General features: G+C 43.3%; 1 protein-coding gene across 3 annotated transcripts; it reads right to left on the bottom strand.

Annotated features, from left to right (window-relative positions):
• Window positions 1-10,466: 10,466 nt before the first annotated feature.
• LOC118584844 (zinc finger protein 25-like) lies at window positions 10,467-50,570 on the bottom strand. 3 transcript variants are annotated; one of them, XM_036189166.1, is made up of 7 exons: window positions 50,429-50,570; window positions 36,384-36,510; window positions 33,613-33,705; window positions 24,447-24,556; window positions 23,126-23,897; window positions 11,117-11,332; window positions 10,467-10,644 (listed from the first exon to the last, which is right to left on the bottom strand). In XM_036189166.1, the coding sequence occupies exons 1-6, from the start codon at window positions 50,450-50,452 to the stop codon at window positions 11,256-11,258; spliced, it is 1,203 nt and encodes a 400-aa protein (XP_036045059.1). In that variant the 5' UTR covers window positions 50,453-50,570; the 3' UTR covers window positions 10,467-10,644; window positions 11,117-11,255. The 3 variants fall into 3 exon arrangements, with proteins under 3 accessions (XP_036045059.1, XP_036045061.1, XP_036045062.1); XM_036189168.1 differs by lacking the exon at window positions 11,117-11,332; XM_036189169.1 differs by lacking the exon at window positions 33,613-33,705.
• Window positions 50,571-65,728: the final 15,158 nt, after the last annotated feature.

The raw sequence follows: 65,728 nt of genomic DNA, 5'->3' as shown, positions 1-65,728 counted from the left end.
GGACTCTGGGTAAAACAGTTTCTTTCTCTATTTGAGACAACAGAGAAAGTTTTGACACTACAAGTGAATGCACTTGACCTTCAAAAACTGGGAGAGCCCACTTTTAATATAAGCTGCTTTAATTATGCCAATACTCTATGCCTCTAAGGGGTAAGGTTTTTTTTTTTTTTGTTTCTCAATTTTTCAGACAGAATCTCTCACTGTAGCTCTGGTTGGCATGACTAGGAACTCCTATGTAGTTCTCTCTGGCATTGGCCTTATGGTAATTGTCCTACAGCAGCCTCTGGATTGCTGAGATTACAGGCATGGGCAATGTGATTCCTACTCTTGGTTATCAACTTGAGTACACCTGGAATCAACTAAAACCAAAATGGCTTGGCACACCTGTGAGGAATTTTTTTTCCTTAGTAAAAATCATATGAAGTGGGCAAATCTACTCTAATCTAGATCTCTGAGGTGTGAAGAGCCACCTCTGATCTAGACTACACCTTCTGCTGTCAGCTCATAGAAGGGTATGGAAAGACACTTATTCTCTCTGCCTACTTCTTTCGGCAAATACTGAAGACCAGCCGAGACATCTACCCTCATGGATGAACAACACTGGGTTCTTGGACCTTCCACACATAGGCAGCCACTATTGGATTAGCTGGACCACAGTTTGTAAGTGATTCTAATAAAACCCCTTTTTCTCTATATATGGAGAGATTCATATTATAAGTCCTGTTACTCTAGCGTACCCTGACTAATACAGGCAAAATGGTTTGGCTTCAAATTTACTTTCAAGATACAAAGAATGATTAAGATGGGGGTATTTAAATGCACCACTAATTATAAGGAAATCTCATCACCTCTATAGCAATATGCAGGTGTAGGTTATTGAAATATTAAGGAAAAATTAAAATTTACTTGCTATTTACTAAGTATATCAAATGGAAAGGGAAATTGGCTAGTATCATGGACATAAGGGACTTTGTGGATCATTAAAACAAAAATAGAAAACTCTGGGTGAGAATAAGGATAGTGGTACTTACTACATATGTTGACAATGCTGGGGTCCATCTAGAACACACACACACACACACACACACACACACACACACACGAACACACACACAGAGAGAGAGAGAGAGAGAGAGAGAGAGAGAGAGAGAGAGAGGGAGTTTTTCTATCACCTTTATTGGGAAGGAGAGTTGTGTGGGTGAGGAGTGCACATGGCTCAAATACGAGGTTGGGTTCTAACAAGCAAGCATAGAGAAGCTGTGCCCTGGATGGGGAAGTATTAGGAAAATGAGGAGGCTAATAAGGTCCTTGAGTGAGTGTGTGTAGTGAGGACATGTAGGGGCTGTGAAGCAAGATTTAATCTCTTAGGACAAGCAGTACCACCACAGCTAGGGTCTGGAGGGAGGATGGCTAGATTCTGATGACCATGCCTAACTGTTTGGAGAAATATACTGCCCCATGCTTTTGGCAGTGTATTGCAAAAGCTTGTAGTTGGTTTCATGTAGATAGTGACAGGAGGGTTCGTGTTCATCTGGAAATGAGGTGTAGAGGACAGAGGGAGGAAGGGAGGGAGGGAATAAGAGAGAGAACTTGAGTAGCTATCAGTTACAGAGAGTTAGGTGTGGGATTTGTGCCCACTCTCCCTTCTCTGTGCTGGGATTTTGTCTGGTTTGAAACTGTGCAGCTCTTGTGCATGCTCTCATGGTCTCTGTCATTTAATATGTGCATCAGCCCTGTGGTGTCTGGAGGATTCTCTTTCCTTGGTCACTCACTACTTCGGGTCTTACAGCTTGCTCACTCTTCTTCCACATAGGACCTGAGCCTTGCAGGGAGGGCTTTGATAAAGACATCCTATTTAAAGACGAGTGCTCCAGGTCGCTCACCCTCTGCATATGCTCTATTTGTGGGTCTCTGTGTTAATTACCATCTTTTGAAAGAAGAGGCTTCCCTGTTAAGTATTAAGTGATATACCGATGAGCCAAGTTCAGCAGCTAAATAATGAATAAGTAAATTAAATAAAAAGGGACACATTAACTCATCTTCATAGAATGCATTTTAATAATTGGAGGTGATTACTAATGTTCTAACTTTGTGTGACCACTAGATCTCTCACATTTTCATATATATCATTACTGTAAATGATGTGTGTAGGTATTCATGTCATGGTCAGTGTGGAGGTTGAAGGTAACTCTGTGGAACTGACTTTTTATTTTACCTTTATTTGGGTTCTGGTGATTGAACTCAAGTTGTCAGGCTTGCGTTCTCAGACAGAAAACACCTTTAATAGCTGAGCCATTTTGCCAGCACAATGTGTTATTACACTTTGACCTGCTTCATTTCCCCCCACAGCCCCCTACCTGTGCCTTCTGGTCATTCTTGCTGGGTCCTTCCTCCCGGTGATGACCCACTCCTAGCTTTCATGTTGCAGCTATCCAAGACTCCAAATTAAACTTTCATAATTGATATAAAATATCAGAACCAGTGCAATGGATTGTAACAACCATATTCAGAACACTTGACATACTATGATTGCTTTAAGGTAGAAAAAATTTGAAATCACAAACAATTCACTCCACATGTATACAAATTCTTCCATTCCTTTGAGTATTAATGGACATATTATTATTTCCAACACAGACTGGTTTCATTAGTTACATTTTTCTATTGCTGTGAGGAAATACCATGGCCATAAAGCAAGTTGGAAAGGAAAGGGTTTATTTAGCCTACACTTCCACATTGCAGTTCATCAGTGAAGGAAGTCAGGACAGGGACTCAAACAGGGCAGGATCCTGGAGGCAAGAGCTGATGCAGAGGCCGTGGATGGGAGCTTCTTACTGGCTGGCTTACCCTACCTTGCTCAGACTGCTTTCTTATACAACCCAGGTCAACCAGCCTAGGGATGGAACCAACTACCATGTGCTGGGCCCTTGCCGACTAATCACTAATTGAGATGATACCTTAACACTGGATCTCATTTTCTCAACTGAGGCTCCTTTCTCTCCTATGACTTTAGCTGTGTCAAGTTGACACAAAGCCAACCAGTACACAGTATACTCTGATCCTGAAAGACCAGAGAAAACAGTAAGTGGCCAATATTCACTTGTTCCATAAGGCTTAAGTTTCTCAACATGTGATCAGAGAGATTCATTTTAAGATCCCTGATCTTTGATCTCACGACTCTCTAAAGCCCAAACCTGGCATTCATATACATGCATGTATTCACACGTATTAGAGATAGTAATGATTACTGGATTATCTGATGGATTTTGGACCCCTCCCTTCTAGGAAAATATTATCAACTTTCAGAAACTGGATTTGTGAGCTCTGACTTACAGTTCAGGGGATGCAGAAAACAAATATGACAAAACCTATCATCCTTTCATGTGTCTTTCAATCTCTAAGCCCGTTGGCCTCTGTCCCTATGCAATTGCATATGGAGTTGAATTGTGCCCACTCAATTCCATGGCACATAGTCTTTCTTACGATGGTCCACTGGCTATCTTGTGCCATTCATTAGTCCTTGCTGACTCTCTGGGACACTGGAAGTCACATTCATCTCGTTTCACTTGCTGGTCCCATGTGTCTTTTGGTCTCAGAGCCCTTTGGCCCCCATCCCTGTGCAACAGCATATGGAGATGTCCTATTTCAATTCCATGTCCTTGTGACAAAGGTCCATTGGCTATCTTGTGCTGTTATCCTTGGCCTCTCTGACCGTCTGAGATGTTGTAGGTCAGTCTGTTGCTTCATGTGAAAAACTGTGCCTATGGCTCCCCGCCCCCACCACTGCCACTGACCCATGGATTGGGTTGGTTCCTCTGCTGCTACCCCCACCATGCCGCAGCCCAGGGAGGTCCCTCTCTCCCGCCTGGCTGCACTGCTAATTCTCTTTCTTTCACAAAGTCTATTTCCTCTGTGTGAATGGAGATGTATGATTGATGTGGTCGTCTATGTTTCTCTTCAACTGATTTTTAAATGCTTCAATTTATCTGTATTTTTATTCACTTTATTAAGGAAAAAAGCCCACATCAACATGTGGTCAGGTGCCATATTTGGTAAGGGTGACCTCATGATCATTTAGGTCATTAAGTTGGTGCCATCTTAACTAAGGGCAATCATGTGATCAAGCGATCATCTTATATAAGAGCAACCACTTGGTCTAGCCATCATCTTGGCTAAGGTCAAAGCATATTACCTCACTGCCATCTTTATTAAGGGCAGCATGGGTGGGGCACCTGGTACTCAGGCAGTCTGTATGGAGCGAGGTTAAGGAATCGCCTCCCACCATGCTTTGATTCCTCATTGTTTTACAGGCCAAATAAAAATCCTCTGGCCTTGGCCTTGTGTTCTATAGCTACCTCTCTCTGGCTCCAGCTGTCTGGGTGGGGCAGAGGTCCAGTCACGGATTACCATTTGTCCCTCCGCAGTATCAGAGGTATCTGCTCCCCTTTGGGGCATCAGTGGAACCACATGCAGGCAGTATCATTATATTAATTTTTTAAAAAAGATTTATTTATTATGTACACAGAATAGGGCACCAGATCTCGTTACAGATGGTTGTGAGCCAACATGTGGTTGCTGGGAATTGAACTAAGGTTATCTGGAAGAGCAGCCAGTGATCTTAACCTCTGAGCCCTTTCTCCAGCCCCTATATTAAAATTTTAAACTTCAGATTTTAACATTAATACAATCTGATACACTTTGGGTAACAAGTTCAGGAGTTTAAATTTTTCTTGACTACTAGTTATCTGCTTTTCCAGATTTGGATTTCAGTATTGATAGGTAATACTAATTTATCTAAAACTTTTATTTTTTCCTTACTTGTCTATTCTAAGGTTGGTATTTTTTTTCTCTTTCTCTCCTGGTCCTAGAACTCCTGCTCTTCCCAATTACTAAGACCATGGGCCAAAGGCTCCAAATGAATTCATACACTTTAACTCCTGTTTCTAGTCCATATTTCAGCAGGCTGGCAGACACATTGAAGCAGCAGTGTGGACCACAACCTGCAGCTCTTTCCCTGCATGGATGCCAGCAGAGATTCTTGTCTATGTGATGTGGACCAGTCCAGCCGAACATAATTGTTCCCTATTTCTACAGCCTGGTCAGATAATCACATGCTTCTGACAAATGCCCCATTGCCAGTCTTTGACTCACTTTTCAGCCTTTTTTCAGGGCCCTGAAACAATGCCCCAATGCCAGCTAGAAGCAGTTCAAATGAGAATACATCATCCCATGTTCAGATAGGCTGTCCAGAATAGGCTGAAATGCTGGGTCAAAAAGAAACTCCCTGGCATAGAGGACTTATTGACTATCTAATGCCCATTGATTTTTTTTTAATTAAAATGGCTCTGCAATAAGACACTTGACCTTCTTTATGCAGAACCAGGGAGGTATTTATAACCTTAAGAAATTATTATTTCTATAAAAATAAATCAGGATGGAGCTTCTGGTCCACCAAGAGGGTCTTTTTCCTCTTTTCAGAAAGTGCTTTTCTCAGAGTTGGGCTGCACCCTGACTCACAAGCCCCTATTCTCCTGTTCTCATTCGGCCTGGGGCTCTTTCCCCTGTCACTCTTCTTTACCTTCTCAGGAGATAGCTTAAGAAATAATTATCTCTATATAAATTATTCAGGATTATAATCTAGCTGTACTCCAGGATCAGAACTATAGTTACAGGCAGGGCCTTAAAAATGGTAATAGAGGGCCGGGTGGTGGTGGCACACACCCTTAATCCCAGCACTTGGGAGGTAGAGGCAGGCGGATCTCTGTGAGTTCCAGGCCAGCCTGAACTACAGAGGGAGTTCCAGAAAAGGCACAAAGCTACACAGAGAAACCCTGACTCAAAATCCAAAAAAAAAAAAAAAAAAAAAGAAAAGAAAAAAAGAAAAAGGTAATAGATTCAGAGTTTCACGTTTAAGAATGTGAACCTTCCTGTCCTTGCTAACTTCATTAAGCTGTAACTAACTGGGACACCTGTACGTTCAGATTTAAGTGATATATATGCTCTGAAAGTTATAAATACATCTAACAGATTTTGTTCCCCTGGTCCTCAAACACCTGTAGAGATCTGAGAATATGGCATTTAATATAAAAATCTTTTTGTGCTAAAGAGACATGTCAGCTCCTGTATCTCCTCCAATAGATAGATAGATGGCCATGGAAGAACTTCCACCTGGGAGCTTATGGCAAGGCTGGCCATGAAGCGAAATGCTGAGATCCTGTCCAGACTGAATAAGCGGAATACTTGAGGACCGATTGCCCCATACCACAAAGTCAAGATGGGTCAGTCTCCCCAGATCTCTACTCCATTGAAAAAAACTGTCAGATCTTCTGGATCTATCAGCTAAACAAGTGCTGCCTTTGGGGCTTTTGACCTCCCAATGACCTTGGAGAGCTTTGGGATTGCTGCCTAGGTAGCTGGAAAGCTTATTCACTTCTTAAACTTATCCATTTCAGATCTGATGGTGTTGATGACTAGGGTATCAGTTTAACAGCCGCAATCCCAAGATTATATATGCATGCTCTCCAATTACTGATATATATGCCTCATTCACAGACTTCTTGGTACAGGATAGACCCATTTCAGAAAAAACTCCAGAGGTTCAAAGTTTTAATACTGATAAATGAAGCTTTGATAAACTGATAGAACATTGACTACAAAGAGTTCATAAGAGTCCTTAAATGGATTTTTAACCCTTTTGCCATGATGTAAATCCATTCCAGCTGTCTTACAGACACCTACAGGCTCCTGGGAAAAGTTTTGCTAACTGCATCAAGAAATCTGGACTGATGAAAACTAACAATATCCAGACCCCAGCTATTTTCTGAGCATATTTTGTAGATTTGTTGTTTCCGCCTGACCTTCAGAGAAACAGCAGATGACATGGCTTCTGTATTCCTGATTTGGTGTGCCATCTTCCACTAAGCTCCTGGAACACCACTGCTGCAACGTTCTTGATTTCTTTCACCACGTGTGACTCCCGGTTCCCCTTCCCCACTTCACCCCTTGTCAGCTTGAAGAAGCACTGAGAATACGGCGCCCTTGTCCCCCCACTTGCTCCCCAAAATCAACTCTTATAATAATCAAAATGGAGGAGTTTTAATATTCTAATCTGGCCCTTGAAATCCCACCCCCTGGTGCCACCCTGTGTTCTGACATAAAAGCTTCATTCTAAGGAAATCTCTTTCCCTTCCTCTCTCTTTCTCTTCTGCTTTTCCTCCCATGAGGTGTGCACCTACAACTTCTCTCCCTTTCTGTCTTTCTCTTTTCTGTCTTTCTCTTCATCTCTTTATTATAATAAACTCTCCACATGAATGCAGCCTCTGAGTTGTGAATTACTGGCCACCACCATGCCCACATGGCCTGATTCACCATAGCCCACCACTGCATCTGCCCAGCATGTTTCCCTGCACCACAAATGGGATCCCCTTGGGGTCCCCCCACCTACACAATAATTCATAACACAATGGGCTATAGAGATGGCTCAGTGGTTTAGAGCATTGCCTGCTCTTCTAGATGACTTGGATTTAATTCATAGCACCCACATGGCAACTCACAATGGTCGGTAACTCCAGTCCTAGGGAATCCAACTTCTTCTTATTGTGGGTCTGACTCAAGTTTTGATTTTAGAAAATTAGAGGCTTTTTATTACAAAAGACTGACCAGGACAGAATCAGAGCAAGTTCTTTAGGTAAAGCCCTGTCTATTATTAGTGTAAGGGTTTTAAAAGGCAAATTTGGGGACCCAAATTAACTGTTTCTTTCTAGGTGTGGGGAGATTTTGTTTTTTGTTTTTAAAAAGTTTTAATTTATTCTTCTCTCATATTTTATATCTCAATAGCAGTTTCCTCTCCCTTCTCTCCTCCCAGTCCCTCTCACTTCCCCTCCTGACAAGATCCACTCCTTCTTTGTTTCAGAAAGGGGAAGGCATCCCAAGGATCTCAACCAAACATGGCACATCAAGTTACAATAAGACCAAGCACATCTCCTCATGTTAGGACTGGACAAGGCAACCCAGTGGCAGGAAAAGAGTCCCAAAAGCAGGCAAAGGAGTCAGAGACAAATCTGGGTTTTGTAACAGACATCCAGCACCTGCCTCAGTCTCCAAGCAAGCAAGATTTCATACAAAAGTGGAAATTAGCAGTTAGACTGTTTAATCTTGTGAACTGAACCTTGTAAGAATAGCTGAGGCAATGAAATATTTTCCAACAATCAGAAGTTTTAAAAATAGCCCAACTATACTAGGAAGTTGTCTATCTTGGGCTACCTGACAAGGTACATTCAATGTAGAAGCAACTTCCTCATGGCTTATACAAGCTAAAAGCAATTTTGTTTTTAGACGTCTAGCACAGTAAATTATTCTCTAAACATAATGTTCATCATCACACTTTGCTTGCCCTTGTAGGGACCCAGGAAAGCACATAGTGTACAGATGTACATGCAGACAAAAAATTCATACTCATAAAAAATAAAAACAAAAAAAGAATTTGAAGGACAAAGAAAAAAGCTAGAAGTGCCTGGCATGGTGGCACACACTTTTATGCCCAGCCCTGTGGATGCACAGGCTGATCTCTGTGAGTTTCAGGACAGCCTGGTCCACAGAGTGAATTCCAGGAGCTAGGTAGGGAGAAAATACCTCAAACAAAACAAAGCAAAACAAGCAAAGAAGCAAATAAATATGGTAGGAGAGCAAACATGTAACTTTATTTTTGTGTTTGGAGCTGTAGTTTCCAGGAAGGTCGAGGAGAGAATTAGAACAACACTGTGTCCTCAAGCTTCAACCTCTGAACTCCTGGTTAAAGGTATGCCCCAAGCTCACCCCTGCCAGGTGTGTGTGGCCTGGGGATGAGCCCCAAGACCTCTTACATGTTAGGTCAGCCTCTGTGACTTGAGGGATCTCTAGGCTCTATCTATCCCAGCTCTCAGTTCTTCATTACACACAACGACTTCAGATGTAAAATAAGCATCCAGTGATGTTTTATGAGAAACAACTATTTTGACTCACCGGCATGGTTCAAGACATACCTAAGCTCTAGAATTTTAACTCATTTGCAAATAATTTGAACTTAGGTTTTGAAAGTGTAGCCTCCCATAATTAGGTGGTATTATTCTTACAGGTTTACTCAAAGTCTTAATAGTTTTAAAATAGGAAATCATGGTAAAGCAATCTGTCAAATAGCAGTAGTTTAAAAAGTTTGAATTTTGTTTCAAGGGTAAAACTAAGAATTGATAATTTTTTTAAAATAACTTCTTTTTTCATAATGCAAGAAGGAAGTACAAACAAAATTATAAAATGTGGGAGCCCACAACTGACTCAGTTTCCCAGTTTGAATCTGAAGTCTATTCTGAGTCAATAGTGGGCTCCCACAAAAAAACATGCAAAGGACCCATTCCTGGATGCCAGGGCAAAGGGCAGGCCACATGAGCAGATTGTAAACAATGCCAAAAGCATCCTGGGAGAAAAACCAAAAATGAGATCTCTCTGAGCTGTCAGTATCTATAGACAAACACTGTTACTGGCTGCCAGCACAGGAGCATTGCACGGGAAGCAATGGGAAGATGTTTATGTTCTTTCAAATAGGCTCCTCAGCAGGTCGAGGTGATCCCATAAATGTCTGGTCTCTTTGTAGTTTTCTTCACCTTAGTATTCGACCATAGCAAATGCCTCGTGCCCTATTGGTACAAGGAGGCAGCACAGGACAGACAGCTCTTTCAGAAGGAAATGAGATGATGTAATGGAGCTCTGCCTTCCACCTTTGGCTCCCTTGATTCCAGTCATCTGACTCCACTGAAAATTCAGAAGATGAAAAGTTCTCTGCTCACCATTCATTCCTCTGCATCCCTTCAGTTGGTGTTTCTGCACTAGCACTGGGCCCGCTTACTTCAGACCCAAACATGTTTGTCTCAAAGTTTCTTTCAAAGCTCCACTACTCTGGCTGACTGTCTCACCCTGTGACAGGAAGTGAGAGGAACAAAAATGACAGGCAAGCAGAGAAGCTGCTATTGAGAAGATGCATTCAAACAAGGCTACTGTGTCAGGAGACTTACAAACAAAACGAAAGAACTCAAGCAAAACATGAGCTGCCACTAATTAATTATTTACTGCTAACATGGAATGGACACGGACTGTTTATTAAACTGATTTGGGGAGAACAGAGGTTATATACTGTGGTAGCAATTGGCTCCCATAAGCTCACTGGGAGTGGCACTATTAGGAGATTTGGTTTTGTTGGAATGCATATGGCATTGTTGGTGGAAGTGTGTCACTGTGAGGATGGGCTTTGAGGTCTCATATATGTTCAAGCCACATCCAGTGTCTCAGTTCACTTCCTGTCACATCTGGATCAAGATGTAGGATTCTCAGCTCCAGCACCATGTCTGCCTGCTCACTGTCATGTCCCCCTATGATGACGATGGACTAAACCTCTGAAACTATAAGGCACCCCATTAAATGTTTTCCTTTGTAAGAGTTATCATGGTCATGTCTCTTCCCAGCAGTAGAAACCCTAACTAAGACATATGCCCACACATCTCTATCAATGGATGTGATCAGTAGGGGTTCACACCATCTCCAGACTCTGGGCAGATTCTGATGCATTTCAGGTTCAGGCTAAGCAGGCTCCTCTTCACATGCTGTTTCTGACTTTTCCTGGGAAAACACAAAATAAACATCCATTCATGTTAGGCAGGGCATCAATAATGGACTAAAGTCCAACTTGATGAACAAATGAGATTACTAGGATTACTTAAAGATGCCTGAGTAATGAGAGACTTACATGAGCATGGACAACTCAAAGGCAGATATGTCACTGGCAAGCCCACACCAGCATGGGGGAAACCTCACAAAACCCACAGCCCCAGATTTCTCTGAGTAACCTGCATCCAGCTCATCAGATTAGTGTCTTCCAGACATCTCAACTACTCAGCCTCTTCTCCTTAGTGTTTGATACTGCCTGTATTACCTCAGAGAGAAAGGGGTCTGTTAAATCTTGTAAGTTTCAGGGACTTTCTGACACTTGTGAGTGTACATCCTGAGTACTAATGAGCCTCCCTCCAGGATGGAAATGTTTTAGTTTAGAGGATATTGATATGAAATACTCCAACCTTCCTACAGCTCTTACATTCTTTCAAGCCACCTCTTCCAGAACATTCCCTGAGGTTTAGATGGATGACATAGATGTCTGATTATTTTCCTCCATCTCTGATTGAGCATTGGATCAGAATGTCACAATAGTCACTTAGTCTCAGGAGTTCAGGTGGTTATGAGGCTTTGTGGTACACCACTGTAAAGAGGAAGTTTCCTCCCATGGCAGATTGTAGTTGACAGAAGCAGTGACCTATGGGCATAAGCACAAATATGCAGGAGACAGTTTGATAAGGTCACACCCACTCCACAAAACAACAGAAGTTGTTTGCCCACTGAGGCCTGGGACTGCTCACCCACATGCTTCCCCTGGCTTACAGCAGCATATACAAATTCCTTTCTGTGAAGTAGGCCTAACATCCAGTCACAAAGTTGTTGTTTGTAGTTACAGTGTCATGCCACCATGCCACTAGAAGGCATCTTGCCTGGCACATAGCCAAGCAGCCAGCATGGAGTCTCTGGGCACTCTCCAGCTCCATCACAGTTTTGCTTCTTTGTATCCTGCAAGCAAAGCCTTTGTCATCTTCAGCAATTGGGTTTTACCATCTAGTTCTGGTGTAGACATCATAGAAATGACAACAGTCTTTATTGTTTGGGAGCCTCTGGGACCTCCCTTACCATAGCTCTGGTACTGCACATTCATCCAGCATGTTAACTCTTAAAAGGTGTGCCTTTTAATTTGAATGCCTTAATTTTTATGTTAGTTGTACTTCTGGGTCCCTTTAAATATTTGTTAAGAATTTCAATTGTGAGCACTATATAAAGAAATCTTTTAACAGTGTAGACTGGATTTCTGAAGACTTACCATCATCCATTCCAAACAAATGCATTTGATCTCAGACAATCAAGGGATACTATAAAAGTCTTGCACAGTCAACAGTAATGAAAGAGCTCATCGATTCCATCAATTGTTCCATCAGAAGAGCCATGGTGGGTATAGCAGCATGGACGCCAGCAACTACTTCATTAACTCATTAAGCCAGTATGATTCCCCAGGCACTAGTTGGCTGTACAGGTTGTGGAAGAACTTCAAGCTAGAAGAATAATCTATACATTTCCTATGTGCTTGATGGTTTCTGTAAATTCATCATAGCCCCAAGCAGTCTGCATGGTCGTTACCCCACCCTACCCGGAGTATATAAATTTTCAGGCCCCTATTTCCTCAAGCATCCATGGCTCTTTTCACACTTTGTACCCTCAGGGAAAACAGTACTATGCACGGTGTGTCCCAGCAACACAGCCACCTCGGAATGTTCTCTTGCCACACAGCTGAACAACCTGATTTCCATACCACACTGACAATCCCATCTGAAAGCAAATATTCAATTTACACAAACTGACATATTCTCCCACAAAGTTCTCATGTATGAAATGCTGGATGGCTTACTCACAGTGTTCACATATTAATAATGGCTTACAGGCTTGTGCCACATGTCTATAATCTTAGCATTCAGCAATATGGAGGGGTGTAGCCTACATATAATAGGCTTTCCAACACTAACCTGCTGTTGAACTCTCTTCCTCTATAACACTGTCCAGCTCCCCTTGAGGCAATGCCTCTGCCTGCCAAAGGAATGCTGTGGGCAAGGTGTTTCCTCCCCTCCTTAGCAATGCAGTGCTAACTGCTTTTGAGGGCAATATGCAAACAGCCTCCATCTGGTCATGAGACCTTCTGGCTCCTGAGCACATCTGGTAATAGTGATGAGAAATACTATGCATATGTTCATCACTGCTTACCTGTCCCTACTTTGATTCCGAGCTATAGAGAATAAAAACATCACAAATGCAAATTAAGGCACTCTTGAGCAACATAACCTTGAGCCCCCTTGGTTCAGTTGAATCTCAAATACAACAGTTATCTGGCACTGGTCACTGATGGATATTAATATGTGGTTCTTGAAGCAGAGCTATATCTGAAGCATATGCAATCTATTGAGGAACACCAGAGAGGTATGAGGTTTTTAATTTTACAAGGAGCCTACTCATGTATGCCTGGGTACTCATGTGTCAAACCCAAAGCAAAAGAGGAGAGCTTATGCACTTATTGTGCAAGATGATAAAAGCATCAGGGATTAACATGTTACAGAAATGATATGCCTCTGTAGTGAGGAGGAACCACTTTACATTAGAGATTAATTAAGTAGAAGCTCTTTAATAGCATTTGTCTGGCTGGGCTAATGCCCAAGAAGAGTTGACCATGAACAAAAGACCTCCTAGCATACAAACACTTTAGGATTGTGTCTTCTACAAGCACTGTCATCCTTAAATCTGTTTTGGTTCCTGGTCCTAGATCATACTTCAGTCTAAACAGAGACAGGAGACTGCAAGTCTGGCCACCTAGGCAGACAGGAGATGTACACAGCACAGATCTTATATATTGCCAGAATTACTTTAAGCATACCAGTGTTGTTCTTCAAAAAAAATTTTTTCTTTTTTTGGAATAGTTGTTACCAAGGGTCATCTTGTCTACCTGGAAGAATTATGATATTCTGATCAGAGGACAGAAGACTTAATGACCGTTGTGACCCCATTTTGCCCCCCCCCCAGTGCTGCTCTTTAGATATATGTCTTTGGGAATGGTCATCAGGGTCTAACGGCTGTCAACTCTGCTACATAGACATTCATGTTCTCACATCCTAAATCCCTTATTCCTAACAGGTCTAGTTAGCACACTAATCTTTGGTGTATTGGGGGGGGGGGAGCAGTTTTCCCTTAGCTAAATTCTACTTGTATGACTTATTGTCTCCTAAGCATATCTGTTAGTATGTTCTTTCTACTACCAGTTTTATTACTTTGAGTTCCTTCCTTCCTTCCTTTCTCCCTCCCTCCCTCCTTCCCTCCCTCCCTCCCTCCCTTCCTTCCTTCTTCCTTCCTTCCTCCCTTTCTTTCTGGTGTTTCAAGACAGGGTTTCTTTCTGTGTGTAACCCTATCTATCCTAGAACTCACTCTGTAAACCAGACTGGCCTGAAAAACTCAGAACTCAGAGATCCACATGCATCTGCCTCCTGAGTGCTGGGATTAAAGGTCTGTGCCATGAATGCCAGGCAAGTTTCTTTTTCATCAAAAGTACAAAAATAAGAATTCTATGACCTTCACCATATAAAAAATATTGTTGTTGGCTGCCAGCACAAGGAACAGTGTCCAGAAAGCATTAGAAAGGTATTTGTGCTGTTTTGAACAGGCTCATTAGCAGGAAGAAGTGAGCCATTAAATGTCTGGTCTCCTTGTAATCTTTGGACCACAGTATTCAGCCATTGCAAATGACTCCTGCATAAGGAGACACCACAAGACAGCTAACCCTTTTGGATAGGAAGAGAGAAGATGTACATGACCCCTGCCTTAAGCTCTTGGCCCTTCCTCCTTTCCAGTCTTCTCTTTGGATGATTCGAAGATGAAAAGTTCTCTGCTAGCTGCGCCCCTGCATTCCTAAGTTCCTGCATTAGCCCAGGGATTTGTACAGCTTAAAAGTAAAGGGGTTGTGGAGGCACATCTAACCTCATTTCCTTGGTGATTTCTAACACTTTAGACCAAGAGTTGATAATTTTCATCAGGAAGAATACGTGTAGAATACGAACCTATTCCCTACAAGATACTTAGGGATTTTAACAAGATACTTAGGGATTTTAAACAAGCCATCTTGTCTTACAGACTTATGTATCCATGTATGATGGGATTGATGAAAGGGATAGCTGAAACAGAGGAACTGATCCCTAGGACTGTGGCAAGCTGGCCACGAGCAGCAGTTTGAATGTAATTAGCCCCATAATCTCATAGGGAGTGGCACTACTAGGTGTGGCTTTGTTGGAATGGATATGGCCTTGTTGGAAGAAGTGTGTCACTATGGGGATGGGCTTTGAGGTTTCTTATGTTCAGGATATCAGCTAGTGTCTCAGTCCACTTCCTGTTGCCTTCTGATGAAGATGTAGCTAGCACCATGTCTGTCTGCAAGTTGCATGTCCCATGCCACGATGATAATGGACTGAACCTCTAAGCAGTAAGCCTCCACCCCCAATTAAATGTTTTCCTTTATACAAGTTTCCATAAGTATAATGTCTCCTCCGAGCACTAGAAACCCTAACTAAGACACCAGGACTTGTGCTGAACCTGCTGAATCCCTTCATTTCAGGACTTGGTGGCATGAAGAGACTGTGTCTCCATCTGGCCCCGGAGAGATGTTATTAGAAATGCTGTCCTTTGACAACGCTAGCAGAGAATGTCAATGGGCTCTACACTCAGTTCAAACAGCGAAGGACACCTGAAAAGATAACATGGAGCCTGCAGTGACTCTGGGTCTCCAAGCCTTCTTCCACTAACTGAGAGAGGATATTTGTGTTCTTGGGACTCCTTACATTATGCCTGTGGTCTACCTTTGTGCTGCAGGATATTTGTACACTGTGGGAAGATGTGTCATGTCATTGTGATTGGTTTAATAAAAAAGGTGAACAGCCAATAGCTAGGCAGGAGAGGTTAGGCGGGACTTCCAGGAAGAGAGAGAAACTGAGGATGAACTGGGCATATGGTTTTCACCAGTGAGACAAGGAGGGAGTAGAACATATGGAATGTAGGAGAGGTAAAGAGCCACATGGCAAAAAATAGATCAATAGAACCCGGTTAATTTAGGTTAAAGAGCTAGTTTTGAACAAGCCTAAGCTAAGGCCATTCATAGTAAGTCTCTGTGTCATTTTGGGGGCGCTGGTGGTCCAAATAAAGTCAATTGAGAAAGCTTGCCACACTTTGTTTCTGCTCTACCAAACCTGGATACATTTGCTCTTGTTTCTTCTTTCATTTATAAAGACACAGATGGTACAACTTCCTACGTTCTTTAGCTGACTGTATTCAGTATGAAAAACTACGGTCAGCTGAACTTAGCAGCATCAGCCATGTGGTCCCCTCTTTAGAGTCATGAAGAACATATGTTATCAGTAAGATAAAGGTATCTTGGGATCTTCCTTGGTGGTTAAAGAAGCTGCTTTAAGGAAAACAAGGCCAGGCCAAGGCCAAGCATGTGGCAGGGGGTCCCTGCTACGAAGTCCAGAGAGGCCATTGAGTGAAGCTGTGAAAGTGAAGCCTGGAATGTGTGGGAGATCCTAAGATGTTGGGAATGCCAAAGCCATGGATACCTGCCAAGGAGAGCTGCATACAGGGAGTGGAACCAACCCAAGAGAGAAAAGTGTGCTGCAGTTAACAAAGCTGAAAGGGTGGAGTCATCTGACCCCTTTGCCATCAGTTATAGTATTTGGAGTTTTCCTTGCTGGGTTTTGGTCCTGCTGTCCTCCCTTTTGGAATGGTAATGTGTATTCTCTGACATTTTATGGTGGAAGTATGACTTGCTTTGTGATTTCATAGGGGATTAGTAAAGAGATTGCCTGGAGTCTCAGGAGAGACTCCAGTGGCTGAAAGACCATGGGGATTTTTGAAATTGGACTAAACGTATCTTGCATTATGACAGCCACAGCCTATACGGGCCATGAAGTGGAATGTGGTGGTTTGAGTCAGAGTGGTCCCCGTGGGCTCATATATTTGAATACTTGGGAAGTTGCTGGAGCTGTTTGGAGCCTTGCTGCGGAGATGTGCCACTGGCAGCTGGTTTCGTAGTTTCAAAGGCGCACAGCATTCTCAGTTAACTCTTCGTCTTGTGGTTGTCTCAAGATGAGCTCCAAGCTACTGCGCCAGCATCACCCCTGCCTGGCTGCTGCCATGTTCCCTGCCATGATGGTCATGAACTCACTCTCTGCAACTGTACGCCCCAATAAGCTGTTTCTTCTATAAGTCTCACTGCAGTAATAGAAATGCAATCAAGCCAATATTCCTTCAATAAAAAGGAGGTAGAGAAGGCTACTGGAACTTCACCTGAGTGTCCAGTCACTCTTCCCAGCTGCTTGCATGCTATTAGGCTCTAATTCATGTGGCCTCAAGATATTCTAGAGAAACTAGGGGGTACAGGGTTTTTACCTAAGAACAGGAAGGGGTGTGTGTGTGTGTTACAAAGAGGCTGCTATATGTACTGGGTAAAGCCTCCCCCACCCAAAAAGACAGTGCTTAACACCTCCTTATTGTTTTACAACAAATGTTTCACAACAAATGGTAGATTTGTTAATGTTCTTATTGCTGTTATGTCTCATGATATTTACTTTTTTTCCTTTTTTTTTTTTTTTTTTTTGGTTTTTGAAGACAAGCTTTCTCTATCACTCTGTGGATCAGACCAAGTACTGGCCTTGACCTCACAGAGATCTACCTGCCTCTGCCTCCCAAGTGCTGGATTAAAGGTATGTGCAACAACCACATGGATACTTTTCTTAATAAAGAGAAATTTGTATATAAAGGTTAAGATGGCTAGATATAATTACAGATGTTTAGCTGTCTGAGTATTCCCTTAATTTTGGTTTTTGTTTACAAAACTGTTACCCCATTCAAGGTCATCATTATCTCTTAAGCTCTTGCTGAAATGTAAGCATTCCCCCCTCTCAGGCTCTGTAAGACCCTGACAGGAGAGGAGGTTAAAAAGCTGTAAGATTCCAAGCAGAGAAAGTCTGTTTAAAACTTCAACAAAAAAATGTTATTTAGCAAAATAAACAAAAAGAAATAATAAATATATTTTTCATATGACTCATTCTCTCATACCTATATGGCTGGCCTCAAACTCACAGAGATCCATCTGCCTCTGCCTCCCAAGTGCTAGGATTAAAGGCGTGTGCCACCTCACCTGGCTTGAGGTAAGTTTTTGCTAAAAAGGACTTTCAAAAAGAGCATTTGGGATAGAGATGGATTTGGTATGGTAAAACAATTTTGTCCTAAAAAAGAAAGCTAACAGAGGAAAACAAAGTCCAAGAAGCTTAAAGCCAAGCAACAAGTCTGAGTAAGTTCCCCAAGGTTACAGCAGATGGGTCTCACAGATGATTTACATTTGAGGATTAAGACCTGTAGTTTCCTAATGTTATGATGATCCAGTCACAGTAACAAAAACCGATTTTAAAATGTATGTCAAATCAAGCTAATCACTATGTCTTTCATAACTTTGTTAAGCTTTATCCATATTTTTAAAAAGTCATAACAAATGTTATGGTAAAGATTAGTTGCACACCTTTTTATTATGATAAATATCTCCTCATGAAAACTAATCTTGCAGTTCTCTCTTGTAAGTATATGCTTTGTGATAAAATAAGCTACCTAATATAAAACATTGATTAAATTAACTTAAATCTTATAAAAACATATACGATAGAAAAATTAAGGGAGGTTGTTCCCAGTTACTATGAACTGTATTTATGGTTTAATGTTTATTTGGTACTAAAAGAGCTTTAACTCAAAAATGGTAATTTGTTGTGGAATATTCATTTACACTGTGTGGAGATATGTCCTTGTGACTGTGTTTAATAAAAACTAAATGGCCAATAGCTAGGTGGGATTTTTCAAGGGAAAAAGAAGAAGGAGGAGTTGCCAGTGAAGGAAGCATGACATGTAGGAGATGAAGTCACAAGCCATGAACTACAATGGCAGCATGTAAATTAATAGAAATTGGTCAATTTAAGTTACAAGAGCCAGTTAGAAAGAAGCCTAAGCTATTGGCTAAGATTTTATAATTAATAGTAAGTCTCCAAGTTATTATTGGGGAACTGACCGTCCAATGAAATAGTTCAACTAAAATAATTTTTAAGGCTCAACATCTTAACAAGGATAATTTATAAAATCCTAATCTTGTAAGAGTTACTAATTCATTGTAAAACAAAGATAATTAAAATATAAAAGTTAATGATCATTTCATAAATCATCAGATGTCTTTAATGGGCCCAGAATTGTTTATAGTTATGTTAAATACAGATGTAATTCAATTACAGAGACAAGATTGGAGGGAGAGACCAATTTTTATCTCCCTATATATAGTCTCCTGTATATGTTTTCATATTTAAGCTTAAAGTAAACTATTCCTCTTTTTAAATCCACTGTTTGGATAAAGCTTTGCACACTTCACCCCTTGAGTGAGCCAGCCTCTACCTATTTCATTGATGGGTAGCAGTCATAGAAGGGCAGTCAAGGCTGAACCATCCATAGAGATTTTTCAATCTGCCTTTTTATCAACACCGCAAAATGAGCTATATGCTCTACAGATATTGCTAAAGCATGTTTCAACCCACTTAATCCTGTGACTGATTCCTAACATGTTACAGTTATCACTTTTAGAAATGGCTATTATTAGGCAAAGTGAAAACACCCCTAACTCTTTGCTATTTTTTCTGGCTCAACAATTTATCATATCTGTCCTATAAACAGGGAATTATACTTGTGCAAAACTTAAGGAGAGCAATCTGAATGCTTTTTATGCTAATGTGACTTTAAAAGTAGACATACTTGGACCCTCTTACTCTTAATCAGCAACATTTTTAGGTTAAACTGGCGATAGATACCATGAACAAAATCTCCTTTTGTGTTCAGGAGGGACATCTGTTCATCATCTACTTTAAAACACCTGGTTGGATTGTCAGCACACTATGATGACTATGTTAATGTCACCAGGTAAATGGCAGCTGAATCCATAATTGAGACAGATGGTTGACAACCCCCTGTACAGTGTAAACATGAGTGACAGCTAACATCACGAGGAACATGGTTTTCAGTGTGACAGCTCTTCCATTTCCAGGCATACATGACAATGTCACTAAACAGGGTGATTTGGTTATGATATTTAATCCAGCCTCACCCATTTTGCTTTTGATGTGTATATACTAACTATGTCGCCCTAACTATACTGTAGAAAGAAATAGTCTTTACTTTCAGATAAAACTTTGCCTTCTGGATGGGCCTGTTATTTAATCGACCAGACTTTTGGGCACTGTTAGCCAGTCTTGGGATATTGTTCTACAAGCAGAATTCCTGCACTCTTGCCATTTCTAGATAACACACCCAGAGCTGCTGGAAGTTTGCGATCAATGTGCTGTAACAAACTGTGGTTACTAAGGAGGAAGCAAACCGCAGGCACGGCCTCAGTTCTGCTTCCAGCACCAGGACTGACAGTGTCTTCAGCGTGACATCTCCCACCTAGTTTGTGTCTTCAGCAAAACTGCCACTGCCGTGGCTACTGTCTTTGGAGAATTAAATGCAAAAATGAAGGAACTTTGAACAGCTTCTACAAAACCTGAGCTGCCATTAAATATTTACTGCTAAAAGATACAGTCCTGGCATGTGTTCTTCAATATTACAAGTGACTCTCACTTGGTCCCACAACAGTTGGATCAACTTTTGAGAGATCAATGTAATAATGACCTTCTCTTGGTGGAGCATGAGCAGCTATTATAGCTTTGGTTTAATCTAACCTGTGTTTTCAATGCTCCATGAAATCCAATTTTATCTCACTCATCAATATAAACTTTATGTTGTTCTTAATGAGTTCACAGGGAAAGGGTGACATGTAGACTGAATATAATAAGACTTCCCTGCTTGTTTGCTCCCCTGGGATGAAGGGGTCTGCTTGCCTTAGGCAAATTCCCCCACCCCCATTAGCAATGCAGCTTAGAGCATTCAAAGGCATTAAGCAAACAGCTCTCATTTAGCCAAGAGGTCTGAGCACATCTGGTGACAGTGATGGGAAATACTGTCTGTGTTTTTCATTGCTTCTCTGTCCCTGCTTAGAACTCTGAGCTATCTAGAATAAAAGCATCACAGAATGTCAGCAAAGGGACTCTTGAGCAGCTTAGCTTTGAGTTTCTTGGTTCTGTTTAATCTTGAATTGCATGGGCACTGGGCACTGGGCACTGGGCACTGGGCACTGGGCACTGGGCACTGGGCACTGGCAGGTCTCAACAGAGAAAGAACATGAATATTAGAATAGCTTCAATTACAATATAAATACCAAACAGTGGGGCTTTAGATAGATACCTTTATTAAAAATAACCACTAGGATTTTTTTTTTCTGTGACAGGGTTTCTCTGTATAGCCCTGGGTGTCCTGGCACTTATTTGTAGACCAGGCTGGCCTGGAACTCAGCAATCCACCTGCTTTTGCCTCCTGAGTGCTGGGGTTAAAGGCATGCACTACCACCACTGGTGGAATTATTTTTGGGGTGGGGAGCTGAAATTGCCCAATCACACATTCTAAATTTGGTGCAATTTCTTGCATGGCTGCTTATATCCACAATAATTGAATACCATGCATAAATGTTCAATGAAAACAAAAATGTCATGTAGGAAACTTAAAAAATTTATGTAGTGTATGTGTTTGCCAGTGTGTGTTACATGCATGCCCATACCATGATGTACATGTAGAGGAGTAGTTCTCTCCTTATACCACATGGGTCCTAAGGATTGAACTCAGGTAGTCAGCCTTGGTAGCAAATGCCTTAACCCCATTGGACATCACTGGCCTAGAGACAAGCAACACAAACTTTGTAAGTAAACTTTAACTGAGTACATGCCCAGCTATATAAATGCTATCACTTCAAATGCATTTTCTTTATTTTTCATTTTTATTTATGTAGTGTGTGCACAGGAGTGAGAGCATGCATGTATGCATGTATAAATTAAAAGGCAGCTTTTGTGATTTGCTTCTGTCACATGGGTCCAGGGGATTAACTTATGTGGTCAACCTTCATAGCAAGCACCTTACCTGATGAGCTAGCTCAATAGCCCTGATTCTTTAAGTGATTTGGTATTTGCTAATATATAAGTGTGGCTAAATGCCTATTCTAAAACCTTTATATTTATAGAATAACAAATATGAATCCTGATACAGTTATGTACATATGAAGCATATTTTTCTACACCAGAAACCTGTACTTTATCACTTTTGTTGTTTTATCCTGACAGACAGATTAGACCCATTTGTTAGAACCCAGACCAAACACTGCATCAGCCATTCCCATTTGCAGCTGTATTTTTCTCCATCCTAATAGCCGATTCTACATACAGGACCAAGGCTATGGTCTTCAAGCTATTGGAAACTATCAGTGATACAACCAGTATGGTGCATATACATTAACTAAAAGGGCCTCACCTCACCCAAGTTCTAAATTCACACATCCATTTCCTGGAATGCAACACCCCTACCACCCCCACCACTCCTACCCCCACCCCCACCCCCACCTGAGAATCAGAGGCTCCTCATCAACCACTTACCATAGAGTTCTGAGTCACAGTCCTCTGCTCTGATGCTCAGACTAGCTTTAGAGCCCTACACTGCATTGAACTTGTGCACCAGCACCCAAACGGAGGAAGATAAAAAGCAAGTAACCCTGTATGAACTGGCAAATTATCTGTTGTACCTTTCCTCTCACATCTGTATGTACTCTGTGTATAATCTCACAGTTTGAGGTCTGAATTATTCTTCTGGGTATTTTCTGGCTTTTACTTAGTGAATCCCCCATCTGTATGAGTTTTTAATGACTGTGACAATGTTTCATGTTAGAAAACCTTCTCACAGTCATTAAATTCATAGGGTTACTAGCCTCTTTGTATATCTTGAAGTCAACTGAGGCTTCACTAATTATACAACCTTTCTTACAGCCCTTAAATTCATATGACATTTCATATGAATGAGTTGCTATTGCAGAAAGAAGCTACTTGGGTAGAAATTCTTCCTATATTTTACAGTCCTGGTATGTTGCAACGGTATGTGGTCCCTAGAGTTAGACCTGCCTTGTTGAAGAACATTTTCAAGCATTCTTGATGTCCATCAGTCTCACCAGCATATTCTCTAATTTCAAGTAAAGACTAGCAGTAGATAGCAGGCTTTATGCATTACCTAGTTTCCCATATGAGTCACTCATAGAGAGAGAGGCCAGAGAGAGAGAAAACAAATGTTTCATGCATTCTTTCTGTTCCCAGAGTTTACCTACCTGAGTTTAGTGAAATGCACAGGGGGCTGATTTAAACTACAAACTTTTCCTATGATACTTATTCTCTTAGGGTTTCTCGCTTGAATGAAATCTGATTTTGAGAGAGAAGTGACTCCCATGGAGAAGCTTTTCTGCATTGTTTATAATAATAAGGATCCTTACCTCTATGAGTTGCCTGATGTCGACTGAGTTTTGACTTGCTGTAGAAGGCTTTCCAGCACTCTTTACATTCATAAGGCTTCTCCCCTGTGTGAGTTCGCTGATGTAGAGTGAGGTTTGACTTGTTGTAGAAAGCATTCTTGCACACTTTACATTCATAGGGCTTCTCACCGGTATGAATTCTCTGGTGTGCAGTAAGGTTTGATTTCTGCCAAAAAGCTTTCTTGCACTCGCCACATTCATAGGGCTTCTCACCCGAATGGGTTCTCTGATGTCGAGTGAGGTGGGACTTGTAGAAGAAGGCTTTCCTGCACTCTTTACATCCATAAGGCTTCTCCCCTGTGTGAGTTCGCTGATGTAACGTTAGAAGCCACTTACGGCGGAAGGCTTTCTTACATTCTCCACATCCATAGGGCTTCTCTCCTGTGTGGATTCTCTGGTGTTGGATGAGATGGCATTTATGGTAGAAGGCTTTCGGGCATGCTTCACACCCATAGGGCTTCTCCCCTGTGTGAGTTTTCTGATGCCGGAAGAGGTGTGACTTGTGGTAAAAACCCTTCCTGCATTCTTTGCACTCATAGGTCTTCTCTTTAGTTTGAGTTCTCTGCTGTTCTGTGAGCGCCGACTTATCGTGGGAAACTTCACAACAGTCCCTACATTCATAGCGTTTCCCACGTGTGTGACTCTTCTTGTGCTGTGGCCTGTGGCAGTGTGTTTTGACACACGAATCTGTTTTTTCCCCTTGCTGGATTTTCCCTTGAACCTTTAGTTGTGCCTTAAGAAAGAATAATTTTTTTTATTCATTGTACACATTGTCCTAACATGACTTCCTAGTGTTTTGTGATGTGTGACTTTTTTCACATGAAAGCTCATGAACAGTATAGTTATAGAATTTTTCATCTGTGTACTTTTATTATTTGCTGATTTTTCATCTGATGTGTTTCATCCTAAACGAACTGTGTCTTGAGCAATAAGTGCTATTTAATGAAGGATTTCAAAATTTCCCTGAGATAACTAGAGGTCTCTTGAATATGGCATTCCTTTATTGAATATTACCTTTGTACAGAAAGATAGTCCTAGTGGGATATTTTGAATACAGCAGGATGCTCTTTTACTCTTGTTATAGAGACTAAGATGTATAGAATGTGGGAGGAGTTTCTCAGTTACATCACTGGGTTCTTCCCCAGCCTGAATGGTTTAGGGCTCAGCATAGAGGAGTAGTGCTTTCTGACCTGAGAGAGATGAAAAGGAAACCTCCCAAACATCCCCACTCTTCTTGTTCAGATGAAAAGCTGTCTGAGTCCGCATTAAAAATTGCACTTACTTCAGCTATCTTTTTATCTGATATATTGGTGCTGGTGGTTCTCACTTCACACCACTGTCTCTCTTCATTTTCTTGGATGGTCTCAACTGGGACACACACTTTTAGGACATCTAAAATAATATGAAAAATATCATCCACAAATAAACATGCAGTTTATTAATTTAAACATATAGTGCCTTAGTTTCCTCATGTAAAATTTATAGCAACATTGGCTAGGACGATTTATTCTTTCATTTGTTTGTTTTGAGACAGGGTCTTTCTGTGTAGCCCTGGCTGTCCTGGAACTCCTGGAGCTCATAGAGATCTGCCTGCCTCTGCCTCTCAAGTGCTGGGCTTAAAGGTGTGCACCACCACCACCTGGCTGACAATTTATTCTTAAATAAATTAGTATAACTGGCTGGGGGGATGGCTCAGTGGCTTAATCAAGTGCTGGTCATGTATGCGTGAGAACTGGAGTTCAGATTCCATAATCCAGGTAGGCTAGATTAAATGTTGGTAATTCTAGGCTCAGAAAGCAGAGACAAGAGAACCCTAGGAGGAGCTGGCAAGAGAATTTAATGGATAAATTGGAAGCGCAATTAAGGATATTCTGGGTATCAAACTCAGGCCTCCACAATGAGACTTGTCGATCGCTACACACCTTCAGCACCTCGAGTATTTTCCTCAGTGCTTCTGCACTTTCGGTTCCCATACCTGTTCATGTGAAAGAGAAACACAAACAACCACCCTCTGCATAGGAACTGTCAGTGTCCATGGCCTCCCTAATGTGTAATGATTCATTATCAGGTTCCTAGAGTATGAGATATCTGCTTTTAGAATTCAAGAGATGTGGTTATATGCAACCAATTTCTTCTCCGAGGCCAGTCTGCTATTACAGAGAAAACCATGCTGCTTGATTCAGTGGTCAGAACCACTGTTATCACCTGTGCTGAGAAATGCTAATCTCTGCAAATTTTAGGTCTATCTATAGTTGTAACTTTGGTTCTCCTACCCTCAAAAGGAGAGCTCACCAATAAAGCTAGCCTCTCCAGGTTTTCTTTTTTTTATTTTGTTGTTGTTATTATTGTTGTTGTTTCCCTCTGTCTGTCTGTCTGTCTATCTCCTCTATCTCTGTCTCTCGCTGTGTGTGTGTGTGTGTGTGTGTGTGTGTGTGTGTGTGTATGTATGTGTTCGCATGGAGGAGTCAAAAGAGGTCAGAAGACATCTGACCCTAAACGTGGAATTACAGATGGTTATGAGCCACCTGATGTGGGTGCTGGGAATCGAATTCAGGCTCCCTAGAAGAGGAGTACGTGATCTGAACCACCAGCCATTTCTGCATCCCGTTTCCCCTGTCCTGCCACCTGTTTTATGATCCCACCGTGCTCCTCCTTTCCTGTGAATACATCTTCTCCTTTACTCTGACTCTTATCATTGACATCATAGCATGGCTAATCTTCAAATTTTTCATCTTATTCTTGAGACTCTGTTCTTCTCTTTCCTCATTTTCTTATAACTATGATCAAGTCTTTTTAACCCATAATTTCCAAATAGTACCACAAGTTTCATCAGAATCACTATCAAATGTTTATAACTTACTTTTAGTTTTTTTTTAATCACTTTATTTATCTTAGGAGAGTGTGGGCACATGCATGTCATAGTGTGGAAGCCCACAAAGGTTTCCTAGTAAGATCTGAGCTTGCTTTACCCAGCAGGGCTGCATTAGGGGATGGCTTGACCATGTGCATGGTAACCAGGTGTTTGGGATGGTCTGCACTTGGCTGTGCTGGGGAGAGGTCTTTTACTCCACCCCTTGACATTCCTTTAAAAAGCCCTTTAGTGGAGACAGAAGGGGCTGATGGGTTCAGACCCAGGCCTTCATGAAGGTATCCAGGGTTTTCTGTCTGTCTCTCTATATATACTTCTATCTACAAATTTCTCATTTCTCCCTGCTCAAGAATATCCTGGGGGAGTAAGAGGGAGCTGATCTCCCTCAAATGTGCCAGAAACAGGGAACAGGGACTTGGTGAAAGCTTGGGGAGAAAGCCCCACAGGAAGCAGTTGGACCTGTCTGGTTTTGTAGTAAAAGTGAAGGTGGGGGATTTTATTCTTGGGAAGAAAAACTAGGGGCTGAAAGGTGCCGGGTAAGGCTGCAGCCTAGAGATATTTCTCTAGTAAGGTTTCTTTCTTTCTCTCTCTTAACTTCTATCTATAAAAATTAAGGAAGGTAGAATCTAGAAATACAGTGTGAGAAAAATTTTGAATAAGAACAGGATCTCCTTAGTGTTAAAATGGGCATGAAAATGGTAAGCAAGTCTTCAAAGAGTCACTTGTAGAAAGATTTAAAAATAGAAGGTTAAGGTGGAACTACAACAAGTACACCCTTTTAGAAAGAAGGGAACTATTTCTAACTGTATCCAACTTTGTTCAGATATAGGGCCATCGTACAATCAAGGGATAGTCCTGGCTGTGGCATTACAGGGAAAAGCAGTCAAGGATGTTCTGTACCAGCAAAGACATTCTGATTCCAGGCAAAAGAGAGTTGCCAGGCCCCCAGAAGTTGTTTTGGGTGTGGTCAGATGGGACACCATGTCAGCAGATGTCCTGGCAAGAGAAACAGTGTGAGAGTGGATAGAGAATCTGGGATATGCCTGAGATATAAAGGAGGAAGCGAAGTTCTACCAAGGATGGATAGCCAGGAGAATCCATTTCAGGGAAATGGGTGAAGGTGCAAGCCCCAGGCCCTGACGAAATAGACCTGTGGGGTAACTCTGCTATCAATCTTCCAGCAAAGAATATATTCCTGACCTCTATAGAGCAACCCCAGGCAGTGCTGAGTTGGAGCTCAGCTCTTCCATCTATGCAGTTTTGACCCTGAATGCAGGCACCCCCTATAGGCATTTATGGATCTCTGCCACAGGGCTCTGTAGGGTTGATACTGGGAAGAAGTAGTAGTACCATTCAGAGAAACTTTGTTGCTCCTGGAGTAATTGATGCTGATTATGTGAGAGAAATAACAGCGATGACTCATTCACCTAAGGGAATTTTAGTAATAAAGACAGGTCAGAGACTTGCACAGTTAATTTTACTTCCTCAGATACAAACAAAAAATCCAGTCAAAAGAGATTAAGAGAGGAGAAGCTGGATTTGGTTCCGCAGATGCCTATAGGCTACAAGCCATAGGTCCACAACATCCAGAACTCAGTTCAATTATAAATGGAAAAGGTTTCTTGGGTCCTCTAGATACAGGCACAGATTTGTCTGTTATAACCGCTAGTCAGTGGCCTTCTGTGTGGAAAAAAATGAAGCTATCCCACAGCTGCAAGGGACTGGTCAAACCCAGTGTCCCGGACAGAGCAGCCATGAGCTCTCCTGGAGAGACGAGGAGGGCTTTTCTGCCATACATTGTCCCTCCTTCGCCTGTAAATTTATGGGGCTCAGATCTTAAGAGCTGTATAGGAGTATACTTAGATAGTCCCAGTGCAGCTGTCTCTCATCAAGAAGTTCCTGACCAAGAGTTAATAGAAAGGTCATCCTGACCTCCTGAAGAAAAAGCTAGTAGGGATGGGTCAGAACATTTTTAGGAAGGGTCATTGAGCAGCCTGTACTCCATGCAGATCCTATAACTTGGAAATCCGATCAGCCTGTGTTGATAGATCAATGGCCCCCCACACAAGAAAAAAATACAAGCCGTGCAGCAGTTAGTACAGGAGCAGTTGGATGGTGGTGATATTGAACCTTCTAATTCTCCTTGGAGTTCTATTTTCCTGATTAAAAAGAAGGCAGGGAAATGGGGATTATTACAGGATTTAAAGAGAATTAATGAAACCATACAACCAATGAGAACTTTGCAGCCTGGATTGCCTATCCCTACTGCTATACCAAAAAGTACTTATAAAATTATTTTGGATTTGAATGATTGTTTTTATACCATTCCTTTAGCCTCTCAAGACTGTCAAAGATTTACATTTAGTGTTCCCCCAGTTAACTTTCAAGAGCCTATGAAAAGATTCCATTGGAAGATTTTGCCCCAGGAAATGATCAACAGCCCAACACTGTCCGAAATTTGTGGCACAAGCTATCCAAAAAGTTAGAGAGCAATTTCAGCAGGTTTATATTACTCATTATGTGGGTGATATTTTCTTTGCACAATAAATATGAGGAAATTTTGCTTGACACCTTTGATGGCTTCAGCACTGTCTTAAGCAGGGTTAATTATCACTCCAGAGAAAGTTCAAACACAGACACCTATTCAGTATCTAGGACATGTATTATACTTAAAGGAAATAAAGTCTGAAAAAATGGAAATACAAAAGGATAGGTTAAAAACTTTAAATAATTTTCAAAAGTTATTAGGGGACATTCAATGGTTTTGACCTTATTTAAAATTATTTACTGGTGATTTGGAACCTTTAAGTGATATTTTAAAAGGAGAGAGTGATCTTAATTTGCCCAGATGGTTAACTGAAAAAGGTAGACAAGTTCTTCTTGAAAAGAAGTTGAAAAGGCTATTCTGCTGAACCATTTTGGCAGCTCATTTTTAATTTATATCCACTTATATATTAGATATTAAATTTGGAAAATAATAATAAATATACTAAATACACCTGAGCCTAGGGATTTTCTGATTTATGTCTTAATTCCAATCATGATCATTACCAGGACTTTAATTTATAACCATCTATGTATGATTTGAAAATGGTCACTTCAAAGTTCAATTAAAATTAATGAATGAGCACTTAGTAAGTTTACTTTGTGCCTTATAATTGAAACCAAGTATTTATGGAGGCCCAAATTACTAAGGGTCAGAGAATGTGAGCTTGCTTTACCCAGCAGGGCTGCATTAAGAGATGATTTGACTACAAGCATGTTTAACAGGCGTTTGGAAGGGTCTACACTTGGCTGTATGGTGTGCTTTGATCTTGCAAGGGGGAGGTCTTTTGCCTCTCCCCTTAGCATGTTATAAACAGCCTTTTGAATAAACCTTTGAGGCTATTGATCCAGGTCCTCCCAAAGCTATCCTGTGTTCCTGTCTTTCTTCTCATTGGCTAGGTCTCTACCTAAATTTTTTATCCTTTCCTCCTTCTCCTAAGAACCCTAGAATAGGTTGGAAAAGTGGGAGCTGAACTCCCAAGGATGCCCATAGGTGGTGGCTCAACAGGGACTTAGGTACAAAGAATAAGAGAGAAGAGGGAACTGCAAGAATGGGGGTGGGGCAGGCCTGGTAATGAATTAATGGATTAATTTGAGTCAGTGGTATTCTATTCTTTTTCTTTTTCTTTTTTTTTTTTTTCAAGACAGGGTTTCTCTGTAGCTTTGGAGCCTGTCCTGGACTAGCTCTGTAGACCAGGCTGGCCTCGAACTCACAGAGATCCACCTGCCTCTGCCTCCTGAGTGCTAGGATTACAGGCATGCGTCACCACTGCCCGGCCAGTGGTATTCTATTCTACAGGAGTAAAATTCTAAATATAAAGCAGAGTAGTTCAAGTTAAGCTGAAGCAAGTAGTTAAAGTTAGGCTGCAATAGTATCTCTCCCTGTCTCTGTTTCTCTGTCTTTTTCTCTAATAAAATGACTCACAACTTTAGTTTGAGAAATGTAGGCTTAGGTATATTAGGGTAATATAGGCTTTAGATATAAGGATATTGTGTAGGCTTAGGTATACTGGAGGAGAATATAGGCTTTAGGCCTAGGAATATGGTGAAGGTTTAATATAAAGTGACTTATATTAAGGGAGTAGTTCCCCTCCCTGAGTATGGACAAGACCTGGGATGCAGAAAGCAGCATCTAAGAACTAGCAGACACAGTAAACTTAGCAGTCTGAGTGGCTTCAGAAGCCCCCATCACAAGCAGCAAGCAGCACCACCAGGAACTACCCAAGGTAGACATTGGCAACTGAGACCCACGAGATTTTGTAGCTCCATGGGTGGCAGACATTAAGTAAGTCAATGCAAGCAGCAGGGTTTTGCACACTTTCCACTGCAAAAGAGCCATGGAGGAGAACACCATGAGCCAGCTGGAGAGACATGGCCTGATGTTATGTGCAAGTCCAGCAGAGACTTGGTGGAAGAGGCCAACAGCAGGCAGTGGCTATGGCTTAGAGAGTGAAGCAGAGACTTCAGGCCCCAGTAACTAGAGCAGAGCCACATGGGTAGCTAGAGAATGAGAGCACAGGGTGCTGTGGCAGCTGTATGAGAGACAAAGCCTCCAGAGAAAGATGCAGGGCATGCACCAGGAGGGCCAGGAAGCAGGCACCTTCAAGTTTGAGAGTGTTCTAGGGACAGCAGGGTCCCTGCAGAGACCAGGCAGCATCTCTAAGGCTAGAACTGTGGCAGGCGCTGGTGCAGGACCCAAAGGAAGATGCTGGCTGACAGAACACCAGGGTGGAATGAGCCCTGTCATGGAGAGAGCAGTGGAGGTATTGAAATCTGCCCCCCAATGAAATGTACAGGGATTGAGACCCTAGCAGCAGTGTGTAAGCATTGCACATAGCAAGACCCCTGCAAGGCAGGTAACACAGCTGGGTGTATCGGAAGTGACTAGCCATGGCTGGGTTTCCTCCCAGACCAGGTTGCTGAATGAGAGTGGTAACTCATAGCATCTGGGGTAAACTTGAGCCTCAGGGACAAGAAGCAGTTGAGAGCCCTCAGCTCTACGACCAGAACTATAAATTTAAAAATAAAGCAGATTGGGACAAAGGCTTTGCTGCAATTTGAGCCAGCAGCCAAAGCTGTTCAGTTTCTGTTTGCTGGCTGTAAGGTCTCTTTTGAGAGCACTCTGCACCAGCCAGCTATTGTGGAGCAAACAGGTTTAGCCTTGGATCAAAATTTCCTAAGGGAAGACAATGAACTGCAAAGTACAACTGTAGCTGAGAGTGAAAGTTACAGAGATGCTGGGTTGAACTGAATTGCCGCATTCAGGGGAATTGCAAAAAATTTTGGTTGTGGGTTTCTTCATATTTGGAACTTTAAGACTGGTATCAGAAAGCTTTCAGTGGAACTTTAAGACTGGTACCAGAACTGTCTTTTTGAACTTTTTAGACTTAAGAAATGGGATGGAAGCCGGGCATTGGTGGCGCACACCTTTAATCCCAGCACTCAGAGCCAGGCGGATCTCTGTGAGTTTGAGGCCAGCCTGGTCTACAGAGTGAGATCCAGGAAAGGCGCAAAGCTACACAGAGAAATGCTGTCTCGAAAAACAAAACAAAACAAAAAAAATGGGATGGGGACAGGAGTGATTTAATTGCAATGGGAAAATTTGGACTTTACATATGCATATAGACTCTATCAACTGTTATGACTTATGAACTGTTTTGTGTATGCATACATACTTTATTAACTGTGGTGATTCACAAACTGTGTAGAAATGGAACTGAGTGTGTAAAAAATGGAACTGGTTTTGTGTAGAAATTGAGAAGTTTGGGTTTTTTTTCTAACCAGGCTCAAGATGCAGTTTAAAAAATTATAGAGAAAATGGGGAGTTAATATTCCTCAGTTTCTTTAATTTTGAAAAAAAAAATGTATTTTCTTGACACTTGAGTGGATTAATGTTAACTTATGCTAATGTACCCTACATTTTGTATAGTTCTATTAAAAATTGCTTTTCGATGTTTGGTAAAGTTTATAAAGTGCAAATAGCTCTATTTAGAGTTTGCTTTTGGATGTGAGTTTGTGAGAATTGTAATTATGAAGGAATGATTATGCCAAAATTATGTTAAGCTGTTGATATTGATGAACCATGGTTTGGTGATGTTAAAGAGTCTTTAGTTTTGGTGCAGTTGCATCAGGAGTCTATTGATTTATTTGATGAGGCTGCATCAAGAGTTTATGGATTTTTTACAAAAGGGCTTGCTGTAGCTAAGACTGCTATAGACATCTTATACCATTTCAAAAAGGACATTCCATCTTTATCATCCTCTAATGCTTTACTGGGAGGCCTAGCAGCCATAAGGAGCAGGAGTATTATTATAATATTCCAGCTATTTGAAAGATCTTAGTGGATAACCTGATTCAGAGCTGCATAGAGTTAAGCTCTGTATCCCAATTTGATTTATATTATTAAGAAGGGAGAATTTGAGAAGGCCCAAATTACTCAGGGTCAGAGAATCTGAGCTTGTTTTACCCAGCAGGGCTGTGTAAAAGGATGATTTGGCCACCGGCATGTTTACCAGGTTTTTGGAAGGATCTACATTTGGTTGTATAGTGTACATTGATTTTGCAAGGGGGAGGTCTTTTGCCTCTCCCCTTGGCATGTTATAAAAAGCCTTTGAATAAACCTTGAGGCTCCTGGGTATTGATCCACACGCTTGTGGAGCTATCCTATGTTTCTGTCTTCTCAACAGCTAGGCCTCTCTTTCTACCTAATATTTCTTATCCCTCTCTCCTCCTCCTAATAACCCTAGAAGGTGGAGTGGTGGGTGGGAGCTGAACTCCCATAGTCCGCCACAAATATTTTTGAATCTCTTCCTGGTAAATATCCTTGAAAGCACTTACTTCATCATTGATCTGAGCTCATTAATATGGTAAATCATGACAGACTAACTGTCTTCACTCTTCTCTTCTGAGTCAGAGCTCTGTAAAGGTGTACTGGTGCCATTACCTTTGGTGTTACCACGATTACATTGACAGCTGCTAACAGGTGTGTAAAATCCAAGTATCTAATGAATATGTAAACAAACACATAATAAAAATCTACTTTGTTAACAGCATAAAGAAAACCTATTACAAAAACAAGGAGGAAGCACAACTGAAAATTGCTTAAAGTAACAAAATTAGCCTAAGATATATACAGGTATGGGATTTTTGTCAAGTAAAAAAAATATATGTATATATATTTCACTGGGCAGTGGTGGTGCATGCCTTTAACCTCAGCACTCAGGAGGCAGAGGCAGGCAGATCTCTGTGAGTTCAAGGTCACCCTGGTCTACAGAGTGAGATCAAGAACAGGTAGGGTAATTATACAAAATCCTGTCCTGAAAAAAACCAACCAACAAACCAATCCAAACAAAAATAAAAACAAAAGCAGAATCAGCAAAGTGGCTTGACAGGGAGAACTCTCTAAGGACCACAAATGCTGTGTATCTGGTTCGCATTACTAGCTGTCTTCAGGGCTGGTGAAAACAGCACACTCTGACAACACCCAATGACCTCTCTTTGGTTCGTCTTCTTTGCCCAGTATACATTCACAGACCTGGAAAGTTCCAGACTGAGGCTTCTGCTTTACTCCAAGGCCCAAATCCATGCTCCAACTTGAAGATCAACTCAGGTTTGGTTGTGCAGTGCCCTGTAAATGGGGAATCATAGAGAAATGGTGCCAAAGTGCTGTCAAGTCCACTGAAGAAAGACAATCCCATTGTTGATTTGGGCTATGGTGGGTGCATTCAAACTTGTTAGTTTACACTCATGTTCTTTATTCTTTGGAATATTACTCTCAAGCGGCATATAAATTACACAATGTAATTTTTAAAATTTCAATAAGCAGATGACAAGAAAAGACAAAGAGAAGAAATTGGAAAGACAACTTTGTTGTGGAATATTATTTTAAGACATGTTATATTCATTTATGCTGTAGAATATTTGTTTAATGATGCAAAGATGTGTTGCATTCCTTTTTTTGTTTTGTTTTGTTTTGTTTTGTTTTGTTTTGTTTTCGAGACAGGGTTTCTCTGTAGCTTTGGAGCCTGTCTTGGACTAGCTCTGTAGCCCACGCTGGCCTCGAACTCACAGAGATCCACCTGCCTCTGCCTCGCGAGTGCTGGGATTACAGGCATGCACCACCACCCGGTAGTTGCATTCTTTTCTGTTGCATTTTTAAACTCTGTGAAGCTGTGTTACTTTGCCTGTGTAAAACACATTGATCTAACAAAGAGCTGAACAGCCAATAGCTAGGCAGTAAAAAGGATAGGTGGGGCTGGTATGCAGAGAGAATAAATAGGAGAAATTTAGACTGAGAAAGACAGAAAATAGAAGAGAAAGAGCAGGAGAAGAAGAAGAGGATGCTAGGGACCACCACCCAGCCACTCAACCAGCCAAGGAGTAAGAAGGAAAGGAAGGAATATAGAATAACGAAAGACAAAAGGTAGACAGGATAATTTAAGTTAAGAAAAACTAGGTAGAAGTAACTCAAGCTAAGGCTGGGCATTCATAAGTAAGAATAAGTCTCACATGATTATTTGGGAGCTGAGTGGCTGGCTCACAAAAGAGTAAAAAAAAACAAAAACAAAAAACAAACAAGCAAACAAAAAACAACAAAATGCTACTTAGGGCATCCTAGACATGGGAAGCAGCCTTAAAAAAGAAGCAGCCATAAATTTTCCTCGAGTTCTCAACTGTGACCTTGCACATGGCTACTAGAATGACTGCAAAAGTTGACCCAGACAATGATAATGCTGAGCTGCAGAGTCCCCAGTGAACAAAGGTTCACAGGGTCCTAACAAAACAAAAAATCAATTGGAAGTTTATAAAACTGATGGCATAAATATAAATTAGTATTGATAATAAGAAATGCATGGGAGGCAGAGGCAGGTGGAACTCTGTAAGCTCAAGGCGAGACTGGTCTACAAAGCAAGTTCCAGGACAGCCAGGACTATACAGGAAAAAAACCTGTCTTGAACACTGCCAATACCTCCCCAAAAGAGAAAAAAAGAAATGTAGTTTATGTTTCTTTAAAAAATAGTTCCAGGGACTAGAGATGTAGCTCATTGGTAGGGCACTTGCCTAGTATTCAAGTAACCTTGGTTTCAATCCCAAGAACCAAATAAGCCAGCAGTGGTCTTACATACTGGGTTCCAAGATCAGAAATTCAAACTCTGCTATATATGAAATCCAAACTCAGTGTGGCACACACGAGACCTATCTCAAACAAACAAAATAAAATATAGAAATACTACATAGCAATACTCTCCCACTTTTGAGTATGTGTGTGTATAAGTATATACATTTAGATTATAGAAACATTTTGCAGAGAAATTTGCACTGCCATCATTGTTGTAGGGATGTTCCTAAAACCCAGGATGTATAATCAAGTGGGTTATAATCAACAGAAGAAATGGTGAAGAGAACGTGGCATGTACACACAACTGCGTGAACAGTGACATGGATACAGCTGGAGGGATTTTCAAATGATGGATGAGCTGCAGCTGTGACCCTGAACTGTAGGAGGCCTTAGCCAGCAGTCATGGTAATGAGGTAAAGAGAACTAGAGAGCAGACATCTAGGTCTCCCAGGAAGGTGAAAGGGCTGGTAACATCCCCTTACAGGACTCACAATCACTCAACAGATTCCGATGGGGAAACGTGTCTGCTTATCCTCCTGTGGCATAAAGATGTAAACACTGCCCTAGGGTGCAGTTTTCAGTGAGACCTGCTTGAGGTTCATCTCTGCTCTCTACTGCAGGAAACTCATTCATTCATCAGGACAGATGAAAATGCACGGAACTTTTATTTTCTCTCCCCATCAATGTCAGAAGACATAAGTAAAATGTGACAGGCACAGAAACAAAACCTGGCATGTTCCCATCATGCTTACAAGCTATAATTTACCTCAAAGCTGTAAAGTTCTGGTTGCCGGACTGTGGAAAAGATACAGGACAAAGACACAGAAAAAAAGATATATATAGCCACTGGAGTGCCTTTAGAAGGAATGAAAAACCTGTAATGTTCAGTAGCACAGCAGTGAATTTATAGTTGGTAAATTACCTGAGTATCTCATAATAGCCATCAGAGAAGTTTTAAATGATCCCCATACAAAGAATACCTGAGCTGACATCCTCACCAACTACCATCGTATAATCATTGCACATCAGTAAGTGTATTGCAAAGACACACTGTCCTACACAAATATGCATGGGGGTTTCGCTCCTAAAGTGTCTATAGAGCCACTACCAACAGTTAGCCATATTCTCTTAGTTCTCAACCAAGCAGAAAGGAGTTGCTAGTAGATTTACAGAGGGGTCAGACTCACCCACGAACACCAGGCTGCTGTAGTTCTCCAGCATCACGTCCCTGTAGAGGGTCCTCTGAGCAGCATCCAGGTCCTGCCACTCCTGCCAGGTGAAGTGCACAGCCACGTCCTCAAAGCACACTGATCCCTGTAACAACAAATGTCTCCTCAACCCAAGCACCATGAAGTCTTGGGGACAGAAAGTGACACCGCAGTCTTCACTGTGACGTGCACTTGAACAGCATCGTACAGAAGGTACAGCTCACTTTGTGTTCTGGCTTCTCTATTACTGCAGGGAAATAAAACCAAACAACCAACTGGCCAAAAACAACCTGGGGAGGAAAGGGTTTGTCTGACTCACAGGTGACAGTCCAGCATCAAGGGAAGCCAAAGCTGGAACCATGGCAGGAACTGAAGCAGAGAGCTCTGGTTATTGGCCTCTCTATGGTATGCTCGATTTCCTTTTTTTATGCAACCAAAGACCACCTGCCCAGGGGTGGCTCCACACCAATCATCAGTCAAGAAAAGGCCCCACAGACTTGTCACAGGACAACCTGATGGAGGCATTTCCCAATTGAGGTTCCCTCTCCCTGATGACTATAGCTTGTGTCAAGTTGCCCACAAAAACAAACAAACAAACAAACAAAACAAAAAAACAAAACAGAAAACAAGTAGTCTGTATTTTGGGGAAAGAAAAAAAATCAATACAAATATATTCTGTGTTTATGCAGTGAATCAAGAAAATAGGACTGTAGACCTTTCCATGCAGTTCAAATGGAAACAAAATCCAAGGAATAATATCCATGTATGTAAGGTTTGTGTTGTTAAGAGCAAGGGGAAGGCATTTATAAGCTTAGCCATATAAAAACAGTATCAAATCTGTGAAAGCAAAAACCTTTATGAAAATACAAATACTCATGCTGGTGACACAGCATTATAATAGAATCTTTGTCCAGAGTTGCACTGCTGTGAGATCTGTTCCTAGCATCTATTGCAGACTAGATAATGTTCTTGAAATATGGATCCTTGGTGTGAAGAGAAGGCTCAGCAGTTAAGGGCACTTCTTTGGCTTTCAGAGGACCCTAGTTTGGTTTCAGCACTCACAAGGTGGCCTCCTATCACCTGTAGCATCTGGTCCAGGTGATCCAACACACTATTCGGACCTCCATAGGCACCAGGCATGCATGTGGTGCATATACATATGGTTGACTTGCCTCTGCCTCCCAAGTGCTGGGATTAAAGGCAAAAGCAACTACTCCCAGCCTATACTGCACCTTCTGTGAAAACTGACTGACTAATTAGAACTTTAATTTGGATTGTGGAAAGGTTGGAATGGTGCAGATCCACAGTCCAATACAAATCACCTTGGGTATCATTCACCCCCCTAATATCCAGTCATTCTCAGTCTCTGTGTCTGACCTGATAGCCTTATGACTATCACATGACACCTTAGTAATATATTAATGTACTAAAGCATGAGCTTCTAGCCACCAAAGGCTAAGAATTTATCAGATGATGTCTGAGACCCATACTTGAGGTCTTCCCCTCTTTCTTGATAACTGCCTACCTGATGTTTCCAGCAATGTAATTCCAGTGCTTCCACCCACTGGTTTGGTTTTTACTACAAAAGCTTTATGAAATTGTTACCATATTGAAACATGGAATTGGGGGTAATTAGTAAATCAGTGTTCCAAAATCATGATCACTCGTATTTGGTTCCAAAATAAACTCCTGTCCTTGGTGAAGTAACAGCTGTGATTTTGTGTATGTGTTTTAAAGATTTATTTTGTTTTTGATTAAGTGCATGTGTATGTGCTTGTGTATGTGAGTGCAGTAGCCCAGCTGAAGAGCTGTCAGGAGAGGGTTTGAATCTCTTGGAGCTGCAAGGTACAGGCAGTTGTGAGCCTCCCAACATGGATGCTGGGAATGGAGCTCAAGCCCTCTGCAAGAGCAGTACATGCTTTGTTTGTTTGGGACCAAGTTTCTCTGTGTATTTTCAGCTTGGCCTGGAACTCACAGAGATCCACCTGTCTCTGCCTCCTGAGTGCTGGGATTAAAGGCTTACCCTGCCACCACAGGCTAGCAGTGTGTACTCTTAAGTCCTGGGGTCATCTACAGGCCTGAAGAGCTGCATACAAAGTAATTCCATTCTGTAGAAGGGCATGAGGTCCTCACACTCTCAAAAAGCACTAGATAAACCAGGAGTGTTGTACACACAGGCTTTTCTCTTCAACAGAAGGAATTTACACCTTTCCCACCCAGAAGATTGGGAGATGTTGTTTATAGCCTGGTGATCTTCACTATTGTGTAGAACCAGGTTTCACCCAAATTCCCCAGGCTCCTGAGAACTGCTTCTCAGTCAATAGAGCCCATGCTCCTGCCATGACCATAATGAACTAAACCTCTGAACTGGAAGAAAGACCCCAGTTAAATGCTTTCCTTTGTAAGAAGTGCCACGGTCTCGGCGTCTCTATGGCAATGGAACAGTGACTGCAACAGTAAGACAATTGTTCTTTAAATAGAAATTAGGGGCAGGAATTTGGTCTTCTTATTCAAGGGTTCACAACAATAAGTGAGAGAGTGTAATTAATATGGATTCTTTCCAGTTCTCTGAGACAAAGCATTTTATACAATTATTGAAATATTTGTTAAAATCTTATGGAGTGCCGGGCGGTGGCGGTACACGCCTTTAATTCCAGCACTCAGGAGGCAGAGTCAGGAGGATCTCTGTGAGTTCGAAGCCAGTCTGGTCTCCAAAGTGAGTTCCAGGAAAGGTGCAAAGCTGCACAGAGAAACCCTGTCTCAAAAAAAAAACAAAAACAAAAACAAAAAAAAACACCAAAATCTTATGGAGCAAAATATTCAGAGTGCTTAAGAACTCTGTAATTTTGTACAAGCAACTGTAAAATTTAATCCTTGGTTCTCTAAACAAAAACCAGAGATGTTGAAAATTGGAAATGTATAGGAGCCAAGGTAAAGACACCTATTTATATATAGATGTGGACTTAGTTTTCCACACATAACAAAACTCCCGAGGCAGGTGTGTTCGCCAGCCCAGGTTGACATAATACCTGAGATAAGCCAAAGTTTCCTGTGTCTCAGGCTTTGGAGGGTCCATGCAGCAATCAAGCATCTCCAGTGCTTTGAACCCTGGAAGAGGAATTCTCCATAACCCAGTTTCCTCCTGGCCTCACCTCTAAAGGCTCCCATACTTCCCAATAGTGCCCCCTGGGGACTAAGTCAGATTTCTAGGTTCAACCTTCTAGGTCCATATGGGCTCAGTGCTGGTGAAAGCCAGAAGAAGGCATCAGCTTCCCTGGAGCTGGAGTTTTTATGTGGTTATGAGCCACCCAGAGTGGGTGCTGGGAGCTGAATTCAGGTTTTCTCCAAAAGCAGCCAGTGCTTTGAAGCACTGAGCCATCTCTCCATCCACCAGGCTTACTCTTACAGTCTATACTGGTAAGAACTCACCAGGGTCCCATGAGCCATACCTTAGTTCCTTTCAAGGACAGTGACCCCCAACAAACCCCAGCTAGTCTCTGCTTTCCCATCACCCCCTACATACTGGTCTCAGAGACCAAACTTGGACTCTGCTGTCCAAATCACAGCAGATGCTGTAGGAAGGTCTGAGGTCTTCAGTGGGCACACTGTAGATGAAGCCTGTGTGACAGCCTTGAAGTTTCTGTGGGTCTGACACTATGGAAGCTGTCTTCTCACTTACCCAACACATCCCAACACATCCCAACATGTCCTTCAGAGTCGACAGGGACCTTTCCATGGCATTTACACATAGAGGCAGTCTGAAGGAGCCCTTGCCATCTGGAGCTTTGCTGCATTTCCTATGCAGTAAAAAGGCTTGCTCCAGAGGGGAGCTTGCTGTCCAAGAGAACGGTCCAAAATAATGCACCTTACCTGTGTAGTCCTATAAGCAGCTACTAGACACGTGGGGGTGTTTTGAAAGTTCTTTTTAAAAAATACATAAATGATGTTTAATTATATGTGGCAGGGATAGGGGCTGTGTGCACATGCCATAGTGTGTGTGTGTGTGTGTGTGTGTGTGTGTGTGTGTGTAGGTCAGAGGACAACTTGAGGCTTGAGTTGGTTCTTTCTTTACATGTAGATACCAGGGATTGAACTCAGGTCATCAGACCTGGCAAAAGCACCTTTATCTGCTGAGTTATCTCTCTGGTCTTTAAAAAAAATATTTCCTTCTTATTTATTTATTTTTATTTATTCACATGTGGGTTTTGAGTAGAAATATGACTTTTTTATTTATTTATTTTTCTTAATGTGCATTGGTTTGACCTGCATGTACATCCGTGTGAACATGTTGAATCCCCTGGAACTGGAGTCACAGGCAGTTGTGAGCTGGTTATCCTTTGCTTTACATCTAGTATCCACTTATGAGTAAGTACATACCATGTTTGTCCTTCTGAGTCTGGGTTACCTCATTCAGGATGATATTTTCTAGTTGTATCCATTTGCCTGCAAATTTCATGATGTCATTGTTTTTCTCTGCTTAGTAGTACTCCATTGTGTACATGTACCACATTTTATCTATCCATTCTTCAGTTGAGGGGCATCTAGGTTGTTTCCAGGTTCTGGCTATTACAAATAATGCTACTATGTACATAGTTGAGCATGTGTTCCTGTGGTATGATTGAGCATTCCTTGGGTATATGCCCAAGAGTGGCATAGCTGGGTCTTGAGGAAGACTTATTCCCAATTTTCTGAGAAACCACCACACTGATTTCCAAAGTGGCTGTACAAGTTTGCACTCCCGCCAACAGTGGAGGAGAGTTCCTCTTGCTCCACATCCTCTCCAACATAAGCTGTCTGTAGTGCTTTTGATCTTAGCCATTCTGACAGGTGTAAGATGGTATCTCAGAGTCATTTTGATTTGCATCTCCCTGATGACTAAGGATGCTGAGCAATTCCTTAAATGTCTTTTGGCCATTTTAAATTCTTCCTTTGAGAATTCTGTTAAGCTCTATAGCCCATTTTTTTAATTGATTGTTCATTATTTTAATGTCTAGTTTCTTGGGTTCTTTATATATTTTGGAGATCAGCCCTCTGTCAGACGTGGAGTTGGTGAAGATCTTTTCCCATTCTGTAGGCTGGATGGGCAATAGGGGATGAAAATGTAAGAGAATGGGATGGAGTGGGAAAACAATGAAGGAGATACCATGACAGAGGGAGACATCATGGGGCTAGAGAGAAACCCAGTGCTAGAAAAGTTGCCAGGAATCCCCAAGGATGACCCCAGCTTGGACTACTAGCAGTAGTGGAGAGGGTGCCTGAACTGAAGTGGCTTACCCCAGTGATCAAATTGGTGAATACCCTAACTGTCATCACAGAGCTTTACTCCAGTGACTGATGGAAGCAGATGCAGAGAACCACAGCCAAACACCAGGCAGAGCTCTAGAAATCCAGTCAAAGAGAGAGAAGAGGGATTCTATGAGCAAGTGCATCAAGACCATGATGGGGAAACATGCAGAGACGACCAAACCAAACTAGAGGGAACTCATGAAAGTTGGATCAATGGCTGTGGAGCCTGCATGGGACTGGACTAGGCCCTCTGCATGGTGAGACAGCTGTGTAGCTTGATCTGCTTGGGGAGCCCCCTGGCAATAGGATCAGAATCCATCCCTGGTGCATGAGCAGGCTCTTTGGAACACACTACCTATGATGGGACACCTTGTGCAGCCTTGAGGCAGGGGGAAGGGCTTGGACTTGCCTCTACTGGATGTGCCTCCCCATGGGAGGCCTTGCCTTCTTGTGGGGAAGAGTAGGGGGTGGATTGGGAGGGAGAGGCTGGGGAAGCAGAAGAAGGGAAGAGGAGGATCTTTGATTGGTGTGTAAAATGAGTGAAAACATTTTCTTAATAAAAAAAATAAAAAAAAAATAGATAAAAAATAAATGTCAATCATTTTGCTTTTTCTTTACTTAAACATTTTTTGAGATTATACTATAATTACATTATTTTCTCCTTCCCTTTCCTCTATTCAAATTCTCCCATGTACCCCTCTTTGCTCTCTTTCAAATGGATGGCCTCTTTTTCTTTAATTGTTACATATATGTGTGTATATATACATGTGTTCATATACATATAAATACAACCTGCTAAGTCTATGTAATATCTCTTGTATGTATAAGTTTTCAGGGGTTGACCACATTTTTGAGAATTTTGTAGTTTATGGAATATTAATCATGTTACTAGAATCCCTTACAATCTATAGTGGAATGGTATCATCAAACACTTAAATGTCAAATTTTTAAAAGAAAAGGGTATATATACCCACCTAAATCCCCACATACTATGCTACATTTAGTTATATTGAGTTTAAAATTTTTCACTGTAAAGGATAATGCTTCTTCTGATGCCTTAAAGGAAGCACAGCCTAAAGGATGTGTTAGATGGGAAGATCTAGAGACTAATCAATGAAAAGCAACTGATGTTCTTCTAACATCAGGGAATGGTTATGCTTATGTTTTTTCAGAAAATGAATGAAGTCCCAGATGGCTCGTGCTTGGATGAATTCAACTAGTACAACATTCTGGAGACCCCCGGACAAATGAAGCATCTGAGGATAGATGGTAAACTCATCAAGAGGAGACATTCCAAGAGGATGAGGAAGATGATAACTTGGGGAGACATCAAGACTCATCAAGCTGAGACTTTAGGGAAACAGCAGGTATATAATACTACTGATCCAAAAATGTTACTGTTGTATTTACAGACTGTATTACATGCTAATTCTCAGCTCGTCAATACAGAATCCAAATGTCTTTCTTCAGGGGGCAATAAAAGGTGTACCTGTATTAGAAGATAGTATGATTGTTTTGCCATGCTAAGGATTATTTTATCTTTTAGGACCAGTTGTCTGGATAAAAGATGGTATAAAAATATTTATTCCTATGAATGGGGACATTTTGGTTGGACTAATCTAATGAGATCAGTCCAAATGCAATAATATGGATTTTAGCATAATTAAGTACTCTTAAGAAAGCTGTGATGGTGGAAACTATAGTTGTATGAAGATGAAAAAGAGACTACCTGGTGTATAGCTTACCAAAGTTGGTATTATTGTACCTAGAATAGTTCTATCTATTGCCAATGGTTTAGACAATAACCTCTGGCTTCATTTGGCACATGACAGTCAATAGACACAATCCTTTTGTGTCAGAGGAGACCCATCTATTCCTTGGCTCTTAAAAATAAATTTATATGGCATAGGAATCATTCATATGCACTATACACAAATCATGGGGGACAAAATAGAATCCATTCACACCCATATACATAAGGCTTCCTCTGATATTCCTATCTACGGTATTTTTCTATCACATTGTTTATGCTTTAAATGTACTTATGTCTCTCTTTATTGCAATTTCACCTCTAATCATACCATGCCATCTAATAAATCTGCATTTGGGATGGACGTTTTTGTATGGGGAGGTGGGAGATTTGAGACCTGCTCCTACTTTTCCCCCAGGGTACTCTTGAGAAGTGAGAAATATTTAGATAGAAATATAGAGGAGAGACAGAAACAGAGGATAGCCTTGGGAGGGCCTGGGTAAAAACCTATCAGCCCCTTCTGTCTCTGCTAAAGGGCTTTTTATAGATATGCTAAAGGGTGGAACAAAAGTCCTCCTCCTTGCACAGCCAAGTGCAGCCCCTTCCAAACACCTGGTAACCATGCATGTGGTCAATACATCTCGTTATGCAGTCCTGCTGTGTAAAGTAAGCTCAGATCTCATTAGGAAACCTCTGTGGACCCCAACGGGGGTGGGGGGCTAAAAATGCTACTTACACTGCCCTTTCTGAAAGTTATAAAGGTTTGTATAGGCTAGGCCATGTTATATCCATTTTGCTCAGTAAATCTTTGCAATCAATAGAATTAAAGACAGTTAAGGCTACACAGAGAAACCCTGTCTAGAAAAACCAGAGAGGGAACTCACCCTGAGAATTGTGATGATTCTTTGCACATATTGGATCCTGTAATGGTTGCAGCCTCAAGGGCTTTGTTATTGCCTATCCTAGGAATAGTTACTGGAATACAAAGAGAAGTCTCAAAGATGGCATGCGTGATTAGTAAAACTAATACTATCACAGCAAACATATTAGCAGAAATTAATCAAGAGGTGGTAAATTGAGGACCATAGTTTTGCAAAATAGAGCTATTATAGATTATTTGTTGCTCAAGCATAATCTTGTTTGTCAACAATTCCCTGGCACATGTTGCTTTAATGTGTTAGATTTTTCTTACACTATTGATGGTCAAATTAATGATTTGCATAAAGAGATAGACAAAATCTCCCAAGTAACCTTTGAATGGCCATCATGGTTAAGGTGATTTTTTCTTGGTCCTCTGCTACCTATTCTTATAATTCTCTTACGCTTGCCTATATTAATTAGACTAACCATAGAGACAATGCTTTCACCTAGACTCCATAACAGCCACTACTGTTTTCTTTGAAAACAGAAACAGGGAGATGTACAAGAGCACAGTTAGCACTAGAGAAACTGGAAAGTTAGACATGCGGCTTTCCTCCTCAATGGGAGGGAATGTAGACCTGTTTTCCAAAACTGCATGGTGCTTGTTATTGTCAAAACAGCTCGGGTCAAACTCTAGAAGCTTGAAGCAGTCTGGCTAGTAGTTGTGAGGAACCAGATTTCCTTCTTGGCACTCACAGAGGCTTCCCTCTGTTGGCTGTAGCACTTGCAGAGAACCTCACACCATTCCCTTTGGCATGCTTTGTTTTTGATGGCCTACACATACAGAATTAAATTACTGTGCTGGAACTGTCTTTCTGAGAAAGCAAGCGGCATTAGTACAGATGTGGTGTCCACTGAGAATGCAGTCTGTCTTTCAGCGCTCAAGCCAAGCAAGGCACCTCAGCTCCCAAGAGACAGAATTAAAAATGTGCCAAACTGGGCAGTGGTGGTGCACACGTTTAATCCCAGCACTCGGGAGGCAGAGCCAGGTGGATCTCTGTGAGTTCGAGGCCAGCCTGGTCTACAGAGTGAGTTCCAGGAAAGGTGCAAAGCTACACAGAGAAACCTTGTCTTGAAAAGCAAAAAAAAAAAAAAAAAAGGTATGTGTGTACCCTATCCACAATCTGTATTTCTGTGTGTGAGGGTGGAAGACAGGGTCTTTCTAGGTAGCCCATGTTGCCCTCCAACTCAAAACAGTACTCCAGAATCAACTTCCTCAGTGCTAGGATGACAAGCATATGGGGACATGAGGATGGGTGGATGGGGACTAGGACCCTCTTTTCTGTGCTTTCTCTTTTCTCTGTGGCTGACTGGAGTAACAAGGTCTGTGGGCTACCCTTCCTCACACATATGATAAATCCTAGAAGCAGTGACCTTCTAAGGGAATGCAATAAGTCTCTCAGCCCAAGCACCTTCCTTTTGTCAGCCTCCCTGGGGCCTATGTGCTGGTCACACACATGCTGCTCACTTACCACTGCATGGGTGCCAGGACACCAGCTGCCTTTTTTACTGTCTCAGTGAGGAAGACCGGCAGGCCCCTCCAGGGCTCATTTTGCAGGACCTCGCAATGCCCTTCTCAGGAAGGAAGCCCACTTCCAGGAAAGCTCTAAAGCAGGCTGGGGCACTGTGCAGGCTCCCTTGCCAGAGCGAACAGAACAGGTGCCTGAGCCCTGGATCTTTACCAGGAGGATGGAGAGCTGTGTGGGGGCTAATACTCTCCCAGACAGCTGTGACAGAGGCTGATGCCAATCTAAATTCCCAGATGTCTTATTCTAATACGGTCACTATGCAGATAATCACGGGAGACCCAAGGCCCTGAAAGATCAGGTGCAAGACAGCCAAGCCTCCGCAGCCTGGGTGGCAGTTTGGCTCCTCTCAAATCTGACATGAATGTGGCCCCAAGGGGACAAAAGGCTGGTGAGTGCACCATCTAAGGAAAGACAGGAGGCAGAAACAGATGGAAGGGCCATCAGTTATGACAGAAACCTCCTCTCAAGGAGTCCATTGAGCATGGGACAGACAGACTGTACTATCCCAGCCATAGCCCAACAGCTCTTCAGCTTCCAGTCCAAGGGACTTCGAAAATATTGAACATTGTCATCAATCAACACCCCTAGCAATTGGACCACAAATCCTCCTTGAAGGAGAATAGAGTAGTCCCCTCTGTGGTAGGTATACCTGAACTCTATTGTAAGGATTACTCATTTAAAAGAATACCTTCCACATCCTGAAAATCCTTCTTTTCTTTTATTATCAGACAGAGTCAGGGTGTTTGGGATTTTTGAGAATGGTTGTTTGTGTGATTGGAGTGGAGCCCATGATGGTCTTGCAGATGCTAAGCAAGGATTCTGCCTCTGAACAACAACCTTCCCTCCCTCCATCTCTCTCCCTCTGTCTCTCTGACAAGGTTTACTATGTACTTTTAACTGGTTTCAAATATCTGTTCCTGCTGCCTGTGACTCTCAAGGGGGTAGGATTACAGGAGTGTGCCACAGAGGCCTGTTTTATTCTGAGAGATTATGCTCTGCCAGGCCTGTGCTGACAGGGTGGAACTAATTCTGACCCTTACAATACCCCATGAAACATGGATTTGGCTCCATTTTATTGGAGAGGAAAACTAGTTCCAAGGGAATGAACCATTAACCTGGACTGCACAGCTGGGAAGTGTTACACTGGAGTTCAGGTCCAAACAATTGTGTACTTCTTTGGAGACGTGGTCTTACTCTGTAGCTCAGGCTGGCCCTAAATACCCACACTCCTGTCTCCCAAGTACTGAGATTACAGGGGTGCACTGCCATGCTGTCTTAGTAACTGTTCTGTTGCTGTGAAGAGACACCATGACGAGGGCAACTTACAAAAGAAAACCTTCCGTTGAGGACTTCCATAGAGTTTCAGAGGGTGAGTCCACAGCCATCATGGCAGCAGCCATGTCTCTCTGAAGCAGTAGTTAAGAGCTCACATCTGACCCACAGGTGGAGGCAGAGAGATCCAGATGTGGACCTCAAAGGCCACACCAAGTGACACATCTTCTCCGAGGCCACACCTCCTCCAGCAAGGCCACACCTACTCCTCCTTGCTAACAGTCCCTCAAGTGGGAACCAAGCATTCAAATATTATGAGACCATGGGAGCCGTTCTTATTCAGACCACCAGACATGCCCACACTTTGATGGTGTCCTCCTTATACACGATAATCCTGAGGTCCTATGTCACATGCTGGGCCGGTCTCCATGCACTTCTCACTGGTCTTTATCCCACAGCTACTCCCCTCTCAGCCCCTTTTGTTCCTCACCTGTCTTCATTGACAGGTCCATCAGAACCAACAGCCACCGAAGCTTCCTTGAGTCTACAGCAGAGACACCTTCTCAGGCCTGTGGGGCCCAGCTACTATCAGTGTGGCAGACAGTGGTGGAGCGACCCACCTTTGGCTGTCCCCAGCTTTGGCTTTCCATTGTGCAGTGGACAGTTCTCCCAGTCCCACACCACCTCTTGCTTCCAGGGCCCACATTAGAGGTCTGGTGAGATGTGATGCACTGCTCACCACTCAGAGGCCGTTTCAATCTTCCCTGGCTGTGGTCCCAGCACAATGCCAGCCAGGAGTGACAGTGCCCCACTGTCCAGAGGAACACTCTGATTCTCCAGAAGGAAACTGGCTCCTCTGAGGTTCTGCAGAATCAAGATCATTGAGAACAGAAGGCAGAGTCCTGCACATGTCAGGTGAGTACTCTACCACAGGAACTGTACTCCCACATACTTTTGCTTTTTGACAGAATGCCTAAGTTCACCTCCAACTTGAACTGTAGCCCAAAATGGTTTGGAACTTCTGCTAGTTCCACCTGCCTCACCCTCCCAGGTATCAAGAGTTGTAACCCACACAACCACTCCTGACTTGGAAGCAAGTTTGAAACCCCACATATAGGTCCCTCCTCTGTTTCACTTCAAGACTACACTGAGTGGGGACAGCTAGACAAAGAAGGAGGATCAGGGCTCTGCACAGAGCTCCTGCCATCCTGCATCCACTGCAGGTAACCACTTGGTCCATGTGCAGTCCCTGATGAGGGCTCCTCACTCACTCAGAGATAAGTTACCCAAGGCGACAGACACACACAGAGATGGAGAGACAGAGAGGAGCCGGGACCCATGGGCTGCTGGTACATGTGTGTGAATCCCTGTGCTTGGAAGAGTATTGCTTCTAGATTGAAGGCCAGCCTGAGCTACATGGAGTTCCAGACCCTGCTTGTCTACAGAGTGAGAGCCTGTTTGAAGAATACAATCAGAAAGGGAAGGGAAAGGGCTGTAGGAATGCATTTGCAGACATACAGGAGTCCGGGACAGAGAAGCCGTGTGGCCCCTGGCTGGGTTTGAGTGCAGTTCCTCTGTTTTTCTTAGCTAGCCTCTTTTATCTCTCTCCTCTGCCTCCTTTGACTGGCACATTAGGACTCAAGACCTCAGCAGTGGCCTTTTTCAGACAGGAGGAATGTGCCTGCTCTGACTCCACAGCTCCTGTGCTTCTGAGTCATATCCCCACCAACAGTGTCTGCTCACTGCTGTCATGGCCTCCCATGTGTGAGAAGTAGAACTGAAGAACCCCACCCTCACCCTCCAGTGCTTGGTTCTGGGGCTCTAATAGTAGCCAACTGATCTATCAGTGCTCTTTGCATTTGTGGGGGAGGGGGGGTTGCCATCTCTGCACTTGTCTACACATATCTTTTGCTACTGCATCTGGGATTCCTTAGGCATCACCTTGTATGCAGAGGGCTCCTGAAGGGCAGACCCATTCATGGCTTTTGTGTATCTCCAACTGGCCTCAGATCTGCCCTTGGACATATGTGCAGGAGGCCAGGGTGCAATTGGGGGCTGTGGAGAGAAGGGCAGTTAGTACCTGGAGGCCTGAAAAATGGCAGTTCCTGACCTGGGCTCTATTGTTTACTCCATACAAAAAGGACAGAGTCCTGAGGGCTCCAGCGTTTGATCTCAACTCCTCTGAAGAACAATGCAGGGGTCCAAGTTCAAGGCCACTCTGGGCTCCCTGTAAGATTCACTCTCAAAAATCAAACAGATAGACAAACAAACAAACAAAAAATCCCAAACAAAACAGACAACAACAACAACAACAAATAAAACAACACTGGGAAGGTGACTCTTGACAAAACACTTTCCTAGCAATCCCTTAGCTGAGCCTCAGTCACACACACACACACACACACACACACACACACACACACACACACACGGAGAGTATCTTAAAGAGGGGATGATCAACATCAAGCAGTACAAACACTGTCACCTGGATTCGAACTCTTATCCTAGTAACACAGTTTTTCAAGAAAATGCATCCTGCTGAAGAGGTGTTGAGAGACCCAGAGAAAGATGGGCCAGACAAAGAACAAGCCAAAGAGGTATGTGACATACAGGACTAGATTCAAAACTGTCACAGTGGCATTCACAGCAGCTCAGAGATGAGAGATCTCGGAGATTCAGAGAGAGGGACAATCAGGGAGACACAAACCCTGGCAGAGGCCGAGCTACAGCGGTGGGTGGGACCCGGCGGTAGTGAGAGTCCGGGAAACTACCGGAACACAAGTGGAGTGCTAGGAGGTGGAGAGCTGGGTGGCTGTCACTGCTGCAGATGATAACAATCCCTTAGGTTCAGAGAGCTGCAGTGGAAGGGACCCGCCGCCTGATGCTGCAAAGGTTGGTTAAGGAGGAGAGGCTCTGACTTGGGTACCTATGCGGACACAGCAGTCCGGGCTTGCCGCAGCTCGAGAGCGCGCTCTGAGTCCTCCTGTGAGATACTGGCTCCAGACTCCCGTGTGGCGGCTCCACTGGCCCGCCGTCCCACCGCGGTCCTGACCAGGACAGTGGCGCTTTCCGACCAGTTACAGCTGCCCTCCCGGCTCAGGCGCCGCACACTCCAGGCAGAGCTCGCAGAGAGGGTTGCAGCAGGGCTCAAGTCCGGGGCAGGGACCTGATAGGATGCCCACTGTCCGCAGCCTCCAGCCCCGACCCCACAACCGCAGGCGACGGAGTGCACAGCTGCCCTCCCGCTCTGCATGCACCTCACTCACCATCTCCAGCTTCCCGGGCATCATGAGTCCTCAGTATGGCTCTCACCACACCACAGATGCACCCGGCCACAGAGGCCAGCACGAAGTGTCCAGGAAGGGCCTCCGGAGAGGGGACCGTACCGGGCGACAGGTCCCAAGATGGCTGGTCTGAGACAATAATGTGCCCAGCAGAAGGTGTCTTTGCTATTGATTGGACAATCCTCACACTAATGCCTCTGATTGGACAGAACCTCATGTCCAGAGCTAGAGTGACAGCAGATGGACCCAACCGGTTATTAAATGAACAATAACAGGTTCACTTAGATTTCTGTGACCGAGATTCTAGTGCAGAATCTAGCCCCACTTAACAGTTACATTTAACTTTGTATACAAAGCTATATCTATTAGCTTATGATATATATTAGATAGATGATAGATAGACAGACTGACAGATAGCTAGATAGACAGATAATAGATAGATAGAGATAAATGATCTTATCCAACAATAGTCGAAACAATAAAATTTCTGTAAAATTGCCAAATTCTACTCTTTTGAGGAGACACCTTGAGCTTTGAAATGAGAAAAAGTTTCCTAAAGCACCAAGTTATAATAAAGTTTTTAAATTAAATTTTAGAGCAGTATACAAAATTATGTGCTTCATATGACACTCCCATGTGCTTGTCCTTCTTCTTTGTCCTCATTCAGTCTCTCTTCTTACTGCCCTCTGCCTGTCCCTTCTACATCTCCCTCTGCCTGTCCCTTCTACATCTCTCTGGTTGGTTGTATTTCTTCCTTAAGACAAGCCCTTAGCATTTATATTCCAACAAGTGTACATGGGGGGAGGCAGCACAGCACAGTGAGAAGGGGTGTTGTGAAGTAGCCAGCTGTGAAGTAGACTACTCAGACACCAGTTCAAGCCCGTAGGAAGTCTTTATTGGAGGTTGACTACACTGGGTGTTTGTGACACCAGTACGGCCTTGAGTCTTTCTCTGGCTAGGCTTTCAGACACACACACACACACACACACACACACACACACACACACACACAAATCACACCCTGGGTTGACACATCAGCAAGAACATTTAGCCAGAAGCAGAACTGCAAAAGCACAAGGTTAGTGCATCTATGGACTTTCCTAGAACTATGGATTTGGTGGATGAGGTCTCTGTTATCATTTTGGCAGGTGTTGCTGCCTAGGCTCTGGCTTTCAAGGTCTGAACCGTACTTCCATAAGGGCATCAGCTGAACCAAGTATTAGAGGCTTGTTACAAGGACACTTGCCTCCAAGCCTGATGAGTTTGATTATAATTTATTTTATTATTATTATTATTATTATTATTATTATTATTATTATATGTGTTTTATTTTACACATCAGCCATGGGTTGCCCTGTCCTCCCCCCTCCCGCCCCCACCCCTACCTTCTCCCCACCCCCTTCCCTCCATTCCCATCTCCTCCAGGGCCAAGACTCCCCTGGGGATTCATTTAAACCTGGTGGATTCAGTACAGGCCGGTCCTGTCCTCTCCTTCCAGGCTGAGCATGTGTCCCTGTGTAAGCCCAAGGTTCCAAACAGCCAGCTCATGCACTAAGAACAGATCCTGGTCCCACAGCCTGGATGCCTCCCAAACACTTCAAGCTATTCAATTGTCTCACTTATCCAGTTGGCCTGATCCAGCTGGGGGCTCCATAGCCTTTGGTTCATAATTCATGTGCTTCCATTCGTTTGGCTATTTGTCCCTGTGCTATTTCCAATCTTGGGCTCAACAATTCACGCTCTTTCAGCCCCTCCTCTTTCTCGACAATTGGACACCTGGAGCTCCAAGGGAGAACAAGGAATAACAGACCATGATAAATGAAGACCACATGAGAACAGGAATAGGCAGAGTGCTGGAGAGGTCCCCTGAAATCCACAATGATACATCCTCTAGCATGAACAGTTAGGGTGTTTGGCCATCCGATCACCAGACTAGGTCAATTCGGGCTTTCTCTCGACCATTGCCAGTAGTCTACAGTGGAGGTATCATTGTGTACTCACTCATAGGAGGATACTAGATGTAAAACAAAGATGACTAGACTGCTACACAACTCCAGGGAGGCTACCTAGAAAACAGGACCCTAAGAAAGACACAGGGATCACCCAATGACAGAGAAATGGATAAGATCTACATGAACAACCTGGACGTGGGTGGGGGTAATGAAGGGCAAGGTTGGAGGGAAAGAGAGCTTAGGGGAGCAGGAGATCCCAGCTGGATCAAGAACAGAAAGGGAGAACAAGGAATAACAGACCATGATAAATGAAGACCACATGAGAATAGGAAGAAGTAAAGTGCTAGAGAGGTCCCCAGAAATCCACAATGAGACATCTTTCTATGAGAGCAAATGATATTCATACAGATGTCTACCTTCACAGCATATTTTGTCTTGCAGCAATAGAGCCAAACAAGGACACAAGTCTTGAATGTTTTTTTTTCTTTGATTTTAGTTTGTCAGATCTGTTTTTTAACACTGAAACTGTAGCAGGGCCCCAGATCTTGGTATGCCTTAGCATAACTGACTCCATGGTGGAAGTACCACTCAGGCTGTAACACTCAGCATGTAGGCAGCACCACCTGCCAAAACTAAAGAGTCTAATCCATTGAAGTGCATGGTTCTGGGAAAGTCTCTAAATTTGCTGATGTTGCTTTTTGGCTCCTGTAGTTCTACCTCTGGCTAACTGTTCTTGTTAACTGAAGTATGTGAACCCAGAACATGGTTTTTGTACTTAAAAGCTAACCCTGAGAAAGGCTCGGTACTGGTGCTGCTCTGGGATCCCAAACACCCAGTGTCGTCGCTGGCCAGCTAATAAAGACTTTCTTTTGGCTTAAAGCCATGTCCAAGCAGTCTTCTATGGTAAATGTCCCACAATATTTCCAGAGGTCCCACAGTGATCCCAGAGACTGGACCTCAAGTGAGACAGGGATCTCAGAGCCCCTGGGAGCCAGGAAGAATGCAATGCTCAGAGGGCTCTTAGGGAGTGCACAACCTGACATGTTCAGTCACTGCCTGATGCATCAGAGGGGTCTGACACCTCCACCCCAAAAGGAAACAAATTAGAAAGTCTATTGGTCTGTCACCTCTAGGGGTGGTATTGGGATATGGTTAATCTTGTTAAGGTGCCTTCTGTTTGGACACTTAGGAGAGCTTGGACACCCCTGCTGATGCAGTGTCCAGGACCCATGTGAGACATCACTGGCTTCCTCTGTGAGTTCCAGTGTATGAGTGTGTGGTGGCCACCCCTTGCTGTCTTTACTGTGTCGCTCTGTGTATGTGTGTCTTTCTGTGTTCCTGTCAGTTCTGTTTCCCTGTATTCACTTTCTGGCTCCATGTAATGGCTTTCTCTGGTGTGAGAATCCCCTGGCCTAAGACCTGTGCCCCTCCTATGGGGATCCAAATCCTTTTGGCTCTGCTAGGTCACCCAGAGAAACAAGCAAACAAACAAAAAACCCTCTACCTGTCCCACTCTGGGAGCAGGAGCATTTGACTGTTTTGTTGCTTGGCTCCTGCTCAAGGCCAAGGTATGGAGATGGGGAGGGGCCAAGTCTCACATCCAGGGCCCCCTGCCATCTAAGCTGAGAGTACACAGGGAGGGAAATAGTTCCCTCAAGTGAGCATTCCCTCCACTCCTGCCTTTTCTAAGCAGGCGCAGGGCGGGGAAAAAAGTTCTTCTGGGCAGTTTCCAAAAGAAAAGAGAAAGTTCCGCTCCTTTCTCTTTCATGATTTATGACCTTTTTTAAAAAAAAACAAATGATCCATAAAACCCACCATTCTTTTAAAACAAAACAAAACAAAACAAAACCACCCCTGAGCTGGAAACAGGGATCACTGGCAGACAAGGCAGCCTGAGCAAAATGGATTTTCTCTTCTGTCCAACACTGACCAAGGAGACTTTAATCAACCTTTCCTAGGTCTCTTAAAGAATTAAAGACAGCTACTAAAAAGATTTCCTTTATCACCCAGTTGGCCGCAGATATTAGAAAACAGTTATAAAATTTAAAGATATAAGCAGGTCCCAGTGCTAAAGGTAGCTCAAAGGGTGTTAACAACATAGAACTGAATGAGATGAGACCTTTTGCATAAACTGAAAGCCACTGTCACTTTCTCTGATGATGAGACACATTTAGACTTACAATTAACCAGCAAAATTTTGGTATCTGACCCTCTGTCACAAGAACATCTCTTAGCTGAAAGTTCTGCCTCTGATGAAAAGATACCGGTGGACAGTCTCTCAGACTAATAACAAAGATTCCTGGGGTATGGGCAGAAGCCAGCCCCCAGGACTGGCCCAACACCAAGTCCATCCATCTTTGCTTTTAAATAGACAGACCCAGAGGAAGATTTCAATGGGCAACATACCTGGACCAGATTGACCCAAGGAGTTAAGAATTCTCCAACCCTATTTGATGAGACATTTGCCCTTTTGTCAGAGGTTCCCTTGGAAAATAGATTATAAAAGGGCCACTGAGGGACAGTTGCCAGAGCTAAGAAAGCCCAACTTTGTACATCAGAGGCTACTTATCTTGGCTACCAGCAGAGGGGAGGCAAAAGGGGCTGGTCTCAAGAGTAGGATAGCTGTCATCCTTCAGGTCCCAACTCTAAAGACTAAGACACAGGTTTGAGAATTTGAGGTTTGAGAGACAGGTAAAGCATGGTATTGCTGCCTCTGAATACCACAGTTTGTGGAAGTAACAAGGCTTTTATACACCAGCACAAAGGGAGTGTGGGGGCACAAAGCCTCTAATCTTGACTGAGACTAAACAAAAGACAAAAGAGGTTTTAACCTAAACTTTGGGATCATGGAAACACCCTGTTACATACCTGTCAAAATGATTGGACCCTCTAGCCACAGGATGGCCTACCTGTCTAAAGGCTGTGGTGGCTACTGCTAGTTTAATGAAAGAAAGCAAAAAAGTTAATTCTGGGTCAAGATCTTATACCCATAGCACCCTACAACACCATTGAAGCCTTTCTCTGAGGAGCACCAGAATGCTGGCTCTCTGATGACTGAGTGACCCAATACCAGGCCCTACCCTTGGCCCACCCTCAAGCCTGGTTTGAGGAACCCACCACCGTCAATCTAGATAACCTCTTGCCTGATGAAACTAGGTATGTGGCATCTGCAGTAGTTACTTTTTTTTTTATAATATCTTTATTGACAGATAATTCACATAGTATGCAATTTTCCTGTTTGCACAATTTGATAGACTTAGTCCAGCATCCTCATAGGCCCATGACACCATCACCACTTCCTATTTTAGAACATCGCTGTCTTCAATTTCTTTCTTTCCTTTTTTTTTTTTTTGAATGCCGAATGCCATTTATTGAAGGAGGGAGGAGGTCTTAAATACAGGTTTACAGCACAATGGGAGAACCCTGGAGGGCAGAAGTTCACTTCTGATGTTTTACATCTTGCATCTAAGCTATTAATGCCCAATATGCAGGATACACAGACAAGGAACTTCCCTTAAGCATTTAGGAGGGTGGAATCTCACAGGGAATTAGCATAGGGAGGATATCAAGGTCAAGGTCAGCAAGCAAGGCAACAGTTACTCAAAACGGGGGCCAGGACCCCAAAGTTCCCCTTCTTTTACTAAAAAAATGAGCTTCTGACTTAGGTTGTATGGGACATCAGCAGGTCACCTTACCCATCATGGAGACACCTGCCCAGGCCACACAGGCATTCTGTCTTAGGTTGGTGAGCACCCCCACAGGCATTACCCATCTCTGAATACTCATTATCATACAGACTCAATCCTGTGTGAGCTGCAGAGTTAACTAACTGCTGCCAAATATCTCTAAGTGGCGCTGGGCTTGCAATCTGTGTGTTCGACACAGAAAAGACCAACAGAAGTCTTAACCCACCCATAGCCAGTAGGCTAAAGGCAACTGAGCCATTCCCTTCCTTAACGAGCCTTACTGTAAATTGGAGTCCTTGTAAGATGGTATCTCAAAAGCAAATGGAACTTGCGTTGTTTGTAAATTTATAACTTTCAAAGTCAATTGAAATGTGTATAACTACTGATTTAAATTTGTCATGCCCAATAGAATGAAAGATTAATTAACTGTGGTAGCTACTTTTGCTGCTAGGGTCTCCACTGTGCTAGCTGTAGTAACCAGTTATGAAATGGCAATCCCAGAAACAGTAGTAGTGGTGGTCGTCACTGTTATAACAGCGACAATGGTAGCAGATGTCAAATTCTTTTCTGGAGCATGTGGGTGTCCACTGGCATGGACACAACTCCAAGGAACACGAACCACCGAGGCCCATTATTCTTGATCCCAGCACGACTTAAGCTGGCAGCTCTGCAAAAGAACAACTAAGAACCATAAAGAAAAAACAGGCAGCTCACAAGGAGCAGAAGTAATGGTCTCATAATGGCTACATTCAGGCTCACAAATTTTAAGGTATCTTCAAAGGGGGCTAAATGAATTTCAGGAGGCCAAAAAATGTTGCACAGAGCCATGGAGTAGTTACTTTTAACCAAACAATTTGGGCCCAAGCCAGGTACCTCAGCCTAGAGAGCAGAACTGATTGATCTGACCCAGCCTCTCATCTGGGGAAAAGGAAATTCCACCACATGGACCATCAGTCAGTATGCTTTTACTACTGACCATGTCCATGGTATGATCTATAGAGAAAGAGGGCTTCTCACTGCTGGAAAAAAAAGGATACTAAAAAATCTTGGCCCCACTGAAATGAAGGTTACCATGGGCCCTTCCACTCCCTGCCCCTCTGCTTTCTCCTGAGGATTGTGTTTGGTATGAATATAGGGTTATAGTCTAACCCTCTCAGATTAGACATAGGAACTGAGGAGGACAGACACAGGGAAGAAATTAGCTAGTGTGACTACAGACCAGCAACCCAAAATCAGCTCAACCTTGCTCATTGTTCCTCACTTTAAATGTCTGGTTATATTGGAGAAAGGAAAGATGTAGGAATTTATCTTTTGTGATAGCAATACAGAGTTTACAATTCTCTAGAGTAACAGGACTTATAGAATGAATCTCTCCATATATAGAGAGAAAGGGGTTTTATTAGAATCACTTACAAACTGTGCTCCAGCTAATCCAATAGTGGCTGCCTATGTGTGGAAGGTCCAAGAACCCAGTGTTGTTCATCCATGAGGGTAGATGTCTCAGCTGGTCTTCAGTATTGCCGAAAGAAGTAGGCAGAGAGAACAAGAACTTCCATATCCTTCTATGAGCTGACAGCAGAAGGTGTAGTCTAGATCAGAGGTGGCTCTTCACACCTCAGAGATCTAGATTAGAGTAGATTTGCCCACTTCATATGATTTTTACTAAGGAAAAATATCCCTCACAGGTGTGCCAAGCCATTTTGGTTTTAGTTGATTCCAGGTGTACTCAAGTTGATAACCAAGAGTAGGAATCACATTGCCCATGCCTGTAATCTCAGCAATCCAGAGGCTGCTGTAGGACAATTACCATAAGGTCAATGCCAGACAGAACTACATAGGAATTCCTAGTCAAGCCAACCTGAGCTGTAGTGTGATATTCTGTCTGAAAAATTGAGAAAAAAACCTTACCCCTTAGAGGCATAGAGTATGGGCATAATTCAAGTAGCTCATATTAAAAGTGGGCTCTCCCAGTTTTTGAAGGTCAAGTGCATTCACTTGTAGTGTCAAAACTTTCTCTGTTGTCTCAAATAGAGAAAGAAACTGTTTTACCCAGAGTCCTCCATAGACCATCAAGAGACCAAATCTGATGAAAAAGCAAACTGTCTTTTTACTGTTGAGAGTGAATCCGGGTCTCTCCATCATCTGACTCAGAAGGAGAGACCCTATTGGTATAGGGTCTCATGCAAATGGGCAGGGTATTGAAAGGGAGTAAAGCAAGGGGCGGCGGTTGGGGTCTACAGACTGCATAGGAACAGACTACAGATTGGTTTAATCATGTTAAACACTTAATTGGCTAGGACTAGCTGGGGGTTGCAGTTATCCATTTTGGGAGAGGCCTGGACAAGTCCCAGGCTTTGTCCTTGAGCTGCTATGGAAGCTGGCTGTCCAGTACATACTGACTGTGGGGGCTGGCTCAGGGGCCCAGGCTTGGTGTGTCCAATCTCCGTGTCCCTGCTGGCAGGGGCATCAGTGATTGTGTTTGTTCATGGCCCTCTGAAAAATTGCTTGTTCTGTCTCAGCAACTGAGGCCTGATCTCTGAGAGAAGACTGAGCAGCCTGTTAAGGCGTCTGCTTGGTCCTTTCAAAACTTCCACCCAGTGTGAGGATCTCCATTTCAAACGTCAGGCCACACTAGAGGATACCTTTTCCAAACTTGGATCTGTGAGGATGGGGAAATATGGTGCAAACCCTGACCATGGACAAAATGACATGGACAGTTGTTTGTTTGTGGGGATGGTGTGGCTTCACAATGGGTAAGCACTGAACTACACTCACATTCACTTTATTGGTATAGGGTCTCATGCAGTCCAGGCTGGCCTTGAACTAATTTCAAGGGCTTGAACTCCTGATCCTCCTGCTTCAGCCTCCCAGGTTCTAGGATGAGGAGAGTCCATCACTGTGCCCAGCTTCAGGGTTACTTTTAAGGGGGTCCACAAACAATGGAGATTAGGAATAACCTCCTAGCATTAAACCAAGCCTCCATCCCTGGAGGACATGAGGTCCCCTTGCAATCACTATGAACTGTTATGGATGACACTAGATGTTGCACCATCTGGAAGGTGGGCATATTTGCTTTCCCTTAGTTAGAAACTGCTGTGGGAAGACACCAAGCAGAGCATTACCAGGACTCCTTAATAGCAGAAGTTCCCACATATTCATTTGCCTCCTAGTCAATCTAAAAGGAAAATCATTCAAGGTGCCTGGCAGAGAAGCAGGAGTGGCCACGGTGAGTACACAGCAGTCACGTCATACAGGAGCTTATGCATGAGCCACTGGGACTGGATCCCTTTCCCTGAGGGAGAGAAGGCAAAGCCTTGATGCCCCAACACCTGCACTGGAGAGTGCAGCCAACTCCAGGAGATGTGGAAGGGGAGGGCTGCTGGTCTTCTCAGCTCAGGGACCTGCCCAGCAGGAGTGGTCACTAGGCAGCATGGCTCTGGGCTGTGCAGGTCCCTGACAGGATCTGCACACCTGAAGAACTAAGCATGTGAAGCCTGGGCCTCAGCTCTCCTCAGGGACACTGGTGCCTGCAGTCTTCTGAGGATGTTGGAAACCCCAAATTAGAGTCCTTGGTCGCTAATAAAGCTCTTTCTAGGGCTCAAAGTCAAGATCTAATTTTACACAAATATTTCACCATCTTCAGTTACCTGTACTATCTTGTCAGAGACAATCCCCTGCCCCTGCTCTGTTGGACTGGCACACTCTGACTCCATGTTCACCAGGAAGCTTAATCTGGCCCAGGCAGGACTGAGAACTCTCAGCAGACTTCCTGTACAACCTGCCCCACCACACACACACACACACACACACACACACACACACACACACACACACACATTCCATCCCACACTACATACACCTTGCTGAAGCTCAACTCCCAAGCTATGATGTGGACTCTCTGATGTGTGGACACTTGCCTCTAGACAACTGAGCCTTGTGTGATCTTTTCCCATGAAAAATGCCATGGTGATTGATGGGTGGGTTCCCTTCAGTGATATCTATAAGTCCTGCACACCCTGATTGGCTTCACTGGGGAGATGACCACCTTAGCTCCCACATGTCATTTATGTGGGACAACAGTTGGTGGGAATCACCAATGGAATTGCCGTGAGGAGCACAAGAGAAGCTTGGTGAGTGGCACATGGATTGTTTCCAGGTCATTCCATAAACAGGAGGAAATGTAAATAAAACCTTGACATTGTTACTCATAGAATGTCCCAACATTGAAGAAAAATTAAGGATTACTTCAAGAAAACAAGCATGGTTTAAACATTGTCCATAGCATCAAACACCCCTGAAATCTATGGCCACTCCTCTCTTCACATTGTGTCTTTAATGTGGGAAATGGTGAGTGTGTGCCTAGCCTTGTGCACATGGGAAGCAGGGACCTGGTGGCATTGCAATTTGTCCTCATCAGACCCTGAAATAGTACTGCTATCCAGCTACAGGAGCCTGAAACTAAAGCAGAAACCCTTTGAAGGACACCTGGTCAGCCTGACCTCTAAGCCCATGACCGAGCTCTTTGGACCCCAGCAAACGGCAGCCAGCCACAACTATCTGTATTTCTAGCACCTCTCTCGGGCATTCACCTGGTCTCTGTCAAAGCAGTGGCTTTGCCTCCCTTTCTCCAGGATGGTCTGTCTCTATGTAGCCTCTCACGGAACTGGTGTGGTCTGCTCAGGGAACCTGCTAGGCCCCGTACAGGCATGCTGAGGGGACATCACAACCACAAATCAGACCATGAAAAACAAATGATTTATTAAAACCTATATACTCAATACTCAAACTAAGACAATATCAAAAATATCTAGAACAATAAAAACAGTTACTCAGGGGGTGGGAGGCTGGCTGTGGGGCTGAGAATGCTGGAGTTCAGATCCGGGAGGGGTTCTGTGGGGAACAAGAGAACTGGTGCTGTCTGCAGAGCAGATGCTGATGGTTCCGCAGAAGGGAAACTGGTGGCAGGGCCATTCCCTGGGGAGGTAGACCCACTGCAGCAAAGTCAGATGTGCAAAAGCTGCAATATCTGCTGACACGATGACACACAGCATCCCCAGCTGCTAACCCATGTGGTGACCCAGCTGCTGCTGCCACATCTCACTGGTGTCACGGGAACTTCTGTTGGTTGTGGGTCTCCAGCTCTGGTGTAGCTGTCTTCGTTGCTGGTTAACAGGCTTCAAGATCGAGATCTGTGGATGTGCGGCTCCCCAGATCTAAGGATGGAGACAGATGTGCTGCTGATGCAGGCATCTCTAGAAGAGGAAGAGGCAGTAGAGTGCAGAGGAAGACAATATGGCCAGGCTGAGACCTCCTTCTCAGCCTTTCCAAACAGAGGAGACCATGTCTGCCTGGAATCCCAGATCCTATTCGCCAAAGGACATGTGCCCAGGCTAGAGTCCAGTAACAGCTCCTGCAAAGAGGAGACTCTCAAGGATCCCCCAAGCACTCCAGGTACTGAATCCTCCTGACAGGGTGTCAAGCACCTACCTGAGGCTTCCTCAGTGCTGGCCTCTGAGTCACTGGCCACTTCTGCCTGCAGCTGGGTCAGGAGTTCATTGACACGGATGAGAACATCTGAATGGGGAATGTTGGCAATCAAGTAGTTCTTCACTTGATTCAGAATGGACAGGATTGATGACTGGCAAAAATCCTCAGGGAAGTTCTCAATCCGTATGATCAGGAGGGTGGAGATGGCCCTGGGTTAGGGGACAGACGTCACAGTCAGTGACCTGGACTCTCCTTTGCTGCCCAACTCAAGGCTCCGTGCATGAGAGACTGCAAGGTAGAAGATCTCCAGCCCTTATGCAAATGAGCACAGTGAGCAGAGCTCTGAGATCCTTGTGAGCAGGGAGCTCCACACCCCCTTTTCTCAGGCTGTAATGGAGCACAGCTGACCAGGCCTGGATGACATGGGCTGAGATCAGGGTAGAGCCTGGGGCACCAGAGGCCAAAGGCTTCCTCTCTATTCCCACTAGCAAGGACCCTGCCATGCAATTCTTCTCACTGTCCAGGCAATACCCTGACATCAGTATGATAGAAAGCAGGAGTGTGAGACCCAAGCATCAGTCATCCCTGACCCTTAGAACCCAAATGACCCAACTCTGGAGAGCCAAGGCCTTTCTCTTGTTGCAAAGCCCACTTACTCCATAACTTCTTCATCCTCTTCACAATCAGGGTAGAAGTATGCATACCTAGAGGAGACCAGGAAGGGTGTCACCTGTAGAGTCCCAGGACCCCATCCAAAAGACCTCTAGGGAGACTCTGATTCCTGGAGTGGAATCCAAGTCCAGAGCCTAGAAGTCCTGTCTGCTCTCAGAATTATGAATTCACCCTCATACAGTAAGTAGGTGCTTCAAATATGTTTGTGCAGTGGGTGATCACAAACATCTCTATCCAGACATCTCAGTGCAAATGAGGTCCCTTGGATTACCCTCCACAGGTCTCCACTCTGGACACATCTCTATTTGGTTCTCCAATAGGAATTCTAGAACCTCCTTTACAATAGAAGAAGTGCTTTGATCAAGGCTCAGAAAAACTGGGCCAAGGATAGAGAGCTTCTTGAAGGTGCAGAGAACATCCACACTCATTAGTCTCAGCTCTGGATACACCAGTCCCTAGGGCGGAGCCTGGAGGAACACCCACACTCTATTAGAGTCTAAGCTCTGGACACATCAGTCCCTAGGACAGAGCCTGGAGGAAGCACCTTCTGCTGTCATGCTTTTGGGTCCTGACTATGCCCTAGAAAGTAGGGAGGCTCAGAGAAAGGCAGATAGCTTCCCATAACCAGCAAGAGGGTCTGAGGCCTCTGGGCTTGCAGGTGGGCACTCACTGCTTGACCAGCAGGCCCAGCACCTGCTGGGGCTGACAAACCTTTGATATATGAAAATGAATGTGAGAACAATGGAGGGGTCCCCAATCTGCCGGGAAATCACCAGGTGAATCACCACCTCTTCCAAAGTACTGAAGCAGGACTTTCTACAGGACTCCTTCAGGTCCTTTGGGGCAGACTCCTTCTCAACCTGAGGAGAGATCAAGGTGGATGGTTCCAACAGGCACAGGACTGCAACGTTCTGATTGGCTATCATCATTCCAAGTTTTCCTGAACCTTTACCCTGCCAAACCCCCAAAGTGAAATTTGGGGAAACTCTGAGATTTCAGAGTGGTTACCTGGTTTGTGTGGTCTTGGTCCTGGCTGCCCTGGGTTGAGTTTGTTTCTCTCTGGCCAAATGGCCAGAGGTGTTGGAGCCAGGAGCGAACCCTGGATCTCCAGGTACACCATGGCCTCCACCTCTTTTCTTTTTCTTAGGGTGTGAGTCTCGAGTAATCCCAAGACAGCAAGAAAACATCCTGTTCTGACTAGAGTATCAGGACAAATGAGCCTACTAGGCTGTCTCTAAGCAGCTGGCTGCCTGGTTGCAGGGTTCTGCATTGTTGTGTCTTCGTTAAGGAAGTGGGGTCACTCCTGGGGACCCCTGCCTGAATCCTCTCCTGACACAGGGCCATCCCAAAAGTCTCCTAGGTCCCCTTCCACCTCCCAGGTGCCCTACTTGGCACAGTTCCACAGGCACTTCCAACACACTGCTCCCAGGGATGTCTGGGTACAGGAAGCAACCCAGCTTTGTAATCTGAGTCCCTACAATTTACCTGCACCTGTTATGCTGATCCTAAACAACCTTAATTGCCCTGGACCACCACAAACCCTAGACACGTCTTTCTTCTAGACTACTTTGTGTGTGTTCTGTGTGAAATATGAGCACAAATCATCTAGATGTGTCAAGACTCCACAATGAACTACAGAGTGGGACTTTTTTTTTTCTTCCAATTTTTCATATTTGTTTTTTTTGTTTTGTTTTGTTTTTGTTTCTTTGAGACAGGGTTTGTCTGTACAGCCCTGGCTGTCCGGTATCTCACTCTCTAGACCAGGCTGACCTTGAACTCATAGAGATTCACTTACTTCTGCCTCTGAAGTACTGGGATTAAAGGCATGCACCACCCCTGGGGCCCAGAGTGGAGCATTTTCACAGTAATCAAAATCATGTGCAAGTGTGTTACTTCTTCCTTTACTCCTCTTTGCTAATTTCTTGACTTTTTTTTTTACAGATTCCTTCAGCTCTATGCACCTAGGCATCGCTGATGTCACCTCCTTTATTCTGAAAGTTTGCCAGCAAGAGAAGCAGTGCATCTTTCCCTCCAGCTGCTGAGCCTCACCACTGCCCCCATGTGGAGGAAAAGGACACAGCAGAGGATAACCCAGTAGAAAAGTCACCTTGGGTGCAGTGTCATTATTTACTGTAAACTTTCCTCTTAGGGCTGCCTTGGCTGTCTCAGAGATCTGACAGGTTCTGTTTTTATTATTATTTGTTTCTGGGAATCTTAAAATGTCCTGTCTGATTTCTTGAATGATCCCCAACTGTTCATTCAACAATGCATCCTTCAGCCTCCAAGTACTTTTGGGGTTTGGGTCATTTCTCTCATTGTTGATTTCTAGTTTTATTTCATTGTGATCTGATAATATGTAAGGAATTATCTTAGTTTTGTTGTTTGTTCTCTGTTTTGTTGAGGCTTGAATACTTTGGGAGAAGATTATGTGTGCTGCTGAGAAAAATGTGTATTTCTTATCAATCCACAGACTGGATGTCTCAGCAATCCCAGTTGCGGATGGAATCCCCAGGAAGTCCTAGAGAGCTGCTAGTCTTCAATCTGTGTTGAAATTCCAAAGAAATAATCCCAGCAAAGGAAAGCTTCAACAACAGGATAGATGAGCTTGCCAGCAAGAATGAGGGCAAGCAGGCAAAAAGCAAAAGCTTCCAGCTTCCATTTCCTATTCTATGGGCTGCCACCAGAAGATATGGCCCAGATTTAGGGAAGTTCTTCTGATCTCAAAAGATCCATAGTTAGGGCACATGATCCCACCTCAAATGATCTATTCAAAGAAATGCCTTGTGTGTGTGCCCAGTGTCTTGGGTTTTAGTTGATACCAGATGTAGTTGACAATCAAGATTAGCCATCACACTTGGTAGTTTGTTTTCCATCCTTTAACATTGTGGATTTTGTTTCTTTGCTGGCTAAGTGTGTTTCTTGGAGAAAATGTGTAGTTGATTCTTGCTTTTTAACCCAGTCCGTCAGAATGTATCTTTTTAGTGGTAAACTGGGGCCATTTACTGCTGTGGAAAAATCCTCTATACTGTGAAAATGTGTTGCTCTCATTGTTAATAAAAAGCTCATTGGCTGATAGCTAGGCAGAAAGAGATTGGGTGAGACAGCCTGAGACAGGGAGAATGCTGGGGTGCGGGGGCAGGAAGGAGGGCAGAGTCAGAGAGTCACAGGCAGACACAGAGAAGCAAGACGGACATGCTGGACTGAGAAAAGGTACCAGGCCATGTGGCAAAGCATAGTTAAGAAGGATGGTTTAATTTAAGTATAAGAGTTAGCTAGTAACAAGCCTGAGATATCAGTTGATCATTTATAATTCATATCCAGTCTCTAAGTCTGTTATTTAGAAGCTGACAGGCAGGAAAGAAAGACCATGTACAATTTACATTTAAGATTATTATAGGAAGGGGCTTGCTATTTCCTCTAAATTTGTGAGGTGATGTTCTTCTGTTTTGCTGGATTATTGGTATTTTTTTTTCTTCTCCCATATT

Source organism: Onychomys torridus, chromosome 5 (genome assembly GCF_903995425.1).
Source record: "Onychomys torridus chromosome 5, mOncTor1.1, whole genome shotgun sequence".
Taxonomy (NCBI): Eukaryota; Metazoa; Chordata; class Mammalia; order Rodentia; family Cricetidae; genus Onychomys; species Onychomys torridus.
Note: the sequence above shows the minus strand (reverse complement) of the source record. Positions and strands in the feature narration are given on the sequence as shown.

Excerpts from the sequence above, each read along its gene's own strand:
- LOC118584844 (XM_036189166.1), bottom strand. The coding sequence starts at position 50,452 with ATGATGCCCGGGAAGCTGGAGATG. Across the intron at positions 33,706-36,383 it reads CAGCAGCCTGGTGTTCGTGG|GGCACTGCACAACCAAACCT; the intron begins GTGAGTCTGACC and ends CCCCATTTACAG. Across the intron at positions 24,557-33,612 it reads CTCAGTCTGGAACTTTCCAG|ATGTCCTAAAAGTGTGTGTC; the intron begins GTCTGTGAATGT and ends ATATTATTTTAG.